Source organism: Euphorbia lathyris, chromosome 3 (genome assembly GCF_963576675.1).
Source record: "Euphorbia lathyris chromosome 3, ddEupLath1.1, whole genome shotgun sequence".
Taxonomy (NCBI): domain Eukaryota; kingdom Viridiplantae; phylum Streptophyta; class Magnoliopsida; order Malpighiales; family Euphorbiaceae; genus Euphorbia; species Euphorbia lathyris.
The window spans coordinates 82284693-82356781 of NC_088912.1; the positions used below are offsets into that span (position 1 = coordinate 82284693).

Sequence of the window (72089 nt, forward strand, 5' to 3'; positions counted from 1 at the left end):
TAATAATATTCATGATTTCAATCACTGTTATTATCTTTTTTGGCTTACAAACTTTAAACTATTGGAAAGGCTGTTTTATAAAGATTTCCTATTTATATGTCCAAATTGAGATTGACTATCTATTAAAGACTCATATTTGTGTCTTGATTGCGTAAGGTTTCATGAAGATGATATACCAAATTGTTGTGTAATGATTTTGTTTTTCTCTAGAGTTTTATTTGCATGATGAAATTAAGTTAACCCTTTCCCAACATATAGCTGATTCAGCTTTTGATAAATTAATGTTTATAAAGGTACACTCACGATTCTTAACTTCGATATGAGATTGGATTAGCATGTATTTGTTCATGGTGAATTCTTTCTGATGTTGACATGGCCTTAGTATTTAATTGAGTTCGTACAGTAAAGATGTGCAGAATAAAATTCCTCTTTTTTTTTTTGTTAAATTGCTGAATAGGTTGAACATGGATAGGATTAGACATGCATAGTTTTTGTTTTCTTATGTCAATTAATTTGGTCAGTACAACTTATAATATGCTTGCATCTTTTTTTTCTAATTTGGAGTAGAAACAATAATTACTTAGAATTAATTGATTAGATATGTACATACTAAATCTGACAGTTATTTATTCTGTGAACACACTTAATACATCATCTATAATAATTATAGTAGTCATTTCATATGTCTTTTCTATTAAATCCATATCTTTTTTTACAAGTGTTTTTATTGTGATTTGAACTAGAAACAATCATGACTTTGAATTAATTGATTAGATAGAAACCACCAAAATCTGACACTTATTAATTTCAAACTACTCATACTGATGGTAAATTGTAATTTGTGTCAGTGTTTCATCATAAATGTACTCTTTTTTTCTATAAATGGCCTTTCTTTTTTTACCAATTCTGAACATTCTTCTTTTCTTTCCTTTTGCTGTGCTTTTATATTTTTGGCTTTTAAAGTTAAGCTCTTTTTGCTCTTTTTGTGAAAAAGAAGGTAATGTGGAGATTATTTTAGTACTGAATACATTGTGGTTTGATCACTTCAGGACTTCATATTTATTAGAATACATTGTGATGCGATCACTTCAGGAGTTCATATTTATTAGAACACACTGAATACATTTATTATAATGATAGAAGTCATTTTATTTGGCTTTTCTATTAATTTCATATCTTTTTTTACTGGTGTTTTTATTGTGATTTGAAGTAGAAACAATCATGACTTTGAATTAATTGATTAGATAGAAATCCACCAAAATCTGACACTTATTAATTTCAACCTACTAATACTCATGCTAAATTGTAACTTGTGTCAGTGTTGCATCATAAATGCACTCTTTTTTTCTATAAATGACCTGCCTTTTTTTTACCAATGTTGTACATTCTTCTTTTCTTTCCTTTTGCTATGCTTTTATATTTTTGGCTTTTAAAGTTAAGCTCTTTTTGCTCTTTGGGTGAAGAAGAAGGTAATCTGGAGATTATTTTAGTGCTGAATACACTGTGATGTGATCAGTTCAGGAGTTCAGATTTATTAGAACACACTGAATACTCATTTATTATAATGATAGAAGTCATTTCATTTGGCTTTTCTATTAATTCCATGTCTTCTTTACTGGTGTTTTTATTCTGATTTGAAGTAGAAACAATCATGACTTTGAATTAATTGATTACATATAAACCTACCCAAATCTGACACTTATTAATTTCAACCTGCTAACCTGTGTCAGTGTTAAATCATATCATAAATATTCTTTCTTTCTTTTTTTCCTATAAATAGCATCTTTTTTTTTTACCAATTCTGTACATTTTACAGCTTTCCTTTTGCTTTCCTCTTATACTTTTACTTTTTCAAGTCAAGCTCTTCTTTTGCTTTTGGGTGAAAAAATGTAATCTGGAGATTATTTCAATTGACTTGTTACATTTCATTAACTTGCATTATTTATATTCTTATTATTATGTTATTAACATAGTATTTTATATGTTGGCAGATGTTTTTGGTTCCATTAAATATGGATTCTGTGTTAGCGGACATCCTGTTCCGTCTCTCTATTGGACCTCATACAAAGAAAATCTTCAATGATTCTGGGATTGGCCCTTTTCAATGCCATATTACTTTTACATGTCCTGATCAACATGAAATTGTGGGTGAGCGTTTCTTTGTTGGCCATAACAACAGCAACTGTGGGCAAGCTGTTGCTAATGCTGCATTGGAAGCACTTCACTTTCTGAAAGCTATTTATGATTTTGAGGTTATCGATTTCAACTACAAAGAATTAACAGAGTTAAAAGCCTTTCATAATGTGCTTGCCATGCTCTCAGTGCAAGAGGGTTCACCAAATTCTGTGGGTGCACATAATGTTGCTGGTCCTACTGCAGAAAACAACAAAGCCTCTTATGAGAAACTTGAGAACAAATATGGACTTCTTAAAGCCAAGTATTTTGGATTGAAGGAGAAGCATATTCAATTGGTAAACAGCAGCAAGCGGTTTCACAAATCACTGGTTAAGGCTAAAGTAATCTGATAGATGTCAAGTGGCAGGAGGTATTTTCTTTGTTATTTCTTTCTTATTTTTGAATTTCAATTTGGTATTATTAGATTATCATGGTATCACATTATCATGGTATCACATTATCTTCAGACCTTCTCAACAGTATCATCGGACCAAATTTAACAGCCGCCGACGCTTGGAAACTCCTAGAACAACAATTCTCCGATAATAAAAATTCAAGAGCCCTTTATTTACAACAAGAACTGTCCAATGCTAGACTTGAAAATTTTGATGATATCTCTGCCTACTGCCAACATTTGAAGTCCCTCTCGGACCAATTAAGCAACGTCGGGGCTGCCGTATCCAACGATCGTCTCGTTCTTCAATTAATTTCGGGGCTCACTGACGCCTACGAGACAATCGGAACACAAATTCGCCACAATGACATTCTGCCCAATTTCACAAAGGCAAGGTCCATGTTATTATTGGAAGAATCTGCCCGTAAAAAACGCACAGCCGCCACCGTCGGATCTGAAATTGCCGCCGTTACTATCGCCCAACAGTCCCCGCCGAATCAAGCTCCTCCATATTCAAATCACGTTCGGCCTTCTTTCCCTCAAAATTCTGGCGCTGCTCGCGGTGGCCGGGGTTATTATCGTCGTGGCAGAGGTGGACGGGGCAGAGGCGGACGATGGCAGCAAAATAGCGGTCCTCGCTGGTCAGGGGCTGTTTCTTTACAACAGCCATGGGGGTACGGGCCATGGACTGGACAGGCGCCCCAATGGGCCTATCCCCCATGTCCTTATCCTTCTTGGCCCAATTCTTCACATGGTGCAACTCGCGGGCCTGTTTTTAATAACAATTCTTCTGCAGTCCAGCCAGGCATATTGGGAGCCCATCCGCAGGCCCATCTGGCCCAGTATTACACTCCAACAAACATTGAGGCGGCTATGCACACCTTGACAATCACACCACCTGCAGAACCTTGGCATATGGACACCGGCGCCACTTCTCACATGAGCGGGGATGGAGGTAAACTCACATCTTATTTAAATAAGAGTCCTAACACGAGTATCGTAGTAGGTAATGGCACTTGTATTCCTGTTATCGGTCTTGGTAATGCATCCTTAAAAACAAACAACAAAACCCTAGAATTGAACAATGTTTTACATGCCCCTAGATTAATCAAAAACCTTATATCTGTGCGGAAATTTGCTGTTGATAATAATGTGTCCGTTGAATTTGATCCTGTTGGTTTCTCTGTGAAGGACTTGCGCACGGGGATCCCTATTATGAGATGTAATAGCACCGGTGATTTATATCCAGTCACATCCTCCTCTTCAGAGTCTTCTTATGCTTTAAATGCTTCTGTTTTATCTCCTTCAGTTTGGCACAATAGATTGGGCCATCCTGGTCCTCAAATTTTAGACAATCTTCGAACTAATAATTTTATTTCTTGTCCTAAAAATGTTGATTTTTCTATTTGCAATTCTTGTGTGCTTGGTAAACATATTAAATTGCCTTTTTATGCTTCTAAAAATATGTCATCAATGCCATTTGATATTATTCATAGTGATATATGGACATCTCTTGTTCTAAGTTCTAGTGGCTATAGATATTATGTTCTTTTCCTAGATGATTATTCTAATTTTCTGTGGACTTTTCCCTTAGCAAATAAATCTCAAGTTTTTTCTGTGTTCCTCACATTCCGAAATTACGTACGTACTCAATTTGAAAAAGATATCAAAACTTTTCAGTGTGATAATGGTGGTGAGTATAACAATAGTCATTTTCATGATTTTTTTAACAATAATGGTATGCAATTCCGTTTTTCATGTCCACATACTTCCTCCCAAAACGGTAAATCTGAACGAACGATTCGAACAATCAATAATATAATTCGCACTCTTCTAACACATGCTTCTTGCTCTCATTCTTTCTGGCCTCATGCTCTTGCTCATGCGACCTATCTTTTAAATATTCTCCCTCACAAAAATCTCAGTCTTCTTTCACCGACTCAAATTCTCTACAATCCTACTCCTTATACTCACTTACGCACTTTCGGTTGTCTTTGTTACCCACTTGTCCCTTCTTCCTCTAGAAATAAACTTCAACCTAGGTCCTCTCCATGTGTGTTTCTTGGATATCCATCCAATCATCGAGGCTATAAGTGTTACGACATCTCCGCGCGGAAAATAATTATATCTCGTCACGTTATTTTCGATGAAAGCAAATTTCCATTTTCCACTCAACATGTCTCGGCCTCCCCTCCCATTTCTTCTATTTCCAACTCACCTACACAAACAACCCAGCCCATTATTCCCTTCCCCACTCATGCGTCCACTCCTAACCAAAGCCCAGTTTCACCACGGCCCAACAGTCCCAACCCATCTTCCCAAAACAGCCCAGCACTTCCCCCTTCTCCTCTCGGCAGTCCCTTTCCTTCTCCAATTCAACACGGCCCAAACACAAATTCCCCACAACAGCTCACCTCCCCACAATAGCCCACTTCCCCACCTTCTCCCGATCCTATACACGCCAACCCAACCCAACCGACTCACCCTATGACAACCCGAGCTAAACTTGGAATTTTCAAACCCCAAAGAAAGCTCAACTTACACACCACCACTATTTCTCCTATTCCTTCTAATCCCTCACTTGCTTTACAAGACCCTAATTGGAAACAAGCCATGACTGAAGAATATAAGGCTCTTATTGAAAATAAGACGTGGGTCCTCGTACCCCGTCCTTCTAATGCTAATGTTCTTCGTAGTTGGTGGATTCTCAGGCACAAATTTAATGCAGATGGATCTTTTGAAAGATACAAAGCAAGACTTGTTGGAAATGGGGCGAATCAACTTGTTGGGGTAGACTGTGGTGATACTTTCAGTCCAGTTGTTAAGCCAGCAACAATTCGAGCTGTATTAAGTATTGCACTTTCTAAAGGTTGGCCACTACATCAGCTGGATGTAAAAAATGCTTTTCTTCATGGGGATCTTCATGAGACTGTTTATATGCATCAACCACTGGGATTTCGGGATCCCAACTATCCAGATCATGTATGCCTTCTTCAAAAGTCTCTTTATGGTCTCAAACAGGCACCACGGGCGTGGTACCAACGGTTTGCCTCTTTCTTGTCTACCATGGGTTTTTCTCACAGTAAATCTGATCATTCACTGTTTGTCTTTCGTCGGGGAGCAGAGATGGCATATCTACTCTTATATGTGGATGACATCGTTCTAGCTACTTCTTCCACTGCTCTGCGAGAGTCAATTATCAACAAATTGAGTTCCGAATTTGCTATGAAAGATCTTGGCCCATTGAGTTATTTTTTAGGGATATCTGTCACTCGGAGCGCCGGCTCTCTTTTTCTGTCTCAAAAGAAGTATGCTACTGAGATCATTTCTAAAGCCGGTCTTTCTTCAGCAAATTCCTGTACAACACCTGTTGACACTAAGCAAAAACTGAGTGCTTCATCTGGTTCTGCTTATCATGATCCATCCGAGTATCGAAGTTTAGCTGGTGCATTACAGTATTTGACTCTCACTCGCCCAGACATCAGTTATGCTGTTCAGCAAGTCTGTTTATTCATGCACGATCCCAAAACGTCTCATATGGCAGCTATCAAGCGGATTCTTCGATATGTTAAAGGAACCCTGGAGTTCGGACTTACATTCACAACCTCTTCACTAGATTCCTTGGTCTCCTATACAGATGCAGATTGGGGGGGATGTCCTGACACTCGACGTTCTACTTCAGGATATTGTGTTTTCCTTGGTGACAATCTTCTGTCTTGGTCTGCTAAGCGGCAACCCACTTTATCTCGTTCTAGTGCTGAAGCAGAGTATCGTGGTGTTGCTAATGTCGTATCTGAAACTTGCTGGATTAGAAATCTTCTTCTTAAACTTCATTGCCCTATTAGTAAATCCACCTTGGTATATTGTGACAATGTGAGTGCAGTTTACCTCACTGGTAATCATGTACAACACCAACGTACCAAGCATATTGAGATGGATATACATTTTGTTCGAGAAAAGGTTGCTAAAGGAGAGGTTAGGGTACTTCATGTTCCTTCTCGTCATCAAATTGCAGATATTTTCACCAAAGGTCTACCACAAATTCTTTTCGACGACTTCCGCTCTAGTCTCAACGTTCGACCACCTCCCGTTTCGACTACGGGGGTGTATTAGATATGGATATTTCTGCTGTAATTTAGGAATATAATTGATTTGTAATTATCATGTTCACACATATATCCTGTGTATATATATCACATTATCAATGAATGGAAAGGCAAGGATTCTACTTTATCAGGTATCTGTAAACATATTTTACAGATTTGAAAAATTCTTTACCTATTATTTATTAATACATGATTTTGACTGTTAATTGTATGATATTAAATTTTATTCTTGGTTTTATTATTAAGTTGTGTTCTGATTGTAACATATTTCAGGAGTTCTTTTTGTTCCTAACACATTTTGGGGAGTGCAGTGCAGTCTGCTAACATCTTTTTCAGGCTTGGTTCCAGGACTTCACTATGTTTTGTCTTTGCTAGCAGCTTTTTGTTAATATCAGTTAATATCAGTTAGTGGTGAACTAGCCTTGAAAAATTTAATGTAAGATATAGCAGTTTATCCATGTGGTAAATGTACTAAGTCTATGTATTAAATATTATAATGTTTTATAATATATAGGTTACAATTACAATTTCTTTCTTACATTTTTTTTTCCATATTCTTTCAAAGCAGCATTATCTTATACTAAAAAAACACTATGAAAAACAAGGTTGATTGAATAGAAAACATTTTTTTTCCATATTCTTTCAAAGCAGCATTATCTGATACTAAAAAAACGATATGAAAAACAAAGTTGATTGAATAATTAAATTTTTTATTAATAAATTTTATATATGGAATAAACTAACAGATTTAATTATCAAATTAGAGATCATGTACCATTTAATATATTTGAGTTTTTTCTATTAAATATTAGATTCTACTTATTAATTAGTTAAAAATTCATTTGTTAACTAACTTTATTTATGCTTTATTATCTAATTTATTTATGTTTTTAAGAAGTGTTTCATTTTGAAAAAACAAAAATCATTAACCAGTTTATTAACAAGAATTACTTAAAGTTTAATATGATATAATGATATAATTTTTTTTTTCCTTTATTACTATAGTTGTTAAAGATAAATTATCAAATTAAAATTTTTTATTCAAATTGACTTTTAGATAAAATCTTATCAAATTAACTGAGTATTTTAAAGGGAATATAACTAATAATAAATTTTAACTCAATCCCAATATATTCCTAAATATACTTACTAAAATATTAATTGGTTCAAATATTTTTATTAAATTTTAAACACTTTTATATATTAAAAGGATAACGTACCAAAACAGGCCTAAGGTTTTTGGGGAAGTACCAATTTAGGCTCAACGTTCAAAATAGCACCAATATAGGCTTAACGTTTACAACATAATATCAATTTAGGCTTAACGTTTATAATATAGCATCAATTTAGGCCTCACGTACAAAATAGCACTAATATAGGTTTAACGTTTACAAAATAATACGAATTTAAACTTAACGTTTACAAAATATATCCAATTTAAGCTAAACGTCACAATTAAATTAACCATATTATATTCTTTTCCTATTAACTTTATATGCTATCTTTTTATTTAGTTCTATTTTCTTATTTATTATACTATAATTAATTAGTTTTCTTGCCCATTAAAATCTTATATTTGTTTTTCATCAATCATTTCATGGCTCATGTAATATATGCAAACTAAAAGTAATTGAATATCCATAATATTTCAAAAAATATTGTGGATATTCAATTACTTTTAGTTTGCATATATTACGTGAGCAATGAAATTTAGTAGTCATGGAATCATTTATGAAAAACAAATATAAAATTTTAATGGATAAAAATACTAATTAATTAATTGTATTATAATAAATAAAAAGATAACTTATAAAGTTAATAGGGAAAAAATATAATATGATTAATTTAATTATGGCGTTTAGCTTAAATTGGATATATTTTGTACGTTAAGCCTAAATTGATGCTATATTGTAAACGTTAAGCCTAAATTGATATTATGTTGTAAACGTTAAGCCTATATTGGTGCTATTTTTAACGTTGAGTCTAAATTGGTACTTCCCCAAAAACCTTAGGCCTATTTTGGTACCTTATCCCTATATTAAACCATTTAACAACCCCGTCTACTTAAGACACTGAACTATCTGCTTCCAACACAATAAGTAGAGACTGATGACAATCAATTCAAATCTTACAAGTTACCTTGCCATGACAGTTTAAAATATGTATCATCATGACATTAAATTATTTATGTACTTAGTATTTAATACACGTCTTATCAATCAATTTCATATTAACACTTTAAATCTGTTAATGTCTAGAAAAAAACTTAATCAGAGACTTAATATATCCAATTAAAAGATAAATGACTGGATTACTGAAAATGGAATAGATCAATTACTTGATTGTTGAATTATGGTCCACTCTTAAACATCACGATTCCGCTTACATAATCGCCTAAGAAATGCGTAATGTTGTATGAAATAAATGATTAAAAACTTAAGGTCTCAATCTAAAAGAAAATTATTGTTTAGTATTTGGACAGTGTATTCTATCTTTAATGTTGGAAAAAATATTTCTAATATTTTCAAACTTGAGTCGATTTTAAAAACAATTTAATTCAAGAAGCATTCTGATATTAATCAAAGCTTTAATATGTCGTTAATAAGATTTACCTATCAAATAAATTCTTATTAACTAATTTAAGCTATCAAACCAAACATTTATTTTAATCATCACATTATGCCTAATTCTATCTAAAGAAAATATTAACCCATTGATTATACCTATCTTATCAATCAACTTCATATTAAACATGTATCATCACGTCATTCCCTCTTAAAATTACAATCTCATTTATAGAATAGTCTAACAAAAGCATACTATCTTATAAAATAAATGATAAAAAACTGAATGGCTACACAGAAATCAGAGACTTAATATATTCAATTAAAAGATCAATGGCTTCGTTACTAAAAATCAAATAGATCAATTGTTTGAGTATTCAAGTCTGATGCACTCTTAACGTTACGGTTCCGGTTACATAATCGCCTAAAAAATGTATAATGTCGTATGCAATAAATTGTTAAAAGTTTAAGTTCACAATCTAAAAGAAAATGAGTGTTTAGTATGCTACAAAAGAAAGTACAACTTAATATACTAAAAATCAAATTGATCAATTGCTTCCATATTGAATTAGTTCAGCAATCGTTCCAATATCTATCGGAGCATAAATATGTCATTATTAAGCTTTACCTATTAAATAAGTTCTTATCAGCTAACTTAGCCTATCAAATCAAACATTTATTTTAATCATAACATTATACACAATTCTATCTAAACAAAATATTAATTCGTTTATTGACTTACCATTAATGAGAATCAATAACCTAACCTACACGTCCCGTCAATCAACTTCGTATTATATATGTATCATAATGACATTAAATTATTTATACACTTGGTATTTAATACACGTCTTATCAATCAATTTCACATTAAATTATCAATTAATCAAACTCCAACAACTTAACAACTTCACCTATTCTATCTATATACTTTCTATTTAATAGATATCTTATCAATCAATTCTATATTAATTATAATCCTACTACAATCTTATCAATCAATTTCATATTAATACTTTAAATCTGTTAATGTCTAGAAAAAACTTAATCAGAGACTTAATATATCCAATTAAAATATAAATGAGTGGATTACTGAAAATGGAATAGATCAATTACTTGATTGTTCAATTATGGTCCACTCTTAAACATCACGATTCCGCTTACATAATCGCCTAAGAAATGCGTAATGTTGTATGAAATAAATGGTTAGAGCATCTCCAAGAGACTCTTAGTGAGCTCTCTAAAAATAATATAAATAATTGACTCTTAGTGATTTAAGAGTGACTAAGATATATCATCTCCAACAATGCTCTTTATATTCACTCCTTATTTATTATTTTATTATTAAGATTATTCTTTATTATTACATTACCAATAGTGTGAGGAGAGAGACAGATCAATAATAAATTATTAATAAAAAATGAAGTTAGGAGGCACTAAGAAGTGGAGGGAGGCTCTCTATTAATAGAGAGGATAGAGAGACTCTTAGTGATTTGAGGAGCCACTAAGAGACTGTTGGAGATGAATTTTCATTCTCCCTCCTCAAATTTTAACTTAAGAGTCAACTTAAGAGGCTGTTGGAGATGCTCTTAAAAGCTAATGCGTAATGTTGTATGAAATAAATGGTTAAAAGCTAAAGCGTAATGTTGTATGAAATAAATGGTTAAAAGCTTAAGGTCTTAATCTAAAAGAAAATTATTGTTTAGTATGTTGCAGAGAAGATAAATTACAGACTTAATATACCATGATGATACATATTTAATATAAAATTAATACCATTAATAAGACTCCACCAACTTAACCTAATCTATTTATATACTTAGTATTTAATACACATCCTATCAATCAGTTTCACATTAAACTATCATTAATTAAACTCTAACAACCTAACAACTTTACCTATTCTATATATATACTTTGCATTTAATACATATCTTATCAATCAATTTCATATTAATTATAATCCCATCTCACAATCTTATCAATCAATTTCATATTAATGCACTCTGACATTCCTTTTTCTTCTTCCAAACTGCTTTAAATGATCTTCCTTCTCAGTAATGTCTTCTCATTTTAGTAACTATTTAAATCTGCTCTTCACCTCTTTCTTTCCAACACTTTCTGATTCTGGTTCCTAAGGTAAATTTTTACTTTCTTTATATTCTTTGGACATCTACTTGTGCTTCCTTTTCTTATCCATTCTCATGTCGTAAGCTCTAATCTTCTTCTTATTCTTTCTTTTATTACAGCAGTTACTGAGCTTTGCTTCATTGCTTTGAGCTACTCCATAAGGTATTTTACAAACATGTTTACATTGTTAGAATTTGCACATGTTCTGCTCTTTGTTTGCCTATTTATTTATTTATCTCTTGAATAAGTGTGTTATTATGATTATGCCAGATGATCATTATCAAAGTACCTTATCATAGTTTATTAGCTGAGATTTTGCCCCAATTAGAATTACCTCAGTATTCGGACCACACAAGTCGTGATCCCGCTACCGAGCTATTTAGTTGATGTTTACAGTTGCCTCGCCCAAATTCGTCTGAGCATGCCACACCATTAGAATTTTATGGTTTTAGCTCCGAAAGCTACGACGATGCCAAGAATTTAGCTGCTTTTAGATGTCTTGAACATTTGCACAGTGTTTACAGTGTCCATTGTCGATTTCAGCCACGAAGAAATTAATATTGTTAACAATCAGATTCGCTCCCTAATGATATCTCACACTGTAGACTCGGAAGCTTACGGAAGACTAATGGCCAAATATGACCATCTTAAAGAAATGTATAATAAAATGACCGCTTATCTTAGGCAAATCAGTGATACCGTTGCAAATTTCAAATTTGCTGATGTGGTGAATGGAATCTAAGACAGATATTTCTATGTATTAATATGTTACTCTACAAATATATTCAGGCTTTTTCTAAATGTTCACTTATATTTTGTTTCTGATTATTACTATTAATCCTCATGTATAAAAAAAGAACACTTATTCTCAAACTGCATTTCTGCAAGGTCGCTTGATTTTTCCCGTCCAAATAAAATAACTTTCTTATTTAAAATATCATTTTCTAAATTCTTTAGGTTGACAACACCTCATGTTTTGATTTAGAAAGTTATAAGTTATTTGCCTTTTTACTCTCCAAAAAAATGAATAATGAATTCTCATTTTCTTCTACTCCTTAACATTTGATTTCAATTGGGTTACTTCCAATTTCTTTTTCTAACTTGTGTTCTTTTCTTTATTTATGAATAGAACCATGTCCTCTTCATCATCCTTCCCTTTTCCGATACACGATTTATTTGAAGTTCCCATATCTTTTACTTTAGGTAATTTGAAATTAAACATTTGTAATACTTCAAAAATATCTATACTTTAAACACTTAATTAATTGTTTATCACTTCATCCTTAAAGCAGATTCATATAATTGTTCTTCATTTGGTACTGAAATTACCGAGGGTCACGTTGAGAAAAAATTATGCATTCACACCTCACAAGTAGCTTCATCACCAACTTTCAATTCAACCAATTTAGTTGATGTTACTATTACAGAAAATAATGATGTGCCCATCTACATAACTAATAATTTCCCCGTATAAACAAACCCTTCCACACCCATTTCGAGGCGGATTCGCAGTACGTGCATTCTATTGTAATGTTCTTATTTATTTCTTCCCTTTCATTAAAACATATAACTAACTACCCACTTTTTTTAATGACATAGTAGTCATTTTCCAGGTCAGTAATACTGACTTTCCCTTTCCTTGCCCACTGAGCTTGGATCCTTTGGGCAAAATAGTTAAAGCTAATTCTCTTTCCAAGCACTGTAACTATTAGAGACACCTTCCATTTCTCTCTGAGCTCCCGCTTCTCAGCTGAGGAGAGTCTAATCACCGGACAAAGAGGATCGTCTTGGACACCCTCCTCTTCATCAGAATCAGAGTACATATCATCAGACTCCCCCACCATCAACACTTCCTCCATACAAGGCTCCTCCTCGACCACCCCCATAACCGTATCTTTCCAAGAACTTTTCCCTACTTCGTTTATACTAACCCTAGATCTGGGGGAAACCGCGTTTCCCTACACCTGAGCACCACACTCAACACCAAAAGTACCCGCTCTATTAATATGGACCTGACCCGAGGTAGCCTGCCCCCCTACCGCCGCCCCAGCCTGCCCGGCACTGCCCGGCGCTGCCTGCACCTTGCCCAGCTTCATCGGCGCTCCACCCGGCGCCAGGCACCATCGGCGCTCCACCCGGCACCAGGCACACCCGGCGCCCAGCCTCGCCCCCTGCGATCGGAGGCGCCTTGCCCCCTGCGTCCAAAATAGGCGCCGATCCAGCCGCCCAGTCCTCCCGAGCACTCTCCCCTAGTCGCAGCGCCACATCCAGCGGCGCCTCCCTCGCCTCCCACACGTCCCCTTGATCAAGTAAGAACTTCATTTTTAATCTATTATGTGAATTATGTAATAATATTCTAAGGCGCGTGCAACATATCTTCCGCATGCAGCTTACTTTTTTTTATATAGATTAATTGATTACATTTTATGCAAGTTCAGGAACTAACTGAACATTTTAGGCAAGTTGAGGGAATTGTTGGAACACTTTATGCAAGTTAAAGAAGCTATTAGAATACTTTGAAATTTTAGAAGGCCAATCAAAATTTTTTGACAAATTGAAAGTTTATTTACCTATTATCAATCGTTTAATTAACTTAACTTTGACCCGATTACTTTTAACGGATTGTTGTGTAGATAAGGCTTTTGTAATGCTCATGTTGTAAGTCTGTTACTATTGATATTTCTATTTGGCAAATTAAAGTTAGACTTAATTAATAATAATCTCAACTCATGTCTTTTTTTTAAATGGATACTGAAATTTATTGAGGATAATCAGAATAGCGAGCAGTACAAGCAAAAGTAGGGGGAACAGAATTCCATTCCCCACGATCACACTCCGAACTAACAACCCTTGCAAAGCAATGAGTTACATAATTCACTGATCGCCGAATAAAAGTAACTAAGGGAGTCTTTAGGTCCTTCAAGAGAGATTGACAGTCGCCAATAATGTGCTCTAGTGTCGAACTGCCACTAGTTCTCATTGAAGTGCATACACTAGTATTTGTGAGTCCGATTCGAGCTCCAGATTCTCCCAGTCATTTGACTTTAACCAACTCAGGGCTTCCCTAAAGAACAAGGCTTCGATAAGTAGAAGTTCTAGTGGACAGCGAAGGATACCATTAGCAGCTACCACAAAAATGCCTCTCACATCCCGAATGATGAATCCGTATCCTTCGATACCCAATTCCCTGAACAACGCGCCATCCACATTTACCTTATACTGATTCGCCTGAGGGGGAGATCACCGATCCGCCCCAATCTGCTGATGAGAGTGTCGTTGATGGATACAGTCACGAGCTATCTGCCACTGAAATAAAAACGCAGCAGCTTTACTAAACGTTATGCCAATATGGACACTAACACCATTCCATAAAGCCTCATTTCGATCCATCCATACTGTGCAGCAGACCATCACTGCCTGCTCTATAATCATTGCAGGTTTCAACGCTACAACACATGCCCAGAAGTCCAAGAACGATGAGACCCGCACATTGATATCTCCGAGGGTCGAAAAATTCCAGACAGACCGAACCGTCCTGTAGGAAGTTAGCACATGAAATAATGACTCCTCCTAAACCTGACAACGAGTGCACTATTGATCAATCGATGTATACCGTCTATAAAGATTAGCAAGGGTCGGTAAGCAGCCTAACAAAGCCCTCCAAAACAGATTTCAAACCTTTAGAGGAACCTGAAGGTTCCATACTAACTTCCAATCCACCCTAAAAATCCTATGAAGCGGGTCTGCCATAGCCTCCGTCAACTTCAGGTACGTGCTCTTGACTGAAAAACGTCCTGAGAAAGTCCACTTCCAACCCCACGAGCCATTTACTTGTCGAATTCTAAACTGAACTCACGAAATCAGATCAAAATCTCAATCCGTGAACAAACCCCGTAATAACTCCCAGTCCCAATCCCACGCTTCAGGCGCTCTGAGATCCGCCACCAGCTCACAGTCCACCCCATCAACTGAGAGCTCGCCACATATGGATCCTCGTTCGGGAGCCAAGGCTCATCCCAGTTATCCTTATACCATCTCCGATTACCCTTCTTGCACCAGTAGATATGATATGTTTTGTGGCCATTATACTTCTCCATATGAAGCTTGGATTGTTACCCACCTCAGGGTTTAGGAAAGAAGTATCAGGATAGTAACGAACTTTGTAGACCCTTGCAGCTAGTGACTCGAGATTAGAGAGTAGGCGCCATCCCTATTTAACAAGTAGAGCTAAATGAAACTGATGCATTCGTCGGAACCACATACCGCCTTCCTCTTTCGGAATACAAATTTTATCCCAAGATTTCCAGTGCAAACCAGCACCATTCTGTCCTATAGAACCTCACCAGAAGGAGTTCATCATCTTCTCCAAATCAGAACAAATAATCTCAGATAATAGAAACAGACTCATGGCATAAGATGGCATAATTTGGATGACAATTTTCAGTAAAATTTCCTTATCCGCTCGAGAAAGGAATTTGGCCTTCCAGCTATTCAGACGAGCCCGAATTCTATCTCTAACATACCGAAACACTACCTCAAGTCTATTATTCAGACCTAAATTTAAAAAATAAATATTATATGCTAACAAATGAAAAAAAAAAAAATCAGATTCCAAACTATATAAAGAATTTATTAGATGCACATAATTTTTTTAATGGATTGGAGTATTTTGCGAGAGAGGCGTGATGATATTCGATATAGAAGGATTTCGAAGACAATGAAAATCGACACGCTTCAATTCGTAAATCTACATATTATTTTCTTGATATAACTTTTATTTGATTTTGTATTGTTATTGTAATTGTTGCTTTGCTTGAAACTTTTTTTTATGTTCAATTGTTGATCTTTGTATTGACCAAGTATATTTTTTCTAACTTTTTCTTAGAAAGAAAAACTTATGATAATTATTATTCATTTAAAAGTCAATATAATTAATAAAATTTAATTAAAAGAACACTTCAATAAATAAATTTGAGGTTTTTAAATATTTTTAATTTAAAAATAAAAAATAATATTTAATTTATGTGTATTTATATATACATAATAAGTTAATTTTTCTGTTTCATTTCTAGCTTTTTTTTTTTTTTTTTTTTAGTTGAGAGAGATTTGATAGTTTCTTCTTTTATTTATAGTTTTTTTTTTATAAAGTACCAAAATAGATTTATGGGTTTTGGAGAAGTATAATTTAGGCTCAACGTACAAAATAACACTAGTATGCGTTTAACGTTTAAAAAATAGTACCAATTTAGGACTTGATAACGAAACTAACACGTAATTCATATTACTCCATTAAATTCTGATTTCTCTCTCCACATATAATTGACAGAACTTAACAGAATAATATGAATAACGTGTCACGTTTCGTTATCGAGGCCTAAATTGGTACCCTTTTTTAAATGTTAAGTCCATATTGGTGTTATTTTATATGTGAAGCCTAAATTGATACTTCCCCAAAGACCATAGGCCTATTTTGATACCATATCCTTTTTTTTCTCCTTTTATGGGTGGTTGTCGACTGTCTCTTTATATGAGCGTTATCATGTTTTCCTACGTAGAAAACATGAGAATATTATCTGTCATCATATAGATCTGGATCATTGAAAGATCACGAAGTCATTCCTTAAGAAAAAGACTACGAAATCAATTATGGATGAAGTGTGTTTCTCCTTGTTGCGTCAAAAACAGTTTCAAATACTGTCTACTATTGTTTTATCAATATCTATGATATTGAAGATACAGATTGAAACTTTTTTATACTTCTGGATTGTAATTTTTTAATTACTTATGTCGATATGTAAAGAAACAATTTTTTTTTTTTTCTAAAAAAAAATCTTATTTTCCGATTTGGTTTCGGTATTGTTTAGTTGAAACTAGGAAAATTTGCATATAAATTCATGTTTAAAAAACTATCTACAATTATGTCAAGTAATGATTTTGAATTATATCAAACTAGTAAAATCATGGTGCGTTTGTTATTCTCGTGGGATAGAGATAAAGATAAAGGTTGAGATAGAGATAAAGATAAATGGTTGAGATAAAGATAAAAATATGATAGTCGATAATTATTATTCAATGTTTGGTATGTGGGATAGAGATAAAGATAAAATAATACATTTTACTATTTTAACCTTATTTAAACTACATAACATTAATTTAAGGGATAAGATGAACTTTTTTATCCTATTAAAATCGCAAGAGTTTATCTCACCTCCTTATACCACCCGCTATTGGGTATAAGATTTGAGGGATAAGACTCATATCCATCTCTTATCTTTCTAACTTATCTCTAAAACAAACATGTGATAGCTGTTTTTTTTTATCCCTATCCCCATGTCTTTATCCACTCTAACAAACACCCCGTAAGTACTTTTAATATATTTTAAGGATTATAATTTATAAATTAGGAGTCTAGAATACATTTTTTAGGGTTTATGATTCATTAATTGGAGTCTAGAATTTTTAAATTATGGTAAAATTATAATATATAGAAAATAATAATATATTACAATATAAATTTAGTAATATGATTTAATTATAATTTTATATTTAATTATGATATTCATGTATTTGATCCTTGAAATTAAAAGGTTAATTATGAATTTACCCTATACTGCACAAGACTACCAAAAGCCCAATGGGCCAATTGACGAGCCCAAGATCTAATCGGACAAGATTGAAGAAGCCGAAAAGCTCAATGCTCGAATCGAAGCCTATCCAGATATGAGCAAGCATATTTCTCTACCGAATGAAGCATTTCAATTGAAATGCAATTGCAAATGCTAACTACCCTATCTGCCATGTCCTTAGTGAGAGTAAGAGCTTCATGGGATACCCAGTTTCGAATTCCATACAATCCTAATGCTCCTCGAAAACCCAAGAAAACCCCCATTTCTCAACCATCCACATTTACTCCTCCTCCTTCACCTTCCTCATCATCTCTCACTTTAACTCCTCAATCAGTTTCAGACCTTCTCAAGCGCAATACTATTGCTCAAGGTAACCATATTCACGTTGGATGAGGTTTGAGTTTTCTGGCTAATTGTAATAGCAGTTAAAATGGCAATTTGAATCCACAATGTGAAATGAGCTTTTACTTGCTGAACTACTTTCTGAATTGATTTAAACTTTGGATTCGTTAGAATTTTGGAATGAATTTGTCTGATTTGTCGTTTTTACTTGGGAATTTTATAGGGGTTTTGACGAAATTGGATGAGACATATTTGGGATATGATACATGGATGCCAAGACCACCAAAAGTGGAGAAGCCTCGATCAGTTTTTAATGCAGCAGCTTTAGCATATATTGGAGATAGCATATTTGAGGTGAGTCATGAAATTCTTCTTGGTAGCTAAGCTAAGCTCAGCATAAGCTTGTGTTGTATTGTATCTATAGGCAATTCATGCCCATGTAACCATGTTGTAGGCACTGCACTAGGCAGCACTTACATGCCTTCCTTTTTTATTCCAGAAAGGGCAATTTGTTTCTCCGGTCAGCTATGTTGCACGGAAACTGAAACAAAAACAACCACCAAGAAATGTTATTTCTAGAAAAAACATAGCTAGGACACGAAAATGAAACTGAAATGGAAAGGGACATGAAAAGCCGAAACGCCAGTGAACAATGGTTCTGTGCATCCTAGCCGGTCAGCAATCCTGATAAGAAGATGATGTATTAACAAAAAGTTTCAGCATTATTTCTGATTGCTGCAAAAAATAAGGAAGTCATGTTTATGTTTTTTGGTAAGTATTGATTAATTGGTTTGAGGTTGATCGAGCACCTTCTAGGTGGCCCTTCTCTCAATTAAAGTTTTTTTGCATTCAACAAAAATCGAACTTGAGACCTGATTTAAGTGGCTAGAGGCCCTTGCTACTATAGCCAACTCAGGCCTACCTTAATTGGTAGTTTAAGGTAAAATTAATGACTTAATCCAGGCAAAATTTAATCTTTATGTAGAAGGCCTTCTTTAGGAACATGTTCAACTTATAACTTGGAAGTTTCATTTATGAGACAAGTTAGAAAATATGTTTGTGTCTCGAAGCATCATTTTACTTTTCAGAAATGGTTCTGCTTCTTTGTATACCTTACATCTATTTTTGGTGCATTATGTAGCTATATGCTCGCAGACATTTTTTGTTTCCTCCACTGAGTATTGAGGAATACAACAGTCGTGTAATGGCAGTAGTACGGTCTGAAGCACAGGTACATATTTTTCTTTCGAATTCGTCTCTTCGCAATTACTTCTGGTGGTTATTGTTTGATTATACTCAGGATGCCATCTATTTGTTCCCAATTCTGTAAATTGTAATAGTTAGCATACGCTTTTTCTTTATTTTTGACAATCCATAATTATTCAGCAGTATTTTCTATGACAAACTTCTACTTATTCTCCCGTCTATAACTTGGAATTCAAAGTTTCTGTCTGTTGCATGCGTGATTTGATGAGTTGAAGGGCAGAGAATCATATTCTCTAGGATGCATCGCACCTAACCGCCTTATGGCAGGGGGAGACTGTTCATCTGCCTGCCATATAGGCGGATGGGGGGCGGGGAACCTATGCACCACACTTCAGCAGACAAGATCAGAATTTTCTGACCTCGCGCCTTTGTAATTGGCGGAGGTAATTCGTCCGCCAATGTGACTAGCAGGGTGAATTAAATTCACCCAAACCTGAAAATAAGTTGAAAACTACCATCATCGTGTAAATAAGTTGGAAAACTATCCAAAATGTGTCATTTTTCCCCTTTGAAGTACTTCTTGGGATGAGTTAGGGTCTTATTTTCATGGTATAAGAGCCTTATATTTCAATGGTGGGTCACTCGTGTGTATTTGATTCACACTCCCAAGTAGCTCTGGGTGTGAATGGAATATGTTAAGGGTCTCACATTGGTTGATTAGGGAATCATATGGCTCCTTATATGTGAGACAATTCTCCTCCCCCTTTTAGATACCTTTTGGAGTGAGTTAGACATTTATTTACAACTTGCAATGCAAGGGTGAAATTGTTACTCTCTCTAGAGCTTGATCATGTGATTGGCCATAAATAATCTTGTATCTGAGGCTACTTTAAATCAGTATAACTAGGACCTCTTATTATAATGTAACTATGAATCTTTTCTCCCTTTTCCACATTGTCTTTGATATTAATTTCACTTTTTTTTGGGTAAAGTGCTGCTAGAGAAGATAGAAAATTGCTTTGATTACACATCTTACTAAATTTTACTGTTGCTTCTTTCTTTCACTATTCCCCTACACCTAATGAGGTGCTAGAGGTCTTCTCCCTTTGACATTTTTTGATTCAAGTTTGTACTTGTAAGTTCTTATCTTGTGCTTTTGCACATTCTGATATCTTCTTTGCTGCTATCAGGATGCGTTGCTCCGAAAACTTCTTAGTGATGATTTCCTGTCAGAAAAAGAAAGGTTGGTGAAAGCATAAACTTTTCTTGCCTTTTTGTCATATTTAATCACTTGCATCATGTATGGTAGACCATAATGAGCTTTGCAATGGAGTGGTCATGCCATTGTTGTTCTTGTCAAATGTAAACTTAGGAGAAAATGATGAAAAGCTCTTAATTCTTACTAATGAGCAGAAAACAATATATATACAAAAACATGTGAAGAAGAAAAATAAGCATGAGCATGTGTTTCTTGTGTTGCCTATTGCCACATCAACATAACAAACATAACAAGCTTTCCCGCCTTATTGAGCTACTTAATATCCATCACATGAGTTGCTATATACTTCAATACTCCTCCCTCAAGCCGGAGATGTAACAAACAAAAAACCCAACTTGCACATAACAGGATTCATTTGAGAACTAGAAGGAAGTGATCTGGTGAAGAAATATGCAAACTATTCTTGAGATGGAACACAGGGTGTACCAATGAAACCTGAAACATAATCCTCTCTAACCACATGACAATCAATGTAGTTGTGTTTAGTTTTCTCATGAAAAATCAGATTAGCAGTTACATAAATGGTTGCTTGATTATCACAATACACCGAAATCGGTAAATGCACTGCAACATGGAACTCTCCAAGCAAATAACTGAGCCATTTGAGTTAACACACAGTGGTTGCCGTAGCTCTGTACTCTCCTTCAGCAGAGGAGTAGCTAACTATGGTTTGTTGCTTGGATTTCCAAGATATAAGAGATTTTCCCAATAAGATGCAATAACCAGTAACAGGCCTTTGTGTCCTTTTTCATCCGTCTCTATCAAAATCTGATACGGATCGTTTCGGGACGTGTTAGTTTTAATCGTAAACTAACAAAGATGTTCTTCTCTAACTAAACTAGAAGGAGTGAATCCCGGGTTTCATGGACTAAATCCATAGGAATAATGAAATCCCCATTGTTGAAGGTGAAAACCTTAACAAACTTCACAAGGAAGAAGATATAATATTGATTGATAAAAAGTTAAGGAATTACAATGAAAGAGATGAATTTATATCATCTAAAACCTAATTGCTAAATTACAATAAAGGGTAAAGCACACAACTAATTAAAATACCAAGATAAGGGTAAATTGGGTTAAATATAAAGGGGTGGCATGGATGGTAAATAGGGAGTGGCATGGGTTGTAAATAAGGAGTGGCAGGATTGTAATTAAGTAGGAAGCTGGAGTAAGGAGCAAGTTCCTTAAAATGAAGGTACGCGGAGCTTGCCTAATTCTACGCGGAGCGTAGATTGGCTGCTGAACTTTTCTCCGGATCAAACCTTCCTCCACGCGGAGCGTGCCCGAGCTGATGGTGTGTTGTGTGGCACTGTTTTGGACCTCTTTACTCGCTTGTTGCTCGTGCTTGGTTCTTCCTCCGACTTCCTTCATACGGGCCCGATCCCAGAGGGAGATGCCCCGCATCAAAATAATAGTAGCTGGTAAGCTGAAAATCATTCACTGATGAATAAAAAAGACCAACGACAGCAGTCCCTTTCAAGTATTTGAGCATCTGAATAGCCACATCCATATGTAACTCAGTAGGGGGCAGTCATAAATTGACTGAGTTGTTGAGCAATGAACGAGATCTCAGGCTTGGTGAAGCCTGGATACAACAACCATTCGATAATTCTTCTGTATCTGTACATAAAGAAGATGCTGAATCCCATTGTACTCCACTAGGTTTAGGACTAGTAACAGCATTGGCTTGTAGTAAACCAACATCTGTAGTCATCTCAGATATGTATTTGTGTTGAGAAATGAGAATCCTAGAAGATCTTGCAATTTCAGTGGCATATCATGTCCTAAGTATTTAATGGTAAATGCCATATCCAATTCAACCTTTGCTTCAGTTATTAAAGCTTTTCAAGAACCAGTTATAAGTGCTTCATCTACATTCATGTCAATTGCAAGAAAATCACCTTCAATTTGTTTGGTAAACAAGCAGTAGTCATGGTAATACTTTTTGAATCCCATAGCCACAAATTTGCCTGTGAATTTCTTATACCACTGCTTGCCAGCCTGCTCCGAACCATACAAGGACTTTGACAACTTACAAACTTGTCCTTTTTATGCTTTGTTATACCCAGCAGGAGGCTCTAAATATATCTCTTCATCTACATATCCATGCAACATGCAAGTAAACATTATTAATATCTACTTGATGAATTGGCCAATGTCTGGCAGTTGCAATGGCAAGAAAAACTTTACTTAAGCTCCTTAATTTTGGCTATATTGGCCAGCAAAGCATGATGATTAGCAGAGAAAACCAAAATGACCACTGGTTGTATCAATCATGGTAGTTTGAGCATTGTTAATCCGGCATCCAACTAGGAGTTTTCTTGAGTCTGGTAAATTGCCTTAGAGTAGGAGGTGGTGGAGCTAGAACAGATTCAATGGTGCAGATTCTCTGCATTCCGAATCATTATTGCCAAACATAATGGAAGGAGAAACAAAATCATGTGATGCAGGAGACTGCATTGCCGAGATATTTGGTAGAACAGAAGCAGATGAATCAAATAGAGGTTGAGTAGTGCCTATGGGATGACGCAGATGCTGCTTGGTAGTAGCAACTGATTGAGCAACATTGCTGCCAACTGGCTGCACATAATCTGTCAAATCTTCAAAAGTAGGAAGCCAACTGCTAGAACCTTCAGAAGTAGGATTCTGATCAGTAAAAGGGAACTTAGTTTCATAAAGCTCAACATCCCTGGATACACAAATTCTATTTGTATCAAGATTATAGACCTTGTGCCCTTTTTGGCTTGGAGAGAAACCTAAATACACAGATTCCTGTGATATGGTTTCAAACTTAGTCTTTTGAGATTTGGTATTTGCAATATAGCATAAACACTCGAAAGCCTTAAAACATTGGTAATCCGGTGATTATATTAAAAGAGAATACGGGCTTTGCCAATTAAAAACTGAATAGGTGTCTGAGCTTGATATAGCAGTGCCCATGCTGTTTCTATAACATTTTGTTGTGGTGTGTGAACACAAGATCTGTTATGAAGAATACCATGATGATGTAGCACTTGTTGAGTATCCTTGCTAAGAAGTTCAATGCATTCTCTGTCCTTATCCTCTAAACAACTGAGTGAGATTGAATTGACACCATTTTGATAGAAGTATCAAGCAAAACAGAAACTTGAGTGTTTGAAGCGAACAACAAAGTCAACGTTATTCGAGGAAAATCATCTACAATTGTCAAAATGTATCTGGCCTAATTTTATGTTGGTTGCTTATATGGCCCCCAAACGTCAATATGGAGTAAATCAAATGGCTTCTGGTCTTTATTACACTGCTGGGAAAAGGTTTTCTAGCTTTTTCAGCTCTATGACAAACTTCACAGTCATTTGACATTTGCAATTGTGGAAAAGCAAAATGCTTAGCTAAGGTAACATGAGATACATGAGCTAACATACCACAAGCTAGCATTAACATGTTTTGTATTGTTGACACTGTTTACAAACAAAGCAGACCCTTAGTAATGCTGCTTCAAAATCTATGGATTGAGATTGTACAATCCTTGTTGAAACAACCCTACTGTAGTAAGCTTGCTAGAATCCTGTGTCCTGCAGTAGACATCAATTAACTTGAATTGAAATTGTATCACAACCTTATTGTCTCAGAGCAACTTACCCACTGACAAGATTGAAATGAAATTCGGGTACACACAACGTATCTTTCAGCTGCAATGCCTCACTAAGATGAACCAAACAAAATGTTAATTTGTTGTGTATTTCCATCAGGAATGTTGACCAATTTTGAAGTAGATAAAATTTTGGAGTTATTCAATAAGCTCAAATCGTTACACATGTGCACAGGAGCTCCTGTATTTACTATCTATTTAGTATCTAAATGTGAAAATAAACACTGAGTTTTTGAGTTGGAACCCTTACCACAACCAGCAAATTTTGTAAATTCTGATCCAGAGTTGTTGCCATCAAACACATTCTTTCCTTTTAGTAATCTTTAATCCTCTGTGTACCAACTTCAGAGTTCTGCCTTTTAACAATTGATCCAAATTTTCAAAATTCTTGTAAACTGGCTGCTTAATCTGTACCGATTATACACAATTACAGTTTGCCTGAACTCTTGATCAATGGCATTTTATAATTTTCAATGCAGAGAAATTCTACGTTGGGGAAAGAATAGTGGTTCAGCAAAAACACGGACAAAAAAGCGTGTCGGGACAGCACTTTATAATAGAGCATCTTCTCTGGAAACACTGGTCAGTGCTCATCTATGTTGTGGTTTCCATAATAATATATACTTTTTGTGTTTCCATACACAGTTTAGATAATTTTTGGGATTTTCTTTTTGCATATATATGTGATAAGAAAAACAACCCTTTCCTTGGGAATTCATGGATATTCATCTACCATTCCTACGTCCCTCCTTTGGAAAAAATGCCTCGGAGAGGAACTTGGATTGCATATATGCATCTTTCTGACTGTTGAAAAGAGTTTTAGGAAACTTACTTCGTCGTGTAGAGATCTTTTCATTCCTGTATTCTCACATGATTGCAATACTCTTTGTAGATTGGTCACTTGTACCTTACTAATGCAAATCGTTTGGAAGAGCTAATGCTACATTTGGGATTCTCGACTGGTTCATCTACGCAAGTGATTCTGGAGGAAGCTGATAGTAACTTGGCAACAAACTAGAGTGGAGATTATAATTTTGTAAAACTAGAATCTTATGGAGCACCTAACCAGCCTACCCTTAGAAACTATCATATTATGTCACAAGGTAAATATGTAGACTCGATTTAGCCGTTGTGGACGACCATGTTATGAGCTCAAATTTCCGGTTCTAGAGATCCTAGCCTATAGAACTATTGTCCATGGTTCATATGGTGCTTGCCTCCTCTGATGATAGCAGACCTATTGAAACAGGACTGGAGCCTCTCTTGCAAGTAGGCGATAGTGACGGTGCCTTTCTAAGAGAGGGAGATGCATCAAAATGCTATAAGTTAGATTTGCCTTGGCGACATGTTCGTAGATACTAGTCATAAACATGAGGAATCTGAGATCTGTTAGTGACTCTAGATAAATTCTTTTTTGGTTTCGTTTTCTAATGTATTTTCTTGCTTTGGATGTGTCTTGTTGATCTCTCTTATACCTGTATTCACATGAAGCTTTTGTACCATAGCAGCAGCAGCATCTTCCTAACTGAGTGTTGGATCTATCCCAGTCTATTATGCATTATATCAGTCAAAGAAGTTCTTTTAGACTGAAAGAACCACAATTTTTGATACTTAATCCATTTCTCAATCCTTTCCATAGAAATCAGTGTTGACTGGGTTGAATTTGGACAGAAATATTTAGGGGAATTTACATTGAAATTCATTTTTTAAATATTATCTACAATTATGTAAGTAATAATTTGAATTTATTATTTCTATAAGGACTAACATTTATAAATTATATATCTACGATATATTTTTTAGGATTTAAGATTAGGATATAAAAACATATTTTTGATATATATATATATATATATATATATAGAAAAAAGTGATATATTTAGAATTAATTTTGATGGTATGATTTAGTTGTAATTTTATATCTAATTATATTTTTCAGGTAAAAAGCTTGAGTATTATGGGTCAAATACATGAATATCATAATTAAGTACAAAATTACAACTAAGTCATATTACCAAACTTAATTCTTAATATGTCATTATTCTCTATATATTATGATTTTATACTATAATTTAAAAATTCTACACTCCAATTCATAAATCATAAACCCTAGAAAATATATTCTAGACTTCTAATTTATAAATTCTAATCCTTAAAATATATTAAAATGACTGATTTTACTAGTTTGACATAATCTAAAATTATGACGTGATATAGTTGTAAATAGTTTTTAAAAGATGAATTTCTGTGTAATTTTCCCCAGTATTTATGTGTCAAACTAGTTAGATTCGGGCCCATAAACAAGTGCAATGGTAATTTAGTCCAAAACTCCAGCAGTTTGTCTTTACCAGATTTTGACATACATATTTTCTGTAAAAACATTTTTAGCATACGTAATAATGGAATGTTGAGTGATTTATAAGAACTATTTGATTTAATGGTTGTTGTTTAATTGATTTTATTGTTAGTTTGTTCTTGATTGTAGATATTATCTAATTTTCCTTTCAAAAGAGTTAATAGTTATTTTTCATTGCTAGTAAAAACTTTATATCTACTGTTAGGAGTAGCACAATAAAAAAAGAACCAAGCGGGTATGTCGAAACAAAAAGTTGAAATTGTAAAGTTGTTGCTATTTGTTGATTGCTTTTTAGAGATGACAATGGGTATAGATTTCATGAGTATCCGAGACTATTCGAGCCCTGTATAAAAAGGGATTGGGATGGAGAAAATGAAAAGTATTAAAATGAATTATTTATTTTATGTCTTTTACTTTCTTGATAATTTGAGTTTCTTACAGATTTAAGTGTTTTGAATTTTTAAATTGTTGATTGAATTTGTGAATTTTATTAAATTTATATAATATAATTTTATTTATGTTTCCTTATTCTTAACGGATATGAATATCTGTGATATCCATAAATTAAATTATATAATTAAATTATATGTTAGGATAATGATAAAATGAATAATTATAATAGTAAGTAAGGATACGAGAATGACATTACACGCGACGTGAGTATTATATCTGTTGTCATTTTTTCCATATCATTGAAATCATTAAGTAAACTACAAGGTGGGATGCAGTATATCTTCCTAGTTTTGGCATCTTGAATTTCACATACTTCTAATTTTATTTTATTTTGGCAGAAACTTTTGAAAATATTTACAAATGTTCATATGAATTGTGAATTTGTGAGGATTAATAATGGGATATGCAAATTGCAAAATGCATCCACAAACATCCTTAACAAATAAATCAGATAATAATAATTGTTGAAATTGCAATCGTGGAATAGTTAATGCATGTGAAATCCAGACCAGAATTTTTGGATATGGATCATTCCTCAATATGTGGCAATCCAATCTCTAAATAAACTAAAATATTACCAAATTTCAAAAAGAAAAAAAAAAGTTGGGATTTTTAGCACCTTATCCTAATTTAATAAATTTGGTCACAATAATGTAAAATATAATTTTTTTTTCTTAATTTTTCTATCTCAAGATCCTTTATTTATTATTATTATTATTATAGAAAAGAAAAAGAAAGGAAAAGAAGAAATCTTTGTGGGAAATCATAAAAAATGGATGATAAGAAAAGGCTATCCGAATTATCCATTATCGATGGGCATATAATGAAAAAGGGAAGCTATGGTGTCTAAAAGGATAAACTGATAAACAATCCTTTGGTGACTGATCTTAACTGTCTTTATCATTATCATCTTTATCCTTTATTTAATTCAACTCTCTTGCTTCTCACCTTAATTTAATCCATCTTCTCATACGGATCGCGTTTGTAGCGATAATTTTTAATCATAAACTATCAGAACATTTTTAAATTAAATTTAAAGGAGCTCGTAAGAATTAAAGATCCAGTTGTGAAAATGGATGAACCCTAAAACGCTTAAAGAGATGGTTTTATATTGATTGATAAAAAGTTGGTTTTATTATAAAAAAAAAAAACGAATTTATACTATGAGATAAGTGTAAGGGGTGACAAGCTTGTAAATAAACTGAGGGTAAAAGTTATAAATAAATGATGACAAATTTGTAACTATGAGAAAGCTAACTGTAAGGGTCTTTTAAACAGGGGTGGAGCCAGCCCAGAGCTTAGGGGGGCTCCGGCCCCCTCGGCCGCCGGCTCCACCATTGAGTAAAATGTGTCCGATAGTTCATAGTCCCCCCTAATTTTAGTATATTAATGCGTGTTTGTAATGATATAACAGAATGTTGAAATGGTTGAGTTGGTTAAGAGGCATCGCATTTTTTCGCTTTTATTTATGCTAATTGATTTTTTCCCTACAACTCTTTTAAAGTTTTTTTTTCCAAATTTAATTTTTAAGAAATTAATGTTGGATTTATAAAACATTAAATATTTCTACTTCTTTTAGACTTAGAAGTTTTAATTTTTTTACACTCAACACACAAAAACTACAAAAATTTAGGTGTTTTAGTTTAGAAAATCAACATTGAACATATACTAAAAAAAATTATCATGCTGGATGCAAAAAAAATTTCCCACGGACTGGAGTTTAAAAAATTACCACAAACTACGTAACTAATTAGCCCCCCAAATCTCAAATCATGGCTCCACCATTGCTTTTAAAAAGTCTACACAACGTGTGAGTTTTGTTCGAAAAAGAACCGGGAACTTTTTAAAGTCTACAAGTGTGGGTTTATTATGAGAATAAGCTAGTGGCTTATAAAGTCCATACGACGTGTGAGTTCTGTTTTTCACATGAATTGTTTTTTTTCCCTTCTTGATGTGTCCCCTTTGGCTCGAATTCTCTCACTATTCATTTCCACACATTCGGTCGTTTTGATGCCCTCACATTCTTCTTAATTCCGCTTAATACATTATTACAAGTATAAACTCGTTACGTATTGTCATTTGATATCTTGTTGTATTTAGATCCATCATACACCTAATTTTATAATTTTTTCCGTTTATCACCCTGAATTTATCAATTTTAGATCTTTAAGACCTGTAGTTGCTGATTTGGCAAGTAGTGTTTGACATTTTTTGAAGATAACATTTTAATCCGTCTCCCCAAGCTATAAGAGGTTACTGAAATTGCTAAAAGAATCGTTGCTTTTCTTTTCTTTGTTTTTTCGTATGTGGAGGGACACAGCGAATAAAATTATATTCGTACCTTATATAAGTAATTCGTTTGGGGAGATTTTAATTAGTTTGATAGGCATTTATTATGTGACAGTGCTAATTTTGTATTTATGATAATGACACGTCATAAAAAAAAGAAAAAAGAAAAAAGGAATGGTGATAGCTAGGGCTACGCAAAAGGCATCGTTAAGGTGGTCCAAGACAACGACCCATAATAAGGAACATTAAAAATAATCTACAATACAAGAATCGGTTTATTAACTGATTATTGCCATTTTGTGCTACCATCTCAATGTGTGATAAATAGAAAAATTTACATAAATAACAGAAAATATCATTTTATTTTTAAAATATCAAACACAAATTATTTATAAAATACAAAAAAAAAAAAAATTTCAAAATTCTTAATGATGAGGGCATCTTGCTCTACGCGGAGCGTAACATAGAACACGTGGGGCGTGAGTCCAGGGCCACCGAGAAAAGGGGAAGACACGCGGAAGGAGGGTCACTTGCATTCCACGCGGAACATATTAGCCGGTGCACGGAGCGTGAGGATACTACTTCCGGAGGACAGCTTAAGAGCTCAGGCACGCGGAGCGTGCCTCTTCATACGCGGGGCGCAGATCAGGCATCCGAACAAGTTACACCCAGGAGGTCAACTACGCAGGGCGTAACACCAGGGACGCCACGCGTGAACTTCATCAACGAGATGCGTCAAGTCCAGGAACTTGACTACGCGGGGCGTAGCAAGACCCACGCGGGGCGTGTCCCGCCTGGAGTAGACTTCTTCACCAAGTTCTTCATGATTGGGACCACTCCTTAATTACACCTTTGCCCCTCCCTAATTACAACTCTACCACTCTTTATTTACAACCATGCCACCCCCTTTACCATTAACCCAATTTACCCTTTAGCTTTGTATTCTAATTAGTTAGATAATTTACCCTTTTTGTAATTTGGCAATTAGGTTTTTGAGATGATATAAATTCATCTCTTTCTCTGTGTAATCCTTAACTTTTTATCAATCAAATATAATTCTTCTTCAAGAAGCTTTGTTAAGGTTCTACCTTCAACAATGGAGATTTTATCATTCCTATGGATTTAGTCTATGAAATTGGGATTCACTCCTTCTAGTTTAGCTAGAAAAGAACATCTTTGTTAGTTTACGATTAAAACTAACACGTCACGAATTCAGTGAAATCCACGCTGTATCACTTAAATTATTGTTTTTGAAATTGATAGTAATTACAATGAATATATGTATATACTTTGATTGTAATATTTACATCATATGTATAGGATGTCTTGTGGCAGATCTATCAAACATCATTATTCATAGTAAACATATTTTAAATACTGGGCAATAATCTGAACTAGATTCTAATATCTTTCTATTAATCCACATATTTAAGGATGTGTGATATTTTTATTTAGTTTAATTTGATGGATCCCTTAATCCGGACATTGTTAATATATTTTTGTTATTTTGATATGATATCACTAATTTTTATATTAAACGAGTCACTCGTCCAATATTTTTTTTTATATATATAATGTATCCAGTTTTACATAAAACTGATAGTGATTTATTATGATTGTTAAAGTTGTTTAATTCTTACAAAACTAATAAAGTTTTTTCAATATTTAAAATGATAAAATTGTTTCTTAAAAAGAAAATAAAAATAATTTTGCAATGTCACATTAGATGATTTAATTGCATGTCAATATCATAGCCGCAATCAAATTAATTAAATGTAAAAAAAAAAATACTATAGGAAGTGATGCTTAATATGTTTTAAAGGATAAGTATTTGGGTGATTATGATGAGTCACAGTTCATATCACAACTATATGACTATAATAATATTGGGATAAGTATATAACTTATGGATAACAATTAGTATCACTTTTAGGCTAAAACAATTACAAAAAAAAATCATAATTCTTATAAAAGAAATTATAAGTATTCTCCTTGGAATAATTTTATTGAGGACTATTTCATCCCTATATAATTAGGATCGAATTTTTCAATTAAAAATATTTTCTGAATTAATTATTTAATTGACTAAATAAAGTATTTTTAGTTAATCAATTTAGTAATTGATTACTTATTGATGTATACTGAAAAGTTAGTTTAGATCTATATATTTGAAATAGAACCGAATGTGATAGCATTTACCTTTTTCCACAACTTGCTATCATCTGTAAAATAGAGAAAGTGTCAGCTCACCAGAGTAACCAATCTAATATCTAAGTAAATATAATATTCAAATCTAGAATAAAATAAAAGTTGGAACTAGAGTTTTAGACATATCTTGATGATTCTCCAGTCTTGCATGTATATATAAAGAGTGTAACCTTTTTATAATCGTTTTCTATTAGTACCTTTTTATACTCATTAGGTTGTGGACATATGTCCTTCTAAAACAGGCATTTAAGCGTGAAGGGAACCTTGATATTTTGGGACAGGATAGACGTGGCCATCTCTTACTGGGTTCTTCCTAAGCTTTCGAGGATGATCTTCTACCTTCTTTTGAGCGTATTAGGCCTACTCTCCTAGGAACCGCCTTATGGGCCTTAAGCCCAATCCTTATAACAACTTTATTAAGTTGGGTAGTTACTAGAAGCCCCACCATTAGTGGGAAAATGAGAGAATAACTTTTAGGTTTCTTTAAAATCAAGAGTAATTGAAATGAATGTGTTTATGTATCTTGATTTTAGTAATTAGATCGTATTTATAGGATGTCCAGTGGTAGATCTGTCAAACGTCATTATTCCTAAATTCCTCATAAGACAGTTGGATGTATTTTAGATAATTTGTGTCGTATATGTTTAGGGGTTCCTTGATTCTAGGTGAGTTTGGTGGGCTATAATCCGAGCTAGGGGGTGGATACAGTAGGGGGCTCGAGGGGGCCTCGCCCCTCCGGCCGTCGTAATCACTGTGACCATGAGTAGTTTCAGACCCCCTGTCTCCATAAAATTTGAGTCTGTGGTAGTTCCAGCCCTTCTATCTCCAAGACATTTAGATCGAATGCTAAATTAACACCTCTAAAATTGGCCCAAGTCCTGTTAGCTCATTTCTAGATCTAAAATTCTTTTTTTTTTTTTTTTTGCTTGTTAGATCCCCTAAATCCCAAATTCTATTTTTTTGGTCTGTTAGACCCTCTCTCAATCCAAAATTCTATTTTTTTTTTCTATTAAACATTCATTAAATTCAAATTTCTAAACTTTTTTTCGCCAAAATCCGATTTTTTCTATTAAATACGTTTTTTATATGTTAAGAATATTAAACACAACGTAGCTTAATTTTGAAAAGTTATACATTGGTACTAAAAATTGATTTTTGACCACTCAGATTATAACATGTATATACGAAATTTTTTTAAGCAAGTTTGATTTAGCAATTTTGTTTTTTTACAAATACACGTGTAAAATCGTCCCCCAACCGAACAATCTTATATTCACCACTAATCTGAGTTAGATTTCGATGTCTCCCTATTAATCTACGTATTTAAAGATGTATCATATTTGTGTTTAGTTTAATATGACAGTTCCTTTAATCCGTACATCCTTGATATCACTAAATTTCTTATTTCTTTTTAAATTAAACGAGTCAATCGTCCACTGTTTTTTAAAATGTATTATATATAGTCTATAGTTTCATCAACTAACTGCAGTATCGGGGATAGTGATTTATTATGATTGTTAAAATTGTTTAATTCTTACAAAACTAATAAAGTTTTTTCAACGTTTAAAATGATAAATTTGCAATGTCAATATCATAGCCGCAATCAAATTAATTACATGTCAACAAATACTATAGGAAGGAAGTGATGCTTAATATGTTTTAGAGGATAAGTATTTGGGTGATGATGAGTCACAGTTCCTATCACAACTATATGATTATAATTATTATTAATGTAAATCATGTTACTATCAATTTAGGCTAAAACAATTACAAAATCATAGTAATTCTTTTATAAGGATTATGGGAATAATTTTATTGTTCATCTCTAATTAAAGGATGGAGTTTTCAATTAAAAATATTTTTTGAACTAATTATTTTTTTGAATCAAAGAATCAATTAAAAGATAATCGTCTTTATAAAGAGATCCCATCAACCAATTTAGAGCAATGAATGAGGAAAAATCACTAGTATAAGACAGGACATGCCATGCGACGAGATGTGCCACTCCATTCGTCCGTCTTGAAGAATAAAACACCTTAAAAGCATGTTCAGAACTAAGGACATGTTTACAGTCCTGAATAATATTACCTAAGTCTCACATATCTTCCATATATGAATTTTCTTTGTTTACAATTCCCAATGCACCACACTCAAAAATTATATTAGAATAATTAAACTTGCAACCCAGAGCTTGGATGAATCCCGAATAACTCCACCAGCCGCAATACTTCCCGACTGCCAGCAAGAGCCATCAGAATTTAACTTCAACCAGCCCACCTGAGGCCGAGACCACTCAATCAGGATATTGATGTCTTTCTAATTGATTAAAGGTATTTTTGTCTTTTGTATTTATATATATAACGAACTGTATGTTTAATTTTTAGGGTTAACTCTTCACTTTTTCCTTTCCTTATTCTTTCGTCTCGTTCCTTTTTACTTAATGTAATTTCATCTTCTTTACTGTAATTCAATCTTCTTCATTTGAATGAGAAACTTTGATTTTCTTTCTTTTATTATCTATCTATAGACCTATTTTTTTTTATACATTTTCTTGATGTATAAAATGAGTAGATGTTTTAATTAATTTTACCCTGCCATTTTATTTCCTTTGTTTTTATCTAAAAAATGAATAATAATTCAAATAGAAGTGAAGTGTATGAGAATGAAAGATGGTGCACCATAAAAAAAACATTAACTTTTTTTTCTAAAAACAATATTTTTTTAATTGAAAAGTAATACATCCTCACAATAATAATAATAATAAAATCCCAATTTCATTAGAATAGTTCATCAATAAATACTTTATAATTGATTTGTTTTAAGACATTATCTCGTTGATTTTATTATTATTATTTCATTGAGATTTTTCTTATTTCCCATTAGACTATTCCAAGTGGGTACTAAATTTGTTATTAATTTTTCTTTTATCGATTTTCAAATCAAACACTGCACGTATCAACTGTATTATTATAGCTTGTAGTTTCATCCAAACATAAGACTATTCATAAGTGAAGTGGAGTATCGGGTGATAGTGATTTATTATGATCGTGAAATAAATATTTTTTTAAGGTCTAATATATAAATAACTTCTGAATTTATTTAAATATTGCAATTGACTCTTTTAATTTTTAATTGTAATAACTTGTCCAATGGTAAAACAGAATCTCAAATTATTGACATGGACTGTAATTGAAGAAACACGTGAAATACAAAAGCTGCAACGCTCGTGGACTGTGATAATCAGATCTATGGACCAAAAAAAAATCAGTATTTAAGTAACCAAATCCCCAATTTTTCAATTTATTCTTCAATCTAACGGTAAATTAGAAATCCTCCATTCTTCTTTTTCTTCTTCTTTTTGTTATTCTTATTCGTTTTTTAGTGATTTCTTGATTTAAAGTTTTGGATATTATGGCAGGGAAAAGGTGTTTATATGGAGAAATAGCTCTATTGAAGATTTCATGGCGTGATACGAATCCGGAGAAACGTTTTTACGGTTGCTTCAAGTATGGGGTAAAAAAAAATCCCAATTTGGGGTTATGTATTACAATCGGACAAGCTTGAGGGCTTATGTTTTACAATTGGACAAGTTTGAGTGGTAAGTTGTTACAATTGAAAGTTGAGGGGGCCAGTTGAAATATTTGGACAAGTTTAAGGAGTTATTTGTGTATTAGGCCATTTTTTAATGTATGACTATAACATCAGAAACATAAAAAAAAAAAAAAAAAGTAGTAGGTGATTATTATTTTGGGTTAAGGTGCAAAAATACTCTTAACGTTTTGGGTCATGAGCAATTTTATCATAATGTCTAAAATGGTGCAATTTTACCCCTAACGTTGGAATCCAAGAGCAATTTTACCCCTAACATTGATAAATTGGGTCAATTTGAAGAATAATTCATCAAACTGTATTCTTGGTTATGAATCTTGTCATCTACACTTCACACATGCGTCATTTTATCAGTAACAAATCACAAACATATGTTGAGATATGGAAAAAGATAAATAAATAAAAATATATTATCTTTTGTATAAAAATTCAAAAAATTCACTGAATTTATAAAATATTAATTTTTAATTCTATTATTAAATTATAAAAAATATGAAAGCTTTTTTTAGAACGAATTGATATGCATTTGGTGCAAAATAAGGAACAAAAATATTTGTGTTTTATGATAGGGGTAAAATTGACCGAATTTATCAACGTTAGAGGTAAAATTGCTCTTGGCTTCCAACGTTAGGGGTAAAACTGCACTGTTTTAGACTTTAAAGGTAAAATTCCTCCTGACCCAAAATGTTAGGAGTATTTTTACACATTAACGTAAAATACTTTTTTTATTTTTTTCGTAATTTTTTTATTGACAGCAAATAAAATTATGAAATATTTTTATGCTAATATTTTTTAACAAACAAACCAACCTTGTTTAATTCTTATAAAACTAATAAATTGTTTTCAACATTTCAAATGATAAATTTGCAATGTCACTTTAGATGATTTTATTGCATGTCAATTTCAGCCGCAATCAAATTTATTATACGGGTCAATAAATGCTATTGAAGTGATGCTTAATATGTTTTAGAAGATAAGTAATTGGTGTGATGAGTCACAATTCATATCACAAGTATATATGACTATATTTATATTGGGATAAGTAGTTTAAATAATTACTAATGTAAATCATGTTCTTATTTTATTTCATGCCATAACTTATGGATAACAATTTATAGGCTATAACAATTAAGAAATCATATATAAAATTGATAACCCGCGAAGCCCAAAACGGGTTATATTCATTTCGCAAGCCCAGCCCATATTAAAGCTCCATGGGCTAAGATTGGACGGGACCCGAATGAAGGAAGCGGGCGCAGCGAGTAAACCGCCCCGAATTCCTAAACGGAGCGTCAAGACTCCCACTCAGAACCACGTTCGTTGCCATGAAAACCACGAAAGGGACATGGCCTAAAAAGGGGTAACCGCCCTCAGAACGTGGCCCACTAAGGAGTAACCGCCCTCGGCGGTTACCCAAAAAACACTTATAAAAGGCCTTAAGAATAAGGAGGGAGGTACGTTCACATTTTTTCCCACAAAGCTATGGCTAAATTATAGACTCATTTTTACAAAAACTGACTTGATCGTCGGAGAGTTTTCCCGGAGATCCTGTCTCCGGTTTTGTTTTGCAGGTAACTCCGGCAAAGAATATCAAAGCGGATCCAGCAAGTTATCATTGGTGCGGTGAGCGTGGACCTTTTTTACCAACACTTGGTTAAAGGTACACGAAGAACATGTCAGAACCATCACGAACGACCGGTGTTACGACCAGATCCACTAGCATGAACTCACGAGGTTCACGGATTGCAAATTCGCAGCCTGCAGGTACTCAGCCTGTGGTGCCTAGCTCGTCAGGCCCCTCGGGACAATTGAGTCCCTTATTGGAAGTCCAAGTGCAAACTGAGATGGAAATGTCCAATAGTGATTTCGTGCAGATGGCAGGACAAGTCTTGGCTTCGAACATGAGCCAGGCGGCTGGAGATCGAATGATTAATTTACTAACTGCCCTCGCCGAACACAATACCGCCGTGGCGGCTGCTCCTCAAGAACCTGTGGTTATCTCAACACAATCACCGACTATCCATGTCATATCGGCCCTCCCGCAGCCATCTCAGACGCCAAATCAAGTGGGCCAGAGTAGTCGCACAAACCCACACAGCCACCCGAGCAACTACTCGCACCCAGATCTCATTACGACGATACATCCGACCTGGCAGCCATCCCAACCGTTGCCAGGAGTGCAAGGCACTCTTCCGCTACAGCAAGTGGAACCTTTTCCTCACAGACATTCGGAGTTGATGACTCCTGGGCGAGAGCACACATGGAACTTTGATCCTATAACGGGACAGCGGTTAGTCCCCCAACAGGCACACGTCTCAACACCGATGGGTGGATGGATGCCACCCAGAATTCACCAGCAGCGGATGGAAGAAGTCCGGCGAATACCCGATATTGACTTAGAAGATCAATTACGAAGCATGATGGAGCGAATGGGGTACTCGCCTAGGCCGAGAGCAGAGGTCCAGAGCGATTCACCTTTTGCCCCTTCGTTGCGGGAATTCATTCCAGATCATAGAATCAAAGCGCCCGCGATACCTAAATACTATGGGGATCCAAATTCTGATCCTGAGGCTCATGTCAGGAACTACAGAGAACTAATGGATGTTGCAGGAGCGAGTGAAAGCATCATTTGCAGGTTATTCTCGACAACTTTGGGCGGAGCCGCATCTGATTGGTTTCGATCTTTACCCGCAGAGTCTATTCACAATTGGCATCAATATAGTCGGGATTTCTGTGCGAAATTTATGGGCTGTAAAGCAGCGGATGTGACGGATAGGCAGCTGAAGGAGATCAAACAGAGGAACTATAATTCCCTAAGGGAATTTGTTGTCGCATTCAACGATATTCTGGTGCGATTGCAAAACCCGGATATCGTGAGCATCCGCAACATCATGGCAGATGGAACCACAGATTGGAGTATGCGGGAGGAAATCATCCGCAACAAGCCGCGCACAGTGGCCGAACTCATGAAAATAGCAAAGGAATTCATGGAAGTGGATGATGTCAACAGGGAACATAGGGCTCAAACCCGGCGAGAAAGAGATGCCGCTAGATCCACTTCGGACAATCGGCGCCAGACCCAGTCCAAAAGTAATTTTGTTCGAAGAGGCGATCGCCCCTTTCAAAGTGGCGGATATCAGACACCATTAAACACGACTCGCCCGGAGGTGTTACTTTGGATCGAAAAGAGCCCCCTAAAGAAGGATGTGCGGTTCCCCGAGGTAAAAGGTCGAACCAGTTTGGGGCGACATCCTAACAAATATTGCAGGTTCCACAGACTGAACGGCCACGACACGAACGATTGCTATGAATTGAAGAAGGAGATTGAAAGGCTGATCGAAAGGGGCAAGCTGAATTAATTTGTACGAAAGGAGACTAGTGACGAGAAAGCAACGTTACCACATCAAGAAGAGGCAAGGCCCGAAAAGAAGCAGAAAAAAGGAGTGATAAACGTGATAGCCGGCGGGATCTATGAGCCTCCAACAAAAAGAGCTCGCCGTGAACAGCGAAAAAGCAACACTCATAGGGGGGATGCCCTCAATTACTCATTCGCGCGAATCACGGAGCCGCATGCGGATGCTTTAGTGATTACAATGGCTGTAGAAGGATGGGACGTCAAGAGGGTCCTTATTGATACTGGCAGTTCTTGTAATGTTATTACTCGGACTGCATTCAACAAGTTGGGAATTAATGACGAGCGAGTGGAACATACATTCATGGATGTAACAGGTTTTGGGGGTCAATCCTCTCAAACAAGTGGACAGGTGGTGTTGGAGGCAGAAATGGGCGATAAAAAGCTAAAATGGCGAGGTGATTTAGAATTCGCAATTGTTGATCTCCCATTGGCCTACAACATAATTTTGGGATGCCCATTCCTGTCAGAAACGGAGTCGCTCATCTCAATGAAGCATTTAACATTACATTTACCAACACACCAAGGGCGAGTCATAGTTGAAGGTGATCAACTTGTATCTCAACAGGCCTATACATTGTCACTTGAACCAAAGCCAGACGAGGAAGATAGGGTAGAGGAGAAGTTGCCAGCGGAAGCATTGGGAGAAACGGAACTATTCGCCATCTCAAGCGACAAAAATGTGCGAATAGCGACGGGCCTCCCCGAAGAAACGAAGAAAGCCATTGCCGAGGTGCTGGTCCAGTGTGAGTCGGCATTTGCCGCCCCAAATGAAATACTGAAAGGAATAAGTCCAGACGTAGCAACCCATCGTTTGAATGTAGACAAAGGTGCAACCCCAGTGCGACAGAAAAAGAGAGGACATGCTCCTGAGCGGCAAAGGGCGATTGAAAAAGCAGTGGCGGATTTGCTAAAGTCAGATGCAATTCGAGAAGTCACCTATCCGGAGTGGTTAGCTAATGTGGTGCTAGTCAAAAAGCCAAATGGAACGTACAGAATGTGCGTCGACTTCAAAGATCTGAACAAGGCATGTCCGAAGGATATGTATCCGCTTCCTAACATTGATATATTGGTAGATGGAACTGCAGGATATGAAGCTTTATCATTCACCGACGTGAAATCCAGTTACCATCAGATACCCATGGAGAAGGCGGATGAAATCAAAACATCGTTCATAACTCACCAGGCGACTTATTGCTTCAAGGTGATGCCCTTTGGATTGAAAAACGCGGGAGCAACATACCAGAGGATGATGAACAAGATATTTTCAGACAAATCCGGCGAGAACTTCTCGATCTACGTTGATGACATGATCATCAAAAGCAAGAAAATGCAAGACCACCCGCAGGATATCAAAGAAATCCTGGAAGTGCTAATCAAATATGGCCTCAAATTAAACCCAGAGAAATGCACATTCGGAGCAAGAGCGGGAAAGTTCCTGGGTTTCATTGTTAGCGGAAAGGGAGTTGAGGCGAATCCCGAGAAGGTTAAAGCAGTAATGGAGATGAAAACGCCGAGGAGCATAAGAGAAGTACAGAGACTAAATGGGCGGTTGGTGGCACTAGGGCGATTCATATCATGCTCAGCTAGGAGATGTCTACCTTTCTACAATGCCATCAAAAAATCCAAGTCCTTTGAATGGACGCCGGATTGTCAAGAAGCATTCGAGGGGATAAAGCGATTACTGTGTTATCCGCCCTTAATGAGTAGGCCGGAGGATGGAGAAGATTTATTTCTCTACGTATCCGTCACCAATATGGCGATATGCACTGTGATGGTGCGAGAAAAAGAAGGGCAACAATATCCAGTGTACTACGTGAGCAAAGTCCTGAAGGATGCAGACTCCGGTATTCGAAGTTGGACAAAATGGCCCTCGCAGTGATAACCACGGCGGCTAGATTGAAACCATACTTTCAGGCGCATACTATCATTGTAAGAACTGGCATCCCAATGCGAAAGGTATTACAGAAACCTGACGCATCCGGCCGGTTGATGGAATGGTCAATTCGCCTGGGAGAATTCGATATTCGCTATGAAGGGAGACCAGCGCTAAAGAGCCAAGTACTCGCCGATTTCGTGAACGAATTCACCTGGGATGACGATGAATGTCCGAAGGCACAAAAAGAAGAGTGGAGCATGTACACAGATGGGGCCTTATCTGCAGACGGAGCTGGGCTAGGAGTCGTCATCAAGGGCCCGAAGGTTATTCGCCTGTGCTATGCAGCAAAATTAACTTTCAAAACTACCAATAATGCCACAGAGTATGAAGCAATGATATGCGGATTGAAGTTGCTCAATGAACTCACCCCAGAAAGAGTGGTAATCTACAGCGATTCCAAACTCATGATAAACCAGATCACAAAAAATTATCTGGTGAAACAGGAGGAGCTCGTAAAATACCATCAGGTAGTCGGCCGATTGACACAAGAGTTAACGCACAAGGGAGTCGTTTGGGAGATGGTGCATGTTCCACGAGGCCAAAATGCAAAAGCTGACGAATTGGCAAAAGCAGCGGCAAGTAGAGAACCATGGAGTCAAAAAGCATGCAGCTTGGAAATAAAATCGGCACCAGCATTCGAGGTTGATCAGATTATGATCATCGAGGAACTGGAAGACGATGAAGATTGGCGGATGCCAATCCGTCAATATCTGGAGCAGGGAGATTTGCCGGTTGATAAGAGCTTAGCCAGAAAAATAATTGGGCAGTCGGCACGATACTCAATGCAGGATGGAACTTTGTATCGGAAATCGTACACATGTCCATGGTTGAAATGCGTTAGTCGCAATGAAGGAGACTATGTGCTGCGAGAACTACACGAAGGAATTTGTGGCGCGCACGAAGCTTCGGCGGCATTGGCAAGAAAGGTCAAACTGATGGGATACTACTGGCCCAAGGTGGTGGAAGATTCCCAAAAGATGGTTGCGGAATGTCACAACTGTCAAATCCATGCGAATGAAAAGCATGTTCCCGGAGCTGAACAAATCACTATAATGACGGCGTGGCCATTCGCAACATGGGGAATTGATATAGTGGGTCCATTCCCAGAAACAACAAAGAAAAGGAAGTATTTGATAGTCGCAGTGGACCACTTCAGCAAATGGGTAGAAGCGGAGGCAGTAACCGCACAAACACCTGAGCGAATGATCGAGTTCTTACGAGAGAACATTATCATGCGATTTGGGATCCCGCAGAAGCTTATAACCGACAATGGCACCCAGTTCAACTGTGCCAAGTTCAAAACATACTGCGAAAGCATGGGAATCAAGAATCATTTTTCTTCTGTAAACCATCCCCAATCAAATGGTATGACGGAGGTTACCAACAGGGCCATGGTTCAAAGCATCAAGAAGCGGCTAGGTGACAAAAAAACAGGTTGGGCGGATGAGGTACCCCATATGTTGTGGGCATACAGAACCTCTGTAGAGGCAGCAACAGGCGAAACACCTTTCTCGCTAGTTTATGGAGCCGAAGCAGTCCTACCTGTTGAAATCAAGTCGCCCACAGATCGGACAATTTATTATTGCGACACACAAAATCCTATCAACATCAGAGATGCTTTGGATTCTGTGGAGGAACGAAGAGAAAAAGCTTACATGCGAATGGCAATGTACCGTAATAGAATCAAGAAATACCATGACAGAAGAGTGCGAAAAGTAATGATCAACGAAAACGACTTGGTCTTGAAAAAAGCAGATAAAATACAGTCTAGAGATGGCAAAGGCAAGCTAGGCGTCAACTGGATCGGGCCATACAAAGTATCCAAGAAGATGGGACCGGCCACTTTCGAAATAGAAGAAATGAGTGGAAAGAAGCTCTCGCGCACCTGGAATCTCAAGAATCTACGCCTATATAGAAAGGCCGAGTAGTTCGAGGAAATGACGAGTACTCTTTTTCCTTTTATGAGTTTTTCCCACTGGGTTTTCTGATAAAAGGTTTTAATGAGGCTTCGATCCCGCACAATTGGTGTACATATGTAATAAACTTTTTCTCGTCATCAATAAAAGTTATTACATTCACTCAGTATGTTACAACAAAATGCGGATTCTTTACAAAAACACATAAATGTGTTGCCTCTTAAAGAAAGGCGGATGCATGATGACGCATTACTCTCAAAAAACCTTAGGGTTAAAATCAAAAACACATAAATGTGTTGCCTCTTAAAGAAAGGCGGATGCATGATTACGCATCACTCGCAAAAAACCTTAGGGTTAAAATCAAAAACACATAAATGTGTTGCCTCTTAAAGAAAGACGGATGCATGATTACGCATCACTCGCAAAACCTTATGATCAAAACTTATGATTATTTTCGAAAGAAGAATTATAAGTTAAGGCATAAAATTAAGCGAATAAACGAGTACTCAAAATTGCAAAAAGGGTCTGGCCACCCTAGCTATGAAGAAACACAAATATGGAGTCGGCAAAAGGACAAAGGGCACATATAAAGGGCAAAAAAGTGACAATCACACACATATGAAAAGCAACAACCGAAAGAAAATATATATATCAGAGCGGTTTGTTACATGGTTTTTACATACAAAAGTCCAAATATAAGTTAAGCTATGCTACAGCTTCCTCTGCTTCGCCCCTAATGCCCTCCTGGACTGCGGCGACTCCCTCATCTCCTCCGGTAGGAGGATCTACTTCAAGTGAATCCTCAACCCTTGAATCGGTAACCGCTTCAGTAACCTCTTCGGTGAGAGGTACCTCTTGCACAGGTTGAGAAACGGCTTGGGGTGCCTCTCCTTCCGCGGGCTGAATAGGGATCTCGCAGCTAATCGGAGGATCCTGAAGACTCTTCCAATCTAAGAAGAGTACCTCATCCATATCAGCATCCTCGGCTTCCAGCTTATCCCACTCCCCAGTTAAATCCTTTTCAGGGATGGGAACTTTGGGGCGGTTAAGTACTAGACCCTGATGCCCGTGCTCATAAGCCGCATGAATCCGCTCCCCATACCAGTAGATGCGGGCGCCATCTTCAGCCAAAATCTCCTCAACCCTCTTCTTTTGGGCCTCCTTGAAAGCAGCTAGGTCGTCGAGGGCTTTTTACAGTTCATCGGACTTGGCCTGAAGGGATTTAAGGGCCTCCTCCTTCTCGCCCACGGCCTTCTGACAGGTGCCCTCTAGGACCTTCACCTTCCCTTGGACATCATCATAAAGCGACTTCTGAGTCGCCAATTCCGTACCAAGACTTTCCAACTCCTTGGCTCGCTCTGCATCCCTTCGGAGAATGCCCTCAGCGAAATTGATAATCTGCATATAACACGTCTCACAAATAAAAATGGGCGAATAGAAATATGCGGTTACAATGAACACAAGATATTTGAAAGCGAAAGGACAAAGCAATAATATACCTCTACAGAACGCTTCTCGATCCCTTCCACAACAGTAGGGAGCGGTACTTGCTCGCGCACACGGGAGGCAGAGGGAAGTCGCCCGAGGACATTGCATATGGAAGATACAATATCCTTACAAGAGAAGTTCACGGCCAGGCCGAAAGTCCTAGTCCACCATCCGCTAATATCGGGGATTGGCTGCAAAAGCATAAAGAAAAATATCAAGAGAACGACAGATAGCTCATGAGGAAAAAGTAGCAATACGAGAGGGAGTAGATCAAGATACCTCGTGAATGGGGGTACTGCTCTTTCCTTTAGACGAGGCGGATACAGGTGCACCGCCAACAGTAAGGGACACAGAAGTGTTCTTCTTTTTAGAAAGAGAAGACTCTGTATCCGCACTTATCTTCCGCTTCCTGGTTAAAGGAAGATCCTCGGAGGCAGAAGCGGGACCTTGTGAAGCGGAAGCCCTAACCGGGGAAGCCGCCCCAATAGAAGGAATCGTCCCTCCAGAAGGATCCGCCCCTACAACGGAAGCGGTTTCCGTCATCCGCTTCTTTCTTCTCGCCAGGGCTTTAGCCTCCCGATCTGCAGCGATTTGAGATAAAGGATCACCCCTACAAAGGGTTAAAAGAAACCATCAACTTGGAAATAAAAAGTACCTTGCACAAAAACGCGATAAGGAATATAGACAACGCGATCCCCCTCGCGGTACGCAATCGCTACTCGGCTCCTTAGCATATGAAAGGCCTGATCGTATGTCCATACAAAAGGTGGGGTGCTCTTCAGGAACTTGATAACGGCGGGTTCTTCCTTGCTGGGATACCCGAAGTTCAAACTCTTTACATTGGGTCGGCTCCAGCAACGAAGGAAGTTCAGGTTTTCCTCATTAAACTTGATAAAAAAGTAAGATCGATCCCACTCACGGATCTTGTTCAGCTTCTCGTCAACACCATAGTATCCGCTCTGGCGGATGAAAGTGAAATACCCCGCCGAGCTTTTGAAATGGTGGAGCTTGGAGAAGATTTTGGGCGAAAAGGGAACCTCCAAACAATCCGCCAAGAATTTGTCCAGAGTCAAATCGGCCCAGCCGTTAGGATGCAATTGCCCGGGCGCGATTCCGTAACCGCCTAGGACGGAAGCAATCTCATCCGCCAGCGGATAAGTGAAGCCGCAGATAATCTGGGCCACGAAAATAGTGAAGTACCCCTTTGGGTAATCGCCCGGTCCCCTATCCTCCCCAGGAATGATAGTCTCGAGACCTCGGAGCCAGGGATAATGCTCCCGCAAATCATCGATTGTCTCTTGACAAACCAGACTTCCCGACCTGTCCTTCTTTGGTAACAAACGAGGGGTTGGGACAGGTGGCGGAATCAACTTTTTGGGGTCAAAACCTAAACCCTCGTCGGTTGTATTCGCCAGATGAAGGAAGTCGGCGGGATGAGAATTACACCCAGGAGAGCTGGTTGAAGCTTCCTCAACCATCTCTTCGACCTCGTTAGAGACCTCGCGGACATAATCGTCGTCAAACGGCGCGAAGTCGAGGTCTGACATGATCGATAAAAGGAAAACAGAAGCAAAAAGCCGAACAAGGAACAAATGTGAAAAGAAAAACTTACATGAAAAAGACAACACAGTGAAGTGACGGGATTAAGAGGTCAACGCCGGAAAAGAAGTAACGGAATTAAAAGGTCGACGCCGGAGAAAACGAAAGAGGGGAAATGCACAAATTCAAAACTTTGAAATAATCGGACAAAGACGAAGCGTCCCCTATAAAAAGACCCTAAAAGGGCTCTTGCTAGACCAAGGGGGAGGCATGTAATAACCCGCGAAGCCCAAAATGGGTTATATTCATTTCGCAAGCCCAGTCCATATTAAAGCCCCATGGGCTAAGATTGGACGGGACCCGAATGAAGGAAACGGGCGCAGCGAGTAAACCGCCCCGAATTCCTAAACGGAGCGTCAAGACTCCCACTCAGAACCACGTTCATTGCCATGAAAACCACGAAAGGGACATGGCCTAAAAAGGGGTAACCGCCCTCAGAACGTGGCCCACTAAGGAGTAACCGCCCTCGGCGGTTACCCAAAAAACACCTATAAAAGGCCTTAAGAATAAGGGGGGAGGTACGTTCACATTTTTTCCCACAAAGCTATGGCTAAATTATAGACTCATTTTTACAAAAACTGACTTGATCGTCGGAGAGTTTTCCTGGAGATCCTGTCTCCGGTTTTGTTTTGCAGGTAACTCCGGCAAAGAATATCAAAGCGGATCCAGCAAGTTATCAAAAATATATTTTTTGAAATAATCACAAGACATAATTTTATTTTGTAATTAATTAGAATTAAATTTTCAATTAAGAGTGATATCCTAGAGAATATTCTATGAAAACATCATTGATACGTAGATCAATATCACCCTTTGGATTTCGAGGACGCATAGTGACCGCTCAATCTAAAAAGGAATATTCCTTGATGATTTGAATGAACCTGTTTGGACATATGAAAGAATCTCTACCATCTATCCATATAGTCGTACTGATAGAAAAGAGCAATTATTGGATCAATGTCGATGGTTACGTAAAGGACATGAGAGAAAGAGGAGTGTGGCTGTTGGACACACCAGAGGTCCATAAGCCATAAGCCCAATGAAACCTAGCCACTTAATAGAACGTGTGCTACATGGCAGGGTGCACCACTTGATGACGTCACAGACCGAGCCTGGCAGAGCCAATCGAAGGTTGTCGCATGTCCTGTGTGACTCATCATGGTATATTTCCATAATGACAAAGATTACCCCTAGTAGCCACTATAAATAGAAAAAGTATTTGACCTAGACAATGTACATGAAAAACACAGCTAGTATCAATACTCTAAATACCTACAACCCTTGCTAACTTAAGTATCAGAGTGGGTTCGTCAAACGCTGACCCCTCTCTGACCTGCTATTATTCTTATCTCGAGATAAAGGAAAAAGGATCTAGAAAACTATTTAGATAAATAAATATTATTGGACTCTATATTAACTCGTCAATGTTCACAAAATACATCATGACATTATGGGATATGGATGTTGCATCCGTTGGACACCAAGCAGAAGGAGAGATATTGTCCTGTAAGTATTTGAAGACGTCACCTTGTATTGGCTCGGGAAGATCTGCTACAATATAGATGGGCTTGCCTTTAGACAACCATACTGTTTCTAAAGCTCCCAATGGATTGGCTCTTTCCTGGACTTCTTCTTCTGAGCCTCCATATGTGGCTTCATACTAAGGGAGGCCATGTATGTTTGGTGGGATACCATCGGGTTGCCTTGGGCCACCATCATGCCTTTCTCGATTGATATTTGCCAGGCTAGATGCCGAATGGACAAAGCTCCAATCGAAATTGATAGCATATGCTTACCTATTATTGCATTATATGGCTAAGTCGTATTTACTACCAAGCATTCAGCTTTTCTTTTCCACTTTGGTGCGGAATCTCTAATCTCCACTTCAAGGCGAATGCTGCCCAACACCGGAACTATATTTCCAATAAAACCTACTAGTGGGAATGTGATGTGGGTTAGCCTACTCAGGTTGATAGGCAAACTCTCAAATACTTTTTTAGTGATGATGTTGATAGAACTTCTAGTGTCTAAAAAAGCCTTCGGACTTTAAAGTTTGCGATGATCATTTCGATAACCAAAGCGTCATCGTGCCACTAGTTTGGCTTGTTTTTTAGGTCACTAAAGTAGAAATATGACCGAGTGTTTATGCTACTGCTTTCCGTTATAATCTATCTCCATCTCCCACTTTGAAGGGTTTTGGTCGTTAGTATGACCAAGTCGATCCTCCAGCAGTAGGTTTCGTTTATGCTCATCCTAATGGGTGTAGCTCCTTGCTCTTTTTATGAGAACCTTGTGGTCTTGAAATGATGATACTTTACTACAGGGCCCTGCTACAATAATACTTGCCATAAAATTTATGGCGCCCCCGACATCGAATTCTTTGATGCGGATAGTCAGGGCCTTAAACCTCATAATGAGTTGGGTCCACGTCTTTCCCTCTGTCTGGACTATCTGGGTCTTGCATCGTTTTTCCCTCGAGGATAGATGTCACAAAGTGATCGATGGATGAATTAGCATCCGGTTGAAGTTCCGAATGGATCTTGGAAGGAGCTGCTCACACTAGAATGATGTCGAGTCCTTGAGGGTTTGGTTGGGAAAAGGTGACATAGGATGTCATCATTGGCTATTGTATCTTCCGTTGTGCATCTGAAGTTTTCTACGCGGGTTGTTGGATCCCCCATGCCATCATACTCTTTGAACGAAAAAATACTACATAATCCTCTAAGCATTGGTTGACATCTACTCTTCGCTGAAAGTGGGATACATATGTCAATTAACCATTTGACAATCTATATCTTAATGGCGGAAGCAATCGAAGTCCCACCGAAATTAACTGACATATGTTCCAAAGTCTTGCAATTCCAAAATCTTCTAATTTCTATTAGAAGTTTGTAAGCTTTTAATTTTAATTTTAGTTACAAATTCCAACTCTAATTTTAATTTTCAAGTATTATTTTTAAGTCATTCATTTTACAATCTTAATTAAAATTTTAACAATTTTATCCCTTTAAGTGTTCACAACCGTTTGACATATAAATTCAACATATTAATTTTTATAAATTTTCATATAGGAACGTGCTCAATTCCAATTCAAAAAGGTAGAAATACAGGGATTATTATTTTTAATTTTTATTTAGCTAGGCATCCATGAAAATCATTATATAATAATATGGTTAATTTAATCATAAATATTTTTACCCAAAATATATTTAAAAAAGATGAATGAAATAAATGTATAATAATTTGTCTAAATTATTGAGAAAGTGACCTGAAGGATAACAATAAATTGAAGTTGTCATTCATTCATGCATGAAATAAAAAAATTTATAATAATGTGAATAAGGAAAAACAAACTAAATTTAAAATATAGATATATAGATGAAAGGATAACATCTCCAGCAGGATAAATAGAATGGGCCTACTAATTGAAATGTTCATTTACGTAACAACTATCTTTTTTTAGATTGGACCCACTTTTTTAACTAAGAGCCCACTCCAGGAGACTTACTGTTGTACTGGATGGATCAACTTTGTGGCCCACCGAATCCTTGGTTTACAATGACATTCATCCTTACCTATATCCATGTGGCAACCTCATCAACAATTTATTAGCCAAAAAACATATACTAACATTTTTTTTTTATATTTTGTCTGATTTCTTTGTTCGAGAACCGTCAGACACCATTTAGTGAGTCATTTCTTAATTAAAATATTTTGGGTAAATAATTATAAAGTACTCATGTTTTTACCTAATAAATTAATAAGTCTATCATATTAGTATAAGGTCCTTAAGTTTTGTTTTAATCAACTCTTTAGTCCTTCAATTTGTTTTTTAGATGAAAGTACAAAATTGCCTCTAGTTATATACATAAAAAAAAAACTTATCTTTTAGTTTCAAATTTAATCTAAATAGTTTTAATGATATTTTTAAAATATATACACCAAAATTGATATATATTTGTATATACTAATCATAAAAAAATATTATTCATTCTCATAAATTTGTATTTTTTTATTTTTTAATATAATATTTTAATACTAACATTAATATTATTATGAATTTTCATTGACTTAAAAAAATCCGATTTTATATTTTGATTCATAAAATTTATTAGAGATAAATAATAATTACTTTTAATAATTTTGTATAGTTTTTTTTGAAGAAATAATTTTGTATAGTTTTACTTCTATTTCAATAATTTTTAAAATATTTTTCATTTATATTTTTAGTCAATAAATTTTGCATTACTAAATTAAAGTTCTATAATTATATAAAACTTAATATAGGAGAGATTATGATTATATAGAAAAAAGAGAAAAAAAACGTAAAATAGAAAAAATATAATATATTTGTTATTAAAACATAGACTAAAGGGTAATTAAAACATATAATATATTTCGTTTTATTAGAAGACAAGCAAACGGTTTAGCTCATGCTTTTGCTAGAGCGACCTCTCAATTTGCTAGTCAGTGTTACTTTGATATTATCCCTAGTGGGTTTCCTATTTCTATGTTAAACTTTTGCCGACTTTCGGCTCATTAATGATATTTTACTTCAAAAAAAAAAAAACATAGACTAAAGGGTAATTTTGGTATTTTAATTTTTTTTTAAGTATAGTTTGACCATTCATTCAAACATAAGGACTAAAGAGTTGACGAAAATAAAAACTGAAAGACTATATAATTATTTGTAAAACCAAAAGAACTGACTAGTGTATTAAATAAAAACACAGAGACCTTATAATTATTTACCCTAAAAAAATTTATATACGTTAGAATTTAAATTTGAGATCAACTTGAAATTTTTAACCACTTAAATCTAAGTAATATACTAAAATTTATTATCATACTAATTGGGTGTCTTATTCTTTTTTAATTCAATATATTAAACTTTTGATTTTTTATTTTTAGTCGTATTGATAAGAGAAGTCGAATTTTAAATTTTGATTTTTACCATAAAATTGGAGGTTTTAGGATGTTTTCCTTTTTTCCCCTTAAATAAAAGTTAAATTGAATTTAAAACGCAAACACATAATTCTAATTATTTGTAAGCAAAAAAAAAAAAAAAAAACTGTTAGAATGGATTATGTTCATATTGTTGCATCATCCGATCCTATCTATGTGCCAACTTCATCTTATAACTTTTATCCACATACATTACTATTATCTCAAATTCAACACCTTAAACCTCATTGTAAACAATAAGTATTCAAAATCTACTTTATAAACAAACTTCGGTTACTATATTTATTAGAACATAATTAAATATGTTTTATATGTAAGGGTATAGATGTAAATTTAGTCAAGTGGTATATAATAGTATAAATATATTTGTATCTTATTAATAAAATTAAGAAAGTATTATTTATTTTACCATTGTTTACATGGTATCAAAGCAAAAGTTTTTTCCTCTCTCACTCTCTCATAAACTTCTAAGTATTTTAGAGGATCTATTATGAAATTTCACCTATTTTCAGAATCCAATAAACAAATAATCAATACCTAAATCCAATAACTGATCTCTGCGACTTGGGAAATCGTTTTTCTCTTCCTCCTATCACGCCGCTTGGGAAATCGGGTTTTCTCTTTCTCGATATGTCTAGGAAATCGATTTCCTATCTTCCCTGCAGTTTTTCGACTTTTTCCTCTGGATTCCATGTAGCTTGCTGCTGCGATTTCTTCCCTGGAGTTCTTATAGTCTACGATCTGCTGTGTTTAGCGTGATCGACTGGTGCGGTGGTTTTCCTTTTCAGAACAAGCCGTTCCACTGTTCTATTCTGGTGCGATACTTCCTATGTTCTTGTTTTTCTTCTTCAAGCACAGTTGCTCTTCTCTTTGCCTTCAAGCATAGTTGATTTCCAGTGGTTTTCAGATTGCTGTGTTTTTTTGTTGCGGTGATTTGTGTTTTCTTCCTGTGATTTACTGAGTTCTCATCTTCAACTGCAAATAGGTGTTCTAAATTTTTGTTACTCGACTACTTCTCTTTTATCTGAGATTTTCTTCCACATTACTCATCTGCTATGGACACTGGAGGTTTTGTTGAGCCTGGATTTGTAGATTTTGAGGTAGACGAGCTCTCGTCGGATTCCTCACCACTGCCGTCCGAAATTGCTAAGTCGCATGTACCTCCGCCGGAGTTAGGTTTAACTGAACTTTCTTTTCAGCACCGATCTCCAGCTCCGCATCATAGGTCGTCTTCTTCACAGAAACTTCCTTCTAATGGTTCTGAGAAACCAAAATCTGGTGGTAATGCTAAAACTCCTAATCTCTCTTTTGTTCTTAAGGAGAAAGCTCACACATATGTTTATGGTGAGTCCTCTAAACCTAAACATTCATTACATGCATCTTTTATACAAGATGAGTATACTCAGTCTCTTCTGCTTACTACGGCAGATAATCCCGGGATTTGCCTTGTTACGGCTCCCTTAACTGGTACAAACTACATTACTTGGAGTAGGGAAATGCTGCTTACACTCTCTACTAAAGAGAAATTGAATTTTGTTCTCAATGATAACTTTACTCCTGCTCGTACCTCTCCTGAGTATCCTCAATGGAAATGAGCAGACTCTATATCTCATGGATTTTCAATTCTATCTCTCGTGATTTGGTGGAAGGCTTTATGTTCACATCTTCTACCCGAGCTCCTTGGAAGGAGCTGGAACAACGATTTGGAGGTTCTAACAGGCCTCTCATTTATCAGTTGAAACGCGAAATCAATGATTTTCGTCAGGGCAGTCTCTCTGTTGCAATCTATTTCACTAAGTTGAAACGATTATGGGATGAATTAGCATATATGTTCCATCTTTCTATTTGCACTTGTGAAGCTTCTGAAATGTGTGTTTGTCTATCTGTTAAGAAAGCATATGATTCTTATAATGCTGATCTTCTAGTTTAGTTTCTCATGGGTCTTCGGGATGAGTATTCACATATGAGACATCAAATTCTTCTTTTAGATCCACTACCTAACATTCACAAAGCTTATTCTATGATTCAAAATGTTGAAAAACAAAAAGAGGTATATTCTGATGTTTCTCAATTAGAAATTGCTGCTCACACTTCTAGTACAAAGTCTGTTGTCATTCCGTCCTCCACATCTACTCGTGGACAGAAACGAGATTCCAGTAATAAGGCTGATCGTTTTTGCACTCACTGTAACAAACCAGGCCATGAGAAGGATACGTGCTTCAAACTTCATGGTTACCCGGAGTGGGTCCAGGATTTTAAGAAAAAGAAAGCTAAATCCTCCAAACCAAAGGCTAATTGTGTTTCTTATTCTACTGATACTCTTATGGATTTTTCAGATTCAGAAGCTTATGAGAATAAGGAGAATTATAATTCTGCAAACTTCTCTATGCCTCCGGGTACAACTTTGTTAGCGATTTCCGCAAGTGCACGATATACGCTTGTAGTAATAAAAGATATCGAACCCACAGGGAACGCCTTTTAACTAAAACCTTATTTAATTCAGTTTTATTCACGTGTTTAGGTTTAACAAAAGAAAATCGTTTAATTGATTGAATTGGTTCGGATAAATTAGGATTAGATAAGAATATTATATTGAGTTTAGAGAACAATTCCGTCTTGAGATTTTGATTACAAGACAGATACTTTCGTAATTGGAATAAATAGAAGGCATAAAACTTATTTTCATTAAGCAAAGAAAACAACTTTAACTTTGGTAACATTATGGACATGTAACAATATAGGAATTTATTCAATTAAATGGCTTTGAACTGTAGAAATCTCTCTGGTTTGGAGCAGATTTCTACCTTAATCAGATTAATATTTTATATCCGATAAGCCGCGATCAGCGATCATATCATCCGTAAAAACTAATTCTGTCAAGTGTTCACCAAAGTTCTTATATGAATAAGATGGAATAGAACGTTTTAATAAAAATACCAATTTATCATTTTGAAAATCATTTTGTCAGAACAATATCAAAATAACAACAGAAAGAATGTATTGAATAAAATAAATATATCATTAATGAAATGTGAATCTTCACAAGTTAACAGAGAAGTAGAAACATGGAAAGCATTGCGACGAAAACTTTGAGATCCGGGTTGTCAATCTTTCCCTCAAACTCCGTAGGTTTGTCAGACCCTTTGCGCTTCAGCCGTTAATTCTTCTCGCTGAATCTTCGGAATAGAGACTGGTCAGTCTACTACCAGAATGAAAACTTGTCTCTGATCTACCTTTGAAACTAAACTAATACTGTGTTTATAACTAATCTAATAACAACTTGTGTACATCAAGTTTGTTTACAGAAATGAAATCTAACTTTCTGATTCTTTTCTGAATCAGAAACTCAACATAATAACTCTCTTCTCTAACTTTTCTAACTTAACCAACAACATTAATTTCTGAAATGGATCACTTATTTATAGTTGTTGAAGGGTTGTAAATGATGGGTCGTGTCCGTTGGTGAAGGGTCGCTTTTATCCAAACGAACAGACGCGTTTCTCGGATTAAAACATGTGAAATATGTGCAGAATGCTTCACTGTCGCGACTGAGATTCTGAAAATCTCAGTCACGACAAGGGATGCAGGGGCGAGTTGAAGATTCCGTTCTTTTTTATGATGGCTTTCGTAAGTCGCGACTGAGATTATGAAAATCTCAGTCGCGACAGGGACTTGTTGTTGAAACACCTTTCCACAAGATTTTGATTTGACAAAATCATCCATGATTAAGAGGCAATTAAATTTAAATGCTTTGATTTAATTGTACTAATGTGTTTGTTCAATATTGAGTGCAAAAAATATATATATAAAGTTAAACAGGACAAAAGTCAGCATAAGCCAAGCTGAGTGGAATGGAACTCAGCATGAAAGAATAGAAGCTGAGTGGAGTAGAACTCAGTCTCAGAAGTCTTCTTCAAAGTTGCCAGAACGAAGCTGACTAAATTAGAAGACTCCTTCAGAATTGAATAAACAGAACGGAGCTGACTTAGAAGGAACTCAGCATGGAAGTTGAACATTCGAAGATAACGAATGGAGCTGAGTAACAGTCAGGACAACATGAAGGATTCGTTCACTAAAGGACAAAGTCTGCCAATCTTCTACACCAATAATTGAAGCCTCGAAAATACACAGAAGACTAATTCCAAGAAACATGGGTCAATGGATTATTGGTAAAAGACAACTGGCACAAAAAGACAAGTCTGATGCAAGAAGACAAAACCTGACGCCTGAAGAAAACAGAGGAAGGGAATGGCGGAACAGTCTGAAGCTGACTAGAAGATGTTCCCTAAAAGAGCCGTTTTGGTGTTAACGGCTAAAACAATTCAAATGATCCATATGCAGATTTCCATCTATAAAAGGACAATCAAGAACCTTGGATCATTGCCGAAGTATCAAAAGAAAAATACAAGAGAGAAAATCTTCAAAGCACTCAAATACAAAAAGATCTTACACCAACGTTTCTATTCTCTGTGTAAATGCTAGATTGATTGTTTTGTAATCATCTAAGGTGTTCTTTAGTTGAAAAAGAACAAGTCTGTGATTAATAGAAATATTGAGAGTGTTGAGCTGAGTACTTGGTTGTAAGTATTCAGTGGTAGAAAAATCTAAGTGCTGGGTTGTAGTACTTAGTAGGAGCTGAGTAGACGAATAGAGGACGTACTCTTGCATACTCACTGCCTTGTGAAGGGTTTGTGCTCTACCTTGAAAGAGCTCAGTATTGGATTGAAAATCCCAGGAGGAACTGGGGACTGGACGTAGGCAGAGAGGCCGAACCAGGATAAGTCGTGCTGAGTAACTTCTAAACTCTTTCTCTCAATATATATATGCATGTGTTGCTTATGAAATTTACTCAGCTTATAAATTGTTAAAACTGAAACTGAGTAAATCTGAGTGCTGAGTTGGAAGCTGACCTTTCAAGTGTCAATTCCCAACTCTCAAGTCAAGCAGTCTTAGTCAGCATAGAACTAAAACTGTCTGACTAATCAATCGGCCGTGCTGACCAACACACTGAGTTATCAAACTCTTAAAATAACATTAAGTCAGCATAATTAAAAGCGAAAAAGTTACATTAGTTCCTATCCCCCCCTTGGAACTAATTACTAGGGACCAACAAGTGGTATCAGAGCCTAAGCTCACTACTCAAAGATCTAACAATCTTGAGCTGATCCCGAAAAATGGGTGAGAATAGCACTCGTTTCCTTCCCGGGAACCAAACAACATAGATACTCGCTGAGGGATTATCAATCACTAGACCTCCCCTATTCTTTGGGTCAAATTATACATTCTGGAAGAATAGGATGAAGAACTTTATTCAAGCCACAAACATGAGTGCATGGCTTGCAATTGTTCAAGGTCCACATGTGCCATACAAAACTGTTAACAATGAGAAAATTGTTAAAAGTGAAGCTGAGTGGACAGAGGATGACCTCAGAAAATTACAAAATAATGCTTGGGCTATCAATATGCTTCACTGTGCTCTAGATGCTGCAGAATACAATAAGATTTCAGGTTGTGAGTCAGCACAGGAGATCTGGAAGAAGCTGGAAGTAACTTATGAAGGCACCAGCAAGGTCAAGGAATCCAAAGTGAACCAACACATGCGATTGTATGAGCTGTTCGAGATGACTGACAATGAGGACATCTCAGCAATGAATGCCAGGTTCACCAACATAATAAATGAGCTTAAAAGACTCGGTAAGAATTTCACTGAAGAAGAACAAGTGAAGAAGATCTTACGAAGTCTTCCCAAAAGCTGGCAAGCCAAGAAGACAGTTGTAGAGGAAGCTCAGGACCTGACCACATACAAATATGATGAGCTGATCGGTTCCTTGCTGACCCATGAAATTTCCATGAAAAACTTTGAAGCTAAAGAAAAATCTGAGGACAAGAAACAAAAATCACTAGTGATGAAAGCTGACTCCACAGAAGCTGAGTCAACTGATGATGAGGAAATGGCCATGTTTACTAGAAAAATGAAAAAGCTGTTCAGAAGAAGTGAAAGAAATAGTAAGCGGCCATACAAGAAAGGAGACAGATATAAAGCTGAGTCCAGTGACACCAGATACAAAAAGGACAGCTCCAAGCCTGTCACATGTTATGAGTGCCATCAAACTGGGCATATTAAGTCAAGCTGTCCTAATCTGAAGAAAGATAAGAATGGAAGCAAAAAGGCAATGGTGGCCACGTGGAGTGACAGTGATGAGTCGACATCATCTGAAGCTGAGCAAAATGAAACAGCCAACATATGTTTCATGGCAGATGATGGAGCTGACCAATCTCAATCTGAGCAAGCTGACCTCTCTAGAGATTCTGAGCAGGAGGGAAACAACAATGAGGTAACACCCTTACTTTTGTTTAGAAATGAGATGGTAAATGCCCTGAGTGATTTATATAAGCTAACTAAAAAATGCAATAACAAAATAAAATCACTCAGCAGGCGATGTGACGAGATTGAAGAGGTCAAGCTGAGTGACCTCCGATATCTCCTCCAGGACAACTCAGATTTACATACCAACATGCAAATCTTGCATAAGTTTGTCATTGAGGTTCAATCTGAGTCAAAGAAACTTAGAAAGGATGTCACAACCTTGCAGAGTCAAGTGAAAGGCTCAAGTAGAAATAAACCCCATGCTGAGTACGCAAGTACTAGTCAGCATAAGCAATTCACTCAATGTGAGTGTTGTGGAAAAAGGGGGAACACAAAAGATGTGTGTTGGCATAACAAGCGGATTGTCCAATGTGACTTCTGCAGAAGAAAAGGGCATTCCATAAAAGTATGCTGGCATGCTCAACACAACAATGCTGACTATACTCAGTATAACCCTCAAAGGGTACCTTTTTGTGACTTCTATGGTAAGCCTGGCCACACTATAAAAGTATGTCGTCACAAGTTGAAATATGACTTTGCACCTGTTTACACTAACAAGAAAGGACCCAAAAAGAATTGGGTACCTAAAAACGAATAGTTTAAAATGCAGGTCAGCTTGACATGCGTGGAGAAATCAAAACTTTGGTATATAGACAGCGCATGCTCAAGACACATGACAGGTGATGAAACTCAGTTCATCACACTAGAGCTTAAACGAGGAGGTAGTGTAAGCTTTGGAGACAACAAGAAGGGCAAGATAGTTGGCTCAGGAACTATCGGAGGTAACCCTAAAATTGAGTCAGTCTCCTTAGTTAAAGGTCTCAAATATAATCTTCTAAGCGTAGCCCGACTTTGCAAGAGTGGAAGAAAGGTTATATTTGATGATACTAAGTGTCAAATACTCGAGGGAAAAACAAATGATTTGATTTTAACAGCCCCTCGTGTAGAAAATGTTTACATGTTGAGTTTGGAAAAACAATTTTCAAAAAGTATATGCTTAGTGTCTAAAGAGGACAACTCCTGGCTATCGCATAGGAGACTTGGGCATGTCAGCATGGACATCCTAGCCAAATTAGCTAGAAAACAACTAGTTGAAGGATTACCCAAACTAAAATATGAAAAAGATCAACTATGTAATGCTTGTCAGCAAGGTAAACAAATCAAAAAGTCATTTCATAGCAAAAATATTGTCTCAACCAAAAGACCATTGGAATTACTACATTTGGATCTTTTCGGACCTATCCAGCCACTTAGCATGGGAGGTAAGAAATTTTCCTTAGTTATTGTAGATGATTTCTCTAGGTATACTTGGGTCATCTTGCTGAGTAGCAAGGATGAAACATTTGAGATGTTTACTTCTTTAGTCAAAAAGCTTGAAAATGACAAAGACCTAAGAGTAGCTCACTTTAGAAGTGATAATGGTGGAGAATTCAAAAACCAAATGTTTGATGAATTCTGTGAAACTAATGGTATTGACCACAATTTCTCTGCCCCTAGAACTCCTCAACAGAATGGAGTTGTTGAAAGGAAGAATAGGACAATAGTAGAAATTGCTAGGACAATGCTGAGTGAAAATAGGCTTCCAAAGTATTTTTGGGGAGAAGCTGTCAATACAGCATGTTATATATTGAATAGGGCCTTGGTAAGACCTATATTAAAGAAAACCCATTATGAACTTTGGAAAGGACGAAAGCCCAATATTGGATACCTTCGTGCCTTTGGGTGTAAATGTTTTATACTCAACACTAAGGATAATCTGGCAAAGTTTGATGCCAAAGCTGACGAAGCGATCTTTTTGGGATACTCAACAAACAGTAAAGCATATAGAATTTATAATAAAAAGACTCAGGTAGTAGAAGAGTCAGTCCATGTAGATTTCGATGAAACTGACCCTGCAGGAAAAACAACTCAACACACAGAGGAAGAACCTAACTCCGCTTCTGCTGACCAGAATGGACATGCTGAGTCATCAGCACAAGAACTGACCAAAGGTAAAATCGAAACTGAAATTACCTTTGCTGACCAATCTGTCCCTGCAGAGATTGTAGAAACACCTGTTCCAAACAACTCAACATTACCCAAGGAGATAAAAATTCCAAGAGGACATTCAGAAAAGTCCATCCTTGATGATGCCAACAACAAAGTAATGACTAGAGACCAGCTTAGGAAATTCCTTAGCAACGTTGCTTTCGTATCAGTTCATGAACCAAAGAACTTTGCTGATGCTGAGCATGATGAGTATTGGATCAATGCTATGCAAGAAGAGCTTGACCAATTCACAAGAAATGAGGTATGGGATTTAGTACCTAAACCTAGGAATCAAAAATCCATAGGAACTAAGTGGGTTTTTAGAAACAAACTAGATGAGCATGGAAATGTAATCAGGAACAAAGCACGACTTGTAGCCCAAGGCTAAAGTCAGCAAGAGGGCATTGATTATGGTGAAACCTTTGCACCAGTTGCTAGGTTAGAAGCTATACGTATATTGTGTGCATATGCTAGTTTCATGAACTTTAAATTGTATCAAATGGATGTTAAAAGTGCATTTCTTAATGGTTTTATAAACGAAGAGGTATATGTTAATCAACCTCCCGGTTTTGAAGATCCAAAATTTTCAAACCACGTTTATAAACTCAAGAAGGCCTTATATGGCCTGAAACAAGCTCCAAGAGCTTGGTATGAAAGGTTGACCAACTTCCTGCTGACCAGGAATTATGTCAGAGGAAAAGCTGACACAACCTTGTTCATTAAGAAAAAGGGTAAACATACCCTACTTGCACAAATCTATGTAGATGACATAATATTTGGTGCTACTGACGAATCCTTGTGTCAAGAGTTTAGCAAACAGATGCAGACTGAGTTCGAAATGTCTATGATGGGAGAACTCAGCTTCTTCCTTGGACTTCAGATCAAGCAAGGTAAGAACGACATCTTCATTAGTCAGTCCAAGTACACTAAGGAGATGTTAAAGAAATTTGATATGGAAGATTGTAAGCCCATATCAACCCCTATGAGTACTGATACTGTCCTATGCAAAGATGAGAAAAGTAAGTCAATAGATAGTAAACTTTATTGAGGTATGATAGGCTCTTTACTTTATCTCACTGCTAGTAGACCTGATATACAGTACTCAGTATGTTATTGTGCAAGATATCAAGCTGATCCAAGGGAATCTCACTTAATTGCTGTAAAAAGAATTTTTAGATATTTGCAGAGCTCAGTTGATGCAGGTTTGTGGTATTCAGCCTCAAATGACTTCACACTCATAGGATACACTGATGCTGACTACGGACGGGATAAGCTAGAACGTAAGAATACTTCAGGAGGATACCATTTCCTTGGAAGCTGTCTAGTATCTTGGTTCAGCAAGAAGCAGTCATCAGTTGCTCTGTCTACAACTGAAGCTGAGTACGTTGCTGCTGGAAGCTGTGTAGCTCAAGTCCTATGGATAAAGCAACAGCTTGAGGATTATGGAGTAAGAACTGAGACAATAGAGATCATATGTGACAACAAGAGTGCCATTGATCTATCCAAAAATCCTATCCAACACAGCAGGATGAAGCATGTCAGCATAAGGCATCACTTCATCAGAGATCACGTACTAAAGGGTGAGATCAAGCTAACTTATGTGCCGACAAATGAACAGCTTGCAGATATCTTCACCAAGCCTTTGGCTCGTGAGCAATTTAACATACTAAGGGAAGCAATCGGTATGTCTAATCCTCTTCAATAAATCTAAATATTTGAATAAATGTTGAGTGATTACCATGCTGACTGATATCAATCTAGTAACTACTGCACATTGAGCTTAATAGTCTATGCTGAGTAGATACAAATGTTCTGTGCTGAGTAGATAAACATATTGAGTAATCATCTTATGCTGAGTAGATGTACATGCTGTGTGATTAACGTATGTTGAGTTACTAAGAGATAGAAAATCCATCTACGTAGAATTAAATACTCAGTATCATAAACGACTCATATTCTGGCAAACTGAGTAAAAGCCCACTTGCACCGATAAACAATGACACGTGTAACAAATCATACCTAGAAAAACGCAAGTAATAATGAATACCCATGCGCCGAACCTGTCATAAATGGCAAAATCTTTGTCGATTAAAGTCCCAAGATGAAAACGGCTAGTTCATTAATGACTCAAAACTCTATAAGTAGTGGAAGGATCCCCACTCATTACTCTTTACGCTTAAAATCGTCTGAAATCGAATTCTTCTCTCTCCCTAAACCTTAAAACCTTCATCTGTAACAATGGCTTCCGGCAAAAACAAAATCCCTAACGTCACCACTCAGCTTGGCCAAACATCTGGCAAACCCACTCAAGCTGATCCCGCCGGTTCATCTAAACCAGTAGAAAGGAACATGATCAAGGTCCATAAGAAGGTCAACAACTTGGAGGTTCTGAAATGTAGATGGTTCTCTCCAGGATTCGTCACCTCTGAGAAACCGTTCTGTGACTGGATCGAGAAGAACAAATGGACCGGTCTCTTCTCACTCGCCGGAAAAACATACCCTAGACTGGTCAGAGAGTTCTATTCCAACATGTTTGTTGATGAAGAGGATGCTGACTATTTAGAGACTACAGTCAAAGGTCAGAAAATCACCATAACCCCTGCCTATCTAGCTACTTTGCTAAATTTACCAGACGAAGGAATAGAATTTAGGACAACAAAAGAGAAGGTACCAAAGGAAAAGCTTGACAAGATCAAGGGGTTCTGTAAACCCAAGAATCATAAAGGTGAAATACCCAGCACTTGTATGGGGCAAGAACAGAAGATGGCACACTACATACTGACCAACTTCATATTCCCCAAACTCAACTCAGCCTCATCCGCTTCCAACTTTGAGCAGTGCTTCATATGGCACATGCTGACCTACACTCCTCTCAACCTTCTAGTCTTTCTAGTTGGAGCTCTTCAACGAGGAGGTAAGAAACTTCGATTAGGCTCTCTAATCACAAAAATTCTGGAGGATAAGCAGATTGAGACCGTGAATGAAACAGACAGTTTGGGAAGCGAAATCACTGAAGCTCTGCTGGTTGGATTATTATACAATCAACCATTGAAAGGATATGAAGAAGTTGAAGATGCTGAGGAAAATGATGAAGCTGAGCAAGAAGTTGAGCCTGAAAATGAGCCTGAGAAAGAAGTGGAGGCTCCTGCTGAGTCCCCTAAGGAAAAGAAGAAGAAGAAGAGAAAGGCCATTGAAACATGCTCCAAAGACATCAATGCTGTCCCAAAGAAAGTGAGACTAGTGTCTCAAGAAAAAGTTAAAGCTGACCAGGCTAAGGAGAAAGCTGAGTCGGTAGAGAAGAGAAAGCGGCCAGAAGAGCCTGAGGATGAAGAAGAAACCCCAGAATCCCCTTTGATGAAAAGGAAGAAGGTTAATACCTTAAAGACAGTTGAAGCTGATCCCCTAGATTGGGCTGTATCTTCCAAAGGTCATGGAACTGACCTAGAAAGGGAAGCTGAGAAAGAAACTTTTGTTGAGGAAGACGTCCATACTGAGCAGGAAGAACCTGCTGATGTTGAGCAATCTCAGGGTGATGCTGAGCAAAGAGTTGAGGAAGAAGAAAATGTTGCTGTTGAGGATGATGTTGAGCAACATGAGAATCCAACTGTGGTAGAAGAGACAGTTGATACTGATGAGGAGGTTATTCATGCTGACCCATCTCCTACTAAAGAAACAAGGTTCAAGCGGCTCAAGAAGAAAGCCCATAAGACTCCAGCTATTGACCTCCTTACAGACTCTCCTCCTCAAGATATTGATGCTGAACTCTCCAAAATTCAGTTCAAATATTTCTCCCATGATAATGAGCCTGAGTCTCCTCCAACGGATCTTGTGCAAAAACAAGCCTCTGTTACTCATGTTGAGGAACAAGCCAAGACTTCGGAGAATCCAAAAACTGCTCAAGATGGAACAAATCCTGCTTCAACTTCACCCACTCAGGATGAGCAGGTCAACATGACTAACCAAACTCCACCTCCAACTCAGCATGTTGACAACTCAACTCCTGAAGCTAATCTGCATCAAAATCCAGTCACCAATCAAGGTGATCAATCTGGCAAACAGCCAACTCCTCCACCATCAAGCTTAATTCCAGCCTCTGAGACAAATGCTGCCAAATTCCAATACTTGAATGCTACTGAGTCAGGACGACGAATCATTGCCTCTGCTCAGTCCTTGCTTCAAGATTTGAACCCTTCTCAAGCTGATACTACTAGATCGTCTCATGCTGAGTCCTTCCACCTATCTGGCATCACTCAGCTTCTCAATGAACTAAGAGGACTCAAGGATCTGGTAAGTATTATAACCACTGTTCAAACTCAGCAACCAAGCCAAGACCAAATAGCAAAGCTGACTGAATTGGTACTCACAATGGTGAACCATCTGAACTCGCTTGAAGGCAAAATCCAACAACCGTCGGAAGTTAATCCAGGGTATGCAACTTCCACTGAACTTCAAGGCTATTTTGCTAAGTTAACTGCAGAACTGTCCAAATCAAGCGCACCTGGCAATACTGAGTATGCCACATCTGCTGAACTCCAAGAATGCTTTATCAAGTTCAATGCTGAGCTGACTTGTACGCGTGAGTTAGTCTCCTCCTCCTCTCAGTGTACAATTGACCAACTGAGCGAAGCAGTAAGTTTACTCAACGTCAACAAAGCACAGATGGATGTTGTTCCAGTCTCCAATCGTCAACTCTTGAGCTTTTCCCAAGCAATTATGAAGGCAATGCGCATCAACAATGCTCAGCGCATGTTTTATGACTCTGCCTTGCTAAAGATGTACCACCAATCTTTTGGTCAGCTCACCAGCTCGCTCACCTGGCTTAGCAAATCCCATGAATGCCTACTCAGCATGATTAGCAGCTCTCTTCGGGTTCCTCGCTATGTCCAAGATGACAGTGTACCTGTAATTGATGGCTTGAGTGAAAGCACTAAGAGGCTCCAGCGCTACTCCCATTACCTCTCCACTGCAGCTAGAAATGAAACCTTCCTATATATCCCCTATGATGGCAAAACGGGGGAGAAAACCCAAGACGGAACTCAGCTTGCAGGTAATGCCTCAGGAAGTAAAGATAAAGGCAAAGGAGTATATCAAGCTGATCAAGCTGACCATCTGAAGGAAAAGAAGAAGAAGAACTAGATATAGTCTAGTCAATGTTTAGAACTTAGCATAGAATCTTTCCTCATATATGTTTTTGCTTTATCTAATTGCTTTATCTATGACAAGTACCATTTTCTCAATCTGGTTGATAAAGTTGAACAAACAAATTAAGAAGTAAAAAATACTCAGTATACATTAACACTAAAATACTTATGTAATAAACTGAGTAACAACATACTTCAAATATTTTTGAAAGCTGACTTAAATCCAATTAGCTCAGATCTTGAAAAATCTAAACGTTAAACTAAGTCAGTATACACAAATGTCTTAAGGTTAATTCAATTAAATCTTAAAAGGTTTAGAATTAAGTTAAAGACAATATGTGCAACCCTTACGGGGGAGTCATTTCAAAAATAAATCAATCATGGGGTAACTTATAACTGAGTTCCATAATTATGTATTTTGCCAACATCAAAATGGGGGAGTTTGTTGAAACACCTTTCCACAAGATTTTGATTTGACAAAATCATCCATGATTAAGAGGCAATTAAATTTAAATGCTTTGATTTAATTGTAATGATGTGTTTGTTCAATATTGAGTGCAAAATATATATATATAAAGTTAAACAGGACAAAAGTCAGCATAAGCCAAGCTGAGTTGAATGGAACTCAGCATGAAATAATAGAAGCTGAGTGGAGTAGAACTCAGTCTCAGAAGTCTTCTTCAAAGTTGCCAGAACGAAGCTGACTAAATTAGAAGACTCATTCAGAATTGAATAAACAGAACGGAGCTGACTAAGAAGGAACTCAGCATGGAAGTTGAACATTCGAAGATAACGAATGGAGCTGAGTAACAGTCAGGACAGCATGAAGGATCCGTTCACTAAAGGACAAAGTCTGCCAATCTTCTGCACCAATAATTGAAGCCTCGAAAATACACAGAAGACTAATTCCAAGAAACATGGGTCAATGGATTATTGGTAAAAGACAACTGGCACAAAAAGACAAGTCTGATGCAAGAAGACAAAACCTAACGCCTGAAGAAAACAGAGGAAGGGAATGGCGGAACAGTCTGAAGCTAACTAGAAGATGTTCCCTAAAAGAGCCGTTTTGGTGTTAACGGCTAAAACAATTCAAATGATCCATCTGCAGATTTCCATCTATAAAAGGACAATCAAGAACCTTGGATCATTGCCGAAGTATCAAAAGAAAAATACAAGAGAGAAAATCTTCAAAGCACTCAAATACAAAAAGATCTTACACCAACGTTTCTATTCTCTGTGTAAATGCTAGATTGATTGTTTTGTAATCATCTAAGGTGTTCTTTAGTTGAAAAAGAACAAGTCTGTGATCAATAGAAATATTGAGAGTGTTGAGCTGAGTACTTGGTTGTAAGTATTCAGTGGTAGAAAAATCTAAGTGCTGGGTTGTAGTACTTAGTAGGAGCTAAGTAGACGAATAGAGGACGTACTCTTGCATACTCACTACCTTGTAAAGGGTTTGTGCTCTACCTTGATAGAGCTCAGTATTGGATTGAAAATCCCATGAGGAACTGGGGACTAGACGTCGGCAGAGAGGCCGAACCAGGATAATTCGTGCTGAGTAACTTCTAAACTCTTTCTCTCAATATATATATATGCATGTGTTGCTTGTGAAATTTACTCAGCTTATAAATTGTTAAAACTGAAACTGAGTAAATCTGAGTGCTGAGTTGGAAGCTGACCTTTCAAGTGTCAATTCCCAACTCTCAAGTCAAGCAGTCTTAGTCAGCATAGAACTAAAACTGTCTGACTAATCAATCGGCCGTGCTGACCAACACACTGAGTTATCAAACTCTTAAAATAACATTAAGTCAGCATAATTAAAAGCGAAAAAGTTACATTAGTTCCTATCCCCCCCTTGGAACTAATTACTAGGGACCAACACTTGTCTCCCTGTCTCTCGACTGCTTCTTATCCTCCTTGAGCGTTCTTCTGACTGATACGTATTCTCGGTACGTTTTTTAGGTTTTTCCTCCATTTTAGCTCCGTTTTAGCTCCTATTTGGATTTAACCAAATAATTAAGTACCTTGTATCAAAGAAGTAAATAAAGACGTAAAAGTATTCCAAATGAATATAATTAGCACGTTTTCAATGTAAATTTAACGTATTTATATATGATATTTTAGGTATATTTTGGGCTTAACAAACTCCCACACTTAAGCTTTTGCTAGTCCCGAGCAAAATTTCACTGAATTTATTCTTTAATCAATCTCTTTATAAATAGAACATATATCCATATATTCCTCTTTAAATTAGTTAAACCGAAAGATAAAATTTTCATGGTAAATTTATACGCAAAGTATCAAACTAGCTAGTGTAAAAGAGATATATTACTCGTCTTGTATTTCAATTTTTATATTGAAGTATTCGGGACGGTGTAAGCACGCATGTTTTTGAATCTTTCGTCTCAAGGCAATTAAAAGCACAAAATTTCCTTTCCCAAACCTAAACTATTACAAATGTAGATTTATTAAGGACTTAGGTTTAATATATTTGCTTAGTCACGCCCGTGATAAGGGTGGTCTCGTCCGTGACTTTATATGAATTAATTTGCTTTTGTGTTCGTTTAAGAGGTACCGACCATGCCATGGGTGGACGCAATCGTTACTTAAAACTTTACACACGTTTAATTTTGCTTTAATTTCTAACGTTCCTTTCATACCTCGACCGTGATAAGGGTGGTCGCAATCGTGGCCAAAAGTAAACGGTACTTAATGTTCTTCCCTTTCATACATCGATTGTGATAAGGTTGGTCTCAATCGTGACCAAAAGTTAAGAATACGACTACTTGATTTAATTAACACGTACGAGTTATAAAATAAAAATTATAAATTGGGAAAAGAAAAATAGCACATTCATCCTATATTGACTTGAAATTCAACATGTATTATGGCTAAAGTTTCCTTAAAAACTTCAATTGGTTTTTAATGTAAGACGAAAAAAATAATATCGAGCTAAAAAAGCTAAAGTTGTTAGTTTGATTTATGCCTATAAACCTAATTGAAAATTGAAAATAAGATTTATATTTATCATGAATTCATGATATAAAATAGAGATTTGAAACTAAAGATCTTTTACTTATATACATTTACTCGAGACGTTTTTGATAAAATCGTATCGGAGATTTGTAAAAATATGGCCCGTATAGAAATATTATTTCTATCAATAATGATAACCTTAAAATATGCTTAACATTATTTTGAGAGTTAAAGTGTTTGAAACATATGAAATATAGACTAAACAAAAATTCAAGTTTATGAAAAATTGTCATTATTTTTGAAAAATGTTGCACTTTATATAAAAATGTTGCATTTCTTTTTGCAAAATGTTGCATATTATATTTTACTTAAAATTGAATAACAATATGCATTTATATTTAAATAAATAGCATTCATTCTCATTCGTTGCATTCATTCGTACTTAAGATTAAAATGAATATGAAATATCTCCTCCCACACTTAATTTGGACCATGTCCTCATTGGTGCAAAAAGCGATAAAACACGAAAAATAGTACGAAATAAACCATACGAATGTGAATTGAAAAATATAGCACCATAACATTCAAACATAATAATAAAAATAATTGTACCAAACATAAATAAAAATATTATACCAAACTTGACAAAACATAATAATAATAACGAAAATGAGTTAAAGTTGGAAAGGATAAAACCTATCAAGGTGAACGCGGTGGAGAAGGCGTAGTCTCAACTCCTTGGCGTCGGAAGAAAGATAGCAACCAGCGACGAGTAGATTTGTGCTCACGTCTCAAAGTGGTGATATTGACATCCACCGTGTTTATCCTCGAACTCATTTCGGTATTGTTGGCAACGACTTCATCTAACCGCAAATTCATGTGACGGTTATGCTCGTTCATTTGGTGCAAAACACGTTGCCATCCAACTTGTTCTTCATCATTCGGTTCTACATTGGCTTGCTCGTTGGCATTAACATCAACATGCTCCTCCTCCTCCTCTTCTTCATCAAACTCCTCTTCATCTTCCTCATCATCATCTTGGGCACCCAAACCTTGAGAACTTGAAGCTTCACTACCCATAGTAGCGAAAACACGTCTTGTACGAGCTTCATAAGAGATAAAGGCGGGCGGTCCCATTTTCTTCAATAAATTGGCCCTTTGAAGTGCCGTGAGATCCAATGAAGGTAAACCAACATGAGGCATATTTTGATAATCTACTAATTCACCCCGAGCACCCAAAATAATACCGGTAATTAAATTACCCGTAGGCACTTGCTTATTGCGGGACTTGGAAGCTCGAACTAAATTAGTAAATATCATCTCAATACTATCAACGGTCAAACCCTTAAAAATACTATCCAACACAAACAAATCACGAACTTGCACCTTTGAACTTTCAACCCGACCAAATAAGGAAAATGATAAAAACTTGTGAAAGAAGAAGATGCAATCATCCTTAAGTAGCTTACTAGATGTATTCTTTGGATTAAAAACATCTAGGCCAGTTAAAGTGTGCCAAACCATGTGTGCATTAAAAGGCTTTGGTTTGGAATAAAAATTCCGAGTAGGAAAACCAAACCACCGGTTCATTGCCGCATACCCGACTTCAAAACGAATCCCATTGTTCCGAAAAGAGATAACTCCTTTCTTCTTGTCATAGGTTAGAGTAACCAAAAATTCAATAATATGCGATTTAATACTAGGAAAACGCATACTAGAAAATCTTTTCCAACCAAGAACGGATAGATATTCATCAACACGTTCGGTAAAAGAAAATATGTTTACCGTGTCGGTGTCAAGAAAAAGCATGTCGACGAACTCAACTTGGCTATTAGAAAAACGGTGAAATTTGCGTCCTTCGGCTTCCATCGCAATATCGAACGGTGCTCCATATTGAACCCGTAATCTATTGACTTCAGTGGCTTTAGTTTTGTTAGCAACGGTCTTTTGTCTAGACATTTTTTTGTTTGTGAAATTTGGTGAAAGAGATGAAGAAAATATGGTGATGAATTAGGGAAGAAGAAGATGAATAGGGTAAAGATTTATGGGGAAGGTGAGTGAATCTTTTTGTTGGGAAGAGTAAAGGATGAGTGATTGGTGTAAATAGAGGTGATATAAATAGGTGTAAGTAATAGGTATTGATTAGGATAGAGTAATAGGTAATGAATTAGAGTAGGAATAGGATTAAAAGCAAAAAACCATCCAAATCCCGTCACAGCAGCCGCAAGTCACGACTGAGATTTTCAAAATCTCAGTCGCGACAGCAAGCTTGCAAGGGGGCGGATTTTTGCTGAAAAATTACTCCTTTGCTGTCTAAACTGAGATTTCAGAATCTCAACTGAGATTCTGGAATTTCTGGGTAAAAATTGGATATTTTTGACAATTTCTACATGAGTAACCCAATTCCTCTTGTAATTAAGTGACATTAATGCAAATTTTAATTCCTGAAACTGAGATAAACAAAACTGAAACATTAAATTAAAGGAAAACCAAAGGTTGTTCCTTAAAGAAAAGAAATTAAGGAAAGAATTAATGCACTTTTATTAATCATAATCACCTATTAATTACTTATCAAACATATGTACACAAAAACAGAAATAAATCTATATACATGAACATCAAACATGTGTACAGAATTACAATCAAACATTATAAATTTAAACAGTATCCCTATGAATTAGAATATGTTTTATGCTGGCCCTTTCTAATTGTTCTTGAACAAAAACTTCTCTTTATGTGAGAGAAAGAAACTGTGGACCGACACGAAAAACTCGTTTTACGATTCCCTCACTTTCCGAGAACTCGTAATCAAGTATTGGAAAAGTCTCTTTATTAGTCCAAGGAATAGAAACTGATCCTTTGGTTCCTAGGATTATTCCACATATAATATTCCCAAACCCTATTATCCGATTCTTCGAACGGGAAGCGACAACTAATCCCTCCATCTAATTTTTTGAGGAATTAACTGTGTTACCTTGGAAAATATCACCTGACACATATAAATCGGTATCCTGGACAACACTGCTTCTGACTCGACCAAACAGGCTATGACAGAGAAATTTGTGAAGAAACATCATGGAGTTAGAATTTATTGATTTATTGTAGGCAAGACTTGGATTGAATCTCTAAAATCCCGTCAACATTCTCCATATATCTGCAGAAGTCATATCTCTGCCAGGATGATGTGGAGTGGTGTCCCGTGGTGGAAAACCAAACCAATTATGAAGTTCAGGGTATCCAAAAATGAACATCTTACCCTCACATTGAAAACTGAGACGAACACGCCTCTTATTGACGAAACGAACAGTAGACAGAAACTCTAATACCCAGTTTCCAATAATAGAAAACTTCATGGAAGCAAACTTGGTCCATCCCAAATTTGTCAGATAGCGATTAATGTCATCACTTATCCCGAGTTCTTCGTTCAGGAACTCGTCCATATACAGCATTCCACAAAACTATGCATATCTAAACTTTAAATATCGTCTTCCCTCATCGTGATTGTAGATGTGGAACCATGCTCTATAGCGTGAAGAGATATCAACACGCTTCTTTCGAGCAAAAGTGTTCTTCCTAGTATTTTTCAGAGAGGTAGTCATGTTTGAGAATTAAAGTGTGTCTGTAACCTTAGAAATGAAGAAAGAAATTCAGAAATCTGAAAGAGATGAAATGAAATGAAAGAATTCTGAACCTACAGGAGTATATAGGTTTCATAAGTGAAAGGTTGTGTCTGTTAAAAATAAAAGATGTCAAACTGATACCTTTTGGATTTAACTGACTGAATTTTTGAAATGAGATGTCTGTAATCTCTTACAGTTATATCAAAATGTTTAAAATACTGAAAAATCTCAAATGAGATTTTCGGAATCTCAACTGAGAATTCCCAAATCCCGAATTATGAAGAATCTCAACTGAGATTTCTGGATATATATTTTTCTCAAAAACGCTTAACACTTTATGAAAAATTTTCAAAACATGACTAGATTTGATTTTTATTTTACAAAACTTATTTGTACACAAAACTAGAAATAAAAATTAATTGTATAAAAATGAAACTAAAAATAAATAAAAATAAAAATTGGGAACAAAAGATAAGAAAAACTAAAAATTAAAAATATGAAAACGAAATAAATTAATTTTCATACAACAAAAGATATCTTATATATTGAAAATTATGCGTGTCATGGTCGAGAAATTGGAATACCGATCGCGACTCGTCTTACCCATTGGCAAGGAATGCTTTGCATTGGTCCTCCCTAGTTCTATAGAGAATTTTAAAATCTCAGTTGAGAATTAAAAATTCTCAGTAAGTTCAGAAATTTATAAAAACGTCAAATAAAAATCACTGTAGAGATTTGTTTAAAAATCTCTATACAATCAGAAACTTAAATTATTTGTGATTTTAATTCAATTGAGATTTCTTTAAATCTAAAGACATTTCCTCATTAAGTACAAATATTTAAGATACATAGCATATTTTCAATATCTTTTAATGAATTTTTTTTTATTTCTAATCGAATTATTACTTCTAAACTAAAGACTAATGTATAAACTAAACTAAAAACGAAATGTAAGAAAAATATGAAAAACTAAAAAAAAAATGTGATAATCCTTAAGAATTCTCAAGGAGAATCAAAAATCATGGACAGAATCAATTACCTAAACCGGGTTTAAATAATGGTCTTGTCCATTTAACTTACCTGGGAATAGATGTGTGTTTTTTTTTTACGTTTTCTCAATTTAAGGATCTACTGATTGCGGTTGAATGCCCGAACTTCTAGTTTTGTGCACGAACTAGAACTACGCACATGAACCGAAACTTTCAAAACTATATTAAAAGTATACAATTCCTTCCTGACGGATAAGATAATTTCATTGACTGTAAATTTT

General features: G+C 36.2%; 1 protein-coding gene across 1 annotated transcript; it reads left to right on the top strand.

Annotated features, from left to right (window-relative positions):
• Nucleotides 1-18094: 18094 nt before the first annotated feature.
• On the top strand, nucleotides 18095-25910 carry LOC136221614 (uncharacterized). Its single transcript, XM_066009000.1, has 6 exons — nucleotides 18095-18365; nucleotides 18561-18691; nucleotides 19479-19568; nucleotides 20734-20786; nucleotides 24933-25035; nucleotides 25346-25910. The coding sequence occupies exons 1-6, from the start codon at nucleotides 18134-18136 to the stop codon at nucleotides 25469-25471; spliced, it is 735 nt and encodes a 244-aa protein (XP_065865072.1). The 5' UTR covers nucleotides 18095-18133; the 3' UTR covers nucleotides 25472-25910.
• The last annotated feature ends 46179 nt before the right edge of the window (nucleotides 25911-72089 follow it).

Bases quoted from the DNA above. Each gene is read 5' to 3' on its own strand.
- LOC136221614 (XM_066009000.1), top strand. From the start codon at position 18,134: ATGCAATTGCAAATGCTAACTACCCTATCTGCCATGTCCTTAGTGAGA. The intron at 18,692-19,478 runs GTGAGTCATGAA...TGCATTATGTAG, and splicing joins TTGGAGATAGCATATTTGAG to CTATATGCTCGCAGACATTT. The intron at 20,787-24,932 runs GTTGGTGAAAGC...TTTTCAATGCAG, and splicing joins TTCCTGTCAGAAAAAGAAAG to AGAAATTCTACGTTGGGGAA.